At 42.1% G+C, this 60,374-nt stretch overlaps 1 protein-coding gene across 2 annotated transcripts; it reads left to right on the top strand.

Moving 5' to 3' along the window:
* Positions 1-7,252: 7,252 nt before the first annotated feature.
* On the top strand, positions 7,253-37,623 carry CLDN18 (claudin 18; the record flags this gene model as incomplete). 2 transcript variants are annotated; one of them, XM_082393482.1, is made up of 5 exons in its annotated part: positions 7,253-11,633; positions 31,572-31,736; positions 32,354-32,471; positions 34,486-34,596; positions 35,598-37,623. In XM_082393482.1, 5 exons carry the CDS (start codon positions 11,186-11,188, stop codon positions 35,767-35,769), a joined length of 1,014 nt encoding a protein of 337 aa, XP_082249608.1. In that variant the 3' UTR covers positions 35,770-37,623. The 2 variants fall into 2 exon arrangements, with proteins under 2 accessions (XP_082249608.1, XP_082249607.1); XM_082393481.1 differs by lacking the exon at positions 7,253-11,633 and adding an exon at positions 21,067-21,286.
* Positions 37,624-60,374: the final 22,751 nt, after the last annotated feature.

Raw genomic sequence — 60,374 nt, 5'->3', positions numbered from 1 at the left:
TTTACCTCATACAGTATTCTGAATAATTTCTTTAATGGGTCTATCAGTTCACTAATTCCTTCTTTGACTATGTCTAATCTGCTGTTGTGTTTTGTTTTGCTTTGGTTTTTTGCTGGCTCTTTCTCATGGAGTCTTATTTCTATGTGTGCCTGGTTATCTTTGGCTATAGGTTATATATTATATACTTTTTAATTATTTGAAGAAATAATTTGAGGCCCACAATAAAGAGACGTTCTGCAAGGAAGAATTTGAGTTTGCTTTATGCCAGGTGCCTGAGGTTATTGCCAGTCCCAAACAACCTTAAATCAAACTATCTGGAATACCAGGGAATTTTTTTATAGCTTAAGTTCTAAACTTCTGGTGCACCCTTATCGTGAGGGTTTAGATTTTTGGATTCCCAGTTAATTGTGGGATAGTCCCTTGAGTCCTCATCTTTAGCTCTCATGGAACTTTGATTTTTGTTCTCCACACATACCTCACTAAGTTGTCAAAACAAAGGTTCTAATTTTGAAAGGTCAGCAAATGCTCTCAATTAAAAGTCACTTCCGTGCTCAGTTATTTCCCAGGGTTCTGGTTTTCCTTCACTTTTGGCTGGTGATCCCTTTAATTTTTAAGAACCCTTTTTCCTAATATTTTATTCAGCTTTTTAAATAGTTTCCAGAGGGAGGGTTGATCAAATTACATAGCTCACCATTTCTAGAAACAAGGAACCTCTCCACCTGGCATTTCTACCATTTCTACTGCCCATCCTGAGGACAACAGACCAGTTTTCTTACACTTTTTTAAAGCATCCTTTCCTGAAGACTCAGAGATCCAAATTCTTCTCCCCCCTCAGTATCTGCTACCATGTTTTCTCTCCAGAGCTGGATTAGGCTAACCAGGCAACTGATAGCGGTGACAGTCCATATGGGATATTACACCCTCATTGAATAAATTGGAAATATTATGTCATTTAACTCATGTTTCCTCACACAACTCTATACCTTGTTGGTGAAAAGTTAAATAGTCCCACTGCCTCCAAAGTAGACTATGCCCTCCAGTAAAAGTTTTTCAAGCACATCTCTCCAGCACCTCTTTTTCTCTTGACTGTTCCAACCCAAAGCCAGCCTGCTAATGGCCACCAAAAGTCTCTGTCACAGAGAACTGAAATTATAAAACTGAATCATGCATAGCACAGTGCCATTTACTGAAATTTATTTTTAAAATTTTAAACTTTGTAATAAGCCTACCAAGGAGATGTCTGCTTCAGTAAATCATAAAACTATAGGGAAGAATGAGAACTACAAAAACATTTTATGGAATGTTTTTAGGACAACTTTAATTAACGGAAGTAAATTTTTAATAAATATAAGTTTTTCTCATCACTTCTAAATAAGTGTTGAACAAATACTTAAAGACTTTTGGTTAGACAGAGGGCTCTAAATTATTAGTCTCACATGATGTTTCTTGATTTCTTCTTTCCCTAGCTTAGCTGCTCCCCAAAAGATGCTTACAAGCTAATTTTTAATATGTTTTTTGAAGATTTTACTGTTAATCACTCTGCACAGAGGAATAAATAAAAATAAAGTAAATAAAATGGAGTGACAAAAATCTAGAATTTTCCAAATTTATTATAACACTGGTCCTGCCTTACTATTCCTGACTATTTTCTGATATACTAACCGAGTTCCATTAGACATCAGTTCTCCACTTTTATTCCTGACTATTAAACTCCACACAACTACTGATTATTTCTTTTACCTTAGAGGAGGGCTAACAGCTATTTGTACCCCTTACCCCAAGCATCAAGATGCAGAATGAAAGATGTCTTCTGGATAGAACAATATGTATTTCCTTGTCTCTATCTGATCACCACAAGCTGTATTTGTCGGGACTCTACCGGTTAAAAGTTAGAAAAACCTAATTCAAATTGGCTTGAGCAGAGGGTGGGATGTGGGGATGGAGAGATTTGTTGGCTCACATAACTGAAAAGTTTAAGTGTAAAATCTCTTTAGGCAGAGTCTGGTAGAGGGAATCAGACATCATCAAGATCATCAGTATCTCTCACCATCTCTCCTTTCTACCTTTTTCTAAGTTGATTCATTCAAGATTCCACTAAGTGGTTTCAGCATCTTCAAGTGTTCATCAGACTCAATGCCTGCAGTCCCAGTGAAAACAGCCCCTTTTCTTTCCCAACAGCCCAATAAAATGCCTAGAATTGTCTCGCTGACCTGGTTTGTATTTTGTGCTCATTCATAATCCAATCACTGTGACCAAGGAGGTGAAAGATACTGATTGACCAGCTTCAGTCACATGTCTACCTCTAGAGAGGAAACCACTCCACTGGAACCTAATGGACTGAAAAGGATAAGAGGTCTTCCTCAAAAGAGCAAGCAAGATGCTCTAACTTAGGGTGATCAGCTGTCCAAATCTTCCCAAAACTGAGAGGTTTCCCAGGACCTAGGACTTTCAGTGATATAACTGGGACACTCCCAAGCAAACCAGGATGACTGGTAACCCCAGTGCTGATATCAGATGATTCAAAAAGCTATCGTTGAGCCACAGTGCCTCGTGACCTATATATCAGCAGCAGTGCAAGGTTCTCCCTGAAGATTTCTGGTTTTTCTCTATTTCAGGTCTCATGGAAGCCCTTCCCACCCAGACCTCTGTGGTTGAGCACAGCCATCCGTCATCACTGTATTACACTGTGGGGCTGAGTGGCTAAATCGCAGACCCAGCCTCATACTGCTCACTTAGCTGGGTCCAAATGAGCCTGATCCACCCCACCTAGAGTTTCAAGCTCCCTTTCTGTTGATAGGCTCTGCCTCAAGGGTCATTCAACAGGTTCCTTGACCTCTCTACTTTCCTCCCAGGCCCAAGCTACATATTCTTCTCTTTTCTTTTTGCTTCATTTCACTTTTATTCACTCTTTCCCCCCTCTTTTCTCTTTAATCCTAAAGAACTTGGGCTACTCTCTTTGAGCCCCATGTCTATTCCTCAGCCTTGTAGTAATACTTCTCTCTGCAAAGCCATCATTGCTCTGACTTACCAGTCTCTCTCTCAACTTGCTCACAGCTGATTTGGCCAGTAATTTCCAAATAAGGAAACACCCAGTGCAACGACAGACAAAACAATACACCGAGATACAGGAAGATTATTTATGAACTTCTATTTACAATCAGTTTGTATTATCCTCCTTTAATTTCTTGTTAGGCTATGTTTTGCAATGTAATACATAAATATAATAGCACATATATATCATTTATAAATAATTTTACATATCTGGGAACAAGGACTGAATCTTATTTATTTCCAGATTTCCAGTGCTTAGTGTACACCTGGCTCCGCAATTCCTTTTTAGGCAAATGCATCCGTAAATGAATCAAATAGGTCACACAAAATCAATCAGTCAATGATGTTCCTTAGTCTCTGTCTACAGAACATTCTAAATAAGTCCTTGTAAGGTTATAATCACTGTCCTTAGGAACTTTTCATTGCTTTTTTCCCCACGCCTGATGAGAATGATATTTTAGCAGACACACTGCCCTTCCACCCACCTCAGTCTGTACACCCCCAACCAGATCATCCTGAATCCTCAAGATCTCCCACCTTTGCCCATCTATATCTCCTCCCAAAGCTAACAACTCCCTTCAGGATCACCAAAACTCCCACCCTCACCTTCCATTCAATAATCATGTTTCTAGCCCCTATATCCTGGCATTGCTTCCCTTCAACAAACCTTAGCAGTGAGCATCTCATTGGCTATAGGAAAACACCCAGTCCTCCAGCTCCAGACTTCTGCAGCCATGCTGCTCCATGACGATGGTTTTCCCATCTAAAAAGAAATGAGGGGAGAAATGAGGACAATGTGGATCATAAATCCAAATATATATATATATATATATATATATATATTTCTGAGATTGTGGTTTTCTAGCGTGCATGACTGTCCTTTATTCTGAGATTATGGTTTTTTATATTTTTTATATCAAAACATTTTTCTCTTACAAATGATGGTGATCATAATAATTAGTTATTGTCTTTACTGGGAAAAATTAAAATTTGCTGGTCTTATTTGTGTCCTGGCATCTTTTATATGAAAATTTACTCATTCATACAATCCACAAGACTGGAGATCACCAAACCATTAACAAAAACACAATGTTTTGTTTTATTTGTTTTTTTAGGGGGAGAGAGGAGAAGTTGATTCATGGGGTAAAACACAGAGTCCAGAAGAAGTTACAAACTAAGCTTTGCCATTCAATCATCGTGCCTTAGCACATCTCTTTCCTGATAGCAGCTTTTAGAGCTGGGAGTGAGCTTGAGGAGCCTGGGGCACAGAGCATCAATGAGCATCAATGAGGAAGGGATATAGGTGAGGGCAGGGGAGTAAGAGGATCATCTGTGACATCATCATACCTGCATCAAGGGCTGATTCTGTCCTAGAACTTTTGCCCTAATAGTGTTTCCTATATTTCAGGGGACACCTTGATATTGGCTTGTGCTGGCAACAAGAAAAACATGGACACTGTGGATGTGTCCATATTGCTGCTGCATTTTGCTTTATCACCAAAGAAGCAAGGTTTGGGTTTCCCAACTAAAACCCTGCTTGGCAGACAAATAGGGACTTAATTCTTGTCTAGCCTGAAATGATGCATACTGTCCAAATTCCTTTCTAGATATGTTAGGCAAATATTTTATTAAAAATCCATATGCAATTAGTCACTCCAATTGGGACTCAAAAATATAGCCAGGTCTAGAAAGCTGATGAATGCTGAGCAGTATATTGATTAGCCTTGCTTACTGGCTTTAGAATTGAATCTTGAAACTCAAATGGGGTGGGGTACTTGAGTCGTTTATACCCACCACAGTCAAGGGAGTATAATCTTTTTACTCCCACAAGCCAAACCAAATGGAAATGAGTCACCATGTGGCTGAGTCCTGTCCTTGGAACACCCACATTAGGCTGAAACTCAGGGTTCAGTGGTCATTTTTCTGAGTCATAGCTAACTCAGGAGCATAAGCTTATGACAAGGACATGCTGAGTTTCTCCTGCAGAATCTGGGAGAGACATTTTACCTGGAAAGAGCAGACCGGCTCTCTCAGGAAATTTGAGTTTGTTTTTTCACAGCCCACACTCAGTGCCAGAGATCTCTGCATGTAGTGGTATTCAGCCTGTTATTCTTCAAAATATTCCTTATTTCTCTGGGGGAGAGAGGTCCAGTTTTGGTAAAATGGTGTAAGTAAAGCCACACAATGTTAGAGTTAGGACATGAACTTCTTCATATGTTAGCGTATATACTGAGATTGCTTTGCCTCTGATTCCAAGATTTGATGATAAAAAAATTCCTACAAGTTTTTTAAAGAATCCTTGACCACTGACCACCTGGACAGAAGGTAAGATATAAGTAGTGTTCTCTTGGCCACAGAGCTTAAGGTGTACATCTGGCAGCCAGAGGGTCAGAGCTACACGGAGCCAGCCTTGCAGTCACTGAGAATGTTTTGAGTCAGAATTCTCTCTTCCCAATTCAAGCCTCACAATTGCCCCGTTACCAAGAGTTTGAAAGTGTTCTGACTTATGTCCTCCCCATGACTGAGCACATCCGAGATAGTGTCCTTGCTCCTTCTGCTTGCCATGTAACTGAGATTTTCCCTAGGGGCTCCCCTGTCCCTGAAGACCTAAATGAGATGGTTTTGAGCTCTCATGCCACACCTTGAGAAAGTCTACTGCCCACTCCAAGATTTCTCAGAATTCCCAGCAATTTTACCTTTTCACGAGCACTTCTCATTCCAGCTCCCTGCTCCTGTGGAAGTCTTGTTCTCTTCTCTGCACTCCCAGAGCTGTTCTTCTCTCTCCACTCAGATATCAACCCAAATATGGAACTCAGGCCTTTTATTAAAACGAGACTTTATGTTTAAGAGCAGTTTTAGGCTCACAGCAATATGGAGAGAGTTCCCATATAAGCCCTCCCCCCCACATGCACAGCCTTCCCAACTACCTACATTCAACCCCAGAATGGTACCTCTATTACAATCAATGAACCTACACTGACGCATCATTATCACCCTAAGTCCATAGTTTACATTAGGGTACACTCTTGATGTTGTACATTCTATGGGTTTTGATAAATGTATAAAGACGGATACCCACCCCCCATTATAGTATCATACAGAATAGCTTCGCTGCCCTAAAAATCTTCTGTGCTCCTCCTATTCATCCCTCCTGAGCCCCAAGACCCTGGTAACCACTAATCTTTCTTACTGCCTCCATAGTTTTGCCGTTTCCAGAATGTCGTATAGTTGGAATCATACAGTATGTAGCCTTCTCAGGTTGGCTTCTTTCACTTAGTAATGTGCATATAAGGTTTCCTCATGTCTTTTCATGCCTTTATAGTTCATTTCTTTTTAGCACTAGCTAATATTCCTTTGTCTGCGTGTGCCACAGTTTATTTATCCATTCACCTACTGAAGGACATCTTAGTTACCTACAAGTTTTGTCAATTATGAATAAAGTTTTTATAAACATCTGTGTGCAGGTTTTTGTGTGGACATAAGTTTTCAACTCACGTGGGTAAATACCAAGGAGTGTGATTGGCTGGATCATATGGTAAGAGTATGTCTAGTTTTGTAAGAAACTGCCAAACTGTCTTCCAAAATGGCTGTACCATTTTGCATTATCACCAGCAATAAATGAGAGTTCCTGTTGCTCCACATCCTTGTTAGAATTTGGTGTTAGTGTTTTGGATTTTAGCCATTCTAACAGGTAGGTAGTAGTATCTTGTTGTCGTTTTAATTTGTAATTCCCTAATGACATATGATGTTGAGCATCTTTTCAGATGCTTATTTGCCATCTGTATATTTTCTTTGATGAGGAACTCTTCAGATCTCTTGCCCATTTTTTAATCAGGTTGTTCATTTTCTTCTTGTTGACTTTCAAAAGTTCTTTGTATATTTGGGGTGAGTCTTCGATCCAAAAATTTTTTGGATAAAAAATACTTTTGCAGGGGCTTCCCTGGTGGCGCAGTGGTTGAGAATCTGCCTGCCAATGCAGGGGACACGGGTTCGAGCCCTGGTCCAGGAAGATCCCACATGCCGCGGAGCAACTGGGCCCGTGTGCCACAATTACTGAGCCTGCGTGTCTGGAGCCTGTGCTCCGCAACAAGAGAGGCCGCGATACTGAGAGGCCCGCCCACCGCGATGAAGAGTGGCCCCCACTTGTCGCAACTAGAGAAAGTCCTCGCACAGAAACAAAGACACAACACAGCCAAAAATTAAAAAAAAAAAAAAAATTAAATTAATTAAAAAAAAATACTTTTGCAGATATTTTTCTTTCATAAATATGTTCCTTTTGCAAATATTTTCTCTCCATTTGTGGCCTATCTTCTCATTGTCTTGAGGTTGATAGTTATTTTTATTCTCAATTTTTAAAGATATAATTCTTTCACCTCCTGGTTTCTATTGGTGCAATTGATATAATGGCTATAATTCTTTTCTTTCAGATTTTTAAAAGGTTTTTCTCTTTATCTTTGGTATTTTTGCAATACTACAATACATGCAGCTCTTGTTTTATTTTTATTTACCTTTCATGGAACTACTGTACCACCTTAATATGGAAGTAATGCTTTTCACCAGCTATAGAAAATTCTTAGCCAATAGCTTAGCAAATATTGTCTTTCTCTCATTCTCTTTATACTCTTCTTTCAGTACTCATACATTGGATGTATGTTGGAACTTCTCTTTCTATCCTCCATGCCTCTTACTGCTATTTCATGTTTTCTATCTCTTTATTTGTGTCTCATTTTGCATACTTTTCTCAGTTCTATCTTTTAGTTTATGAATGCTAATTTTAGGTGTATTTAATCTTCTAATTACCTGTTGTTAGTTTTCTATTGCTTCCATAACAAATTTTCAGAAACTTTGCAGCTTCAAAAAACATCCATTTATTATCTCACAATTTCTGTAGGTCACAAGTCTAGCATGGTGTGGTTTGATACTCTGCTTATGGTCTCACCAGGCTTAAATCAAGGTACCAGCCATGGCTGTGGTTCTTATATGGGGCTTGAGGTCCTCTTCCAAGATCACTGTTGGTTGGAGGAATTCAGTTCTTTGCAGCTGTAGAACTGAGGTCCCTGTTTCCTTGACTTATGACTCCTTTCATCTTCAAATCAACACTGGTGCATTGATCCTTCTCGTTCTCCTAATCTCTGACTTCCTTTCCGCTGCATTTCTCTCACTATCTGTCCTGCATTCCTCTTTTGCTTCTTAGGGATCATTGGAATACATTGTGCTCCCTATCCTATAATCTAGGATAATCTATTTTAAGGTCCCCTGATAAGTAAATTGACATCTGTAAAACTCTTTTTGCCATATGACATAATATAACCATGGTGTAACCTAAAAGGCAGAAATCATCGGGCCAAAAACTGCACCTGTTACACTATCCTCTGAGTTTTTTGTTTCATTGACTAAATTTTTAATTTCTAGGAATTCTAGGTGGGTGGGTAGTGGTCAAATCTTCCTGTTCTTTTTTTCATAGCGTCTTTTAGTTACTTGTGATTTTTGTTCCTTCTTTTACATCTTTAACCAATATTATCTGATTTTCTTAGGGGGTCCATTGTAACTGTTTGTTAAGTCTCGTGATCTTAGTTGTAATCAAGTGATGTGCTGGAGTCAGCTTGTGGGAGCTGATTCATGCATCTCTTCCCAACTTTTCATTCAGTGACCTCACAATGGTGGCTTGAAGTCAGCCATAATGGGAGTATTTACGCCATGCAAATTGGCAAATGCTATAAAGTCAGCGGTTTTTTTTAAAGAGTTGGTTTACCACTATTCATAATAGACTTAGAATTTTTGAGTTTTGAGCTCAAGTTTGACAGCTTTAAATGTAGAAGTCTATTCAGTCTTCACTGAGGGTTGTGCAGTTGCCTCTGCAAGTCGTTCTTGAGGTTTTATCAGCCTGGAATCACCTTTTAATGCTATTTTCTTAGTATGGGAGTTCCAGGACCATGATGTGGGATGTGTCAATTCAAACCCAGTCACATATGAAACAAAGTCTCATGGTCATATATTCTCAGACGACTTTTTCTTTTTTTTTTCCATGTGGAGACCAAGTCAGACTAAGCCTAACAAGCTTCTTTGTTTTCTCCCTGGGCCAGGGAGCTGAATTTTCTAGTCCATCCCTTCACTGTATAAATTGTTGAATAGATTATTGAATGAATCTTGTCCAGTGGTTTTCAAACTGTGTCCCCAGATGCCCTGAGGGATTCTAATAAATGATCCAAGCAGCTACTTCAGGGAGCAAGAGAAAAGTGGGCAGATTCTTCCCTGCTGCTTCAAAACCAGGGTAACACACCCCTCTCCTCTCCTTGCACTGCCACATAAGCGTACACAAACACATTTTACCTACATGACATATTAGTCTTCCTGACAATATCACAGACAACGAAAGGGGTTCCTCTTTTTTTAAATTATGAGATTTCTGAGATATTCCATACCTTTTACTTTATTTTTTCCTGGTACACAACATAGTGATCCAATATTTCTATACATTACAAATACTTTAATAATTTGGGGTAACTGAGGCACAGAGGTATTAGCCAACAATGTATAATATAGTCCTGCGAGTTGGTAAAAGAGTTGAGACTTGAATCCAGGGTCAAAGTAGGTAAAAATGATATTTGGACCAAAAAATTTTAAAACCTCTCTACAACTAGAGATACTTTGTGTGAGAGGCTGGGGTTTAGTTTCTGATCAATGTGAAGAAACACAATGTGAAAGTGATCAGTCAATCACTAAAGCTTTTAATTCTACTACTATCAGTCTGCCCTAGTAATATTAGCTATTATTTCTGAGTTCAGAGCTCCACATGTAATACCTAGCATTTCACATGCATTATCACATTGAAGCTACAAAACAATCCAGGGAGGTAATCACTCTTATTATCTCATTTTACAGATGAAGACAATGAGACTCAGAGAGGTTAAGCGATTTAGCTGTTGTCTCACACAACTAGTTCCATGAGGGTGAACCCAGGCTGCTGACTCCAGAGCCCAGGACCGTCCTGCTCCTTCCCTCTGCCATCTTCCCTCCCCCATGATCTCTGGGCTGAAGGCGGAGTCAGTGCCACAGAAGCTGCAAACAGCTTGACCACAGTCACTACTCAGTTCCATCAAATAACTAGTCGATTATTTGCAGATTCATATTTGCCAGTTCACCTATTCGCTAGAATGTACTTTAGTCAGTGCTCAAGGTGCTTCCTCAGTGGTCACCGGACATGTGCGTATGCAGACGGCAAGATACATGGGCGGTGGGAGGTACATGTTCCCAGGTGAGGCGAAACAAGCAAGGTTTTCTTTGCCTTCTTGTTTCAGCTCATCCTGTAAACAAATGTCTCTCTCGCAGTATTTTAGTGCCATGTTTTTCACGTCTTTGTGCTTTTATTTGGTGATTTCTCTATTTAAAATGGCCCCAAGCATAGTGCTGAAGTGCTGGTTAGTGCTCCTAAGGCCAGAAGGCTGGGATGCGCCTTACAGAGAAAAGGACGCGTTAGTTGAGCTTCAGGCCTGAGTTCTAGTGCGGATGGCCACGAGTTCAATGATAATGAATCAACAATGTAAATAAGGTGTCTTTAGGCAGAAACCCACACATAACAAGGTTATGTATTGATCGGTTGACGGAAATGTGACCCGAGGCTCACAGGAACCGAACCCTGTATCCTCTCAGGCGCAATGATTCGGTATTCGCTAATTCAGTGTTCCTGGAAACTTTATAGAACGTAAGCAACGTGCTTAAGGAGAATCGGCTGTATTTCATCCTGCCTCATAACCTGCCTTACCTAGGTTTTTAACTAAAGTGGCAACAGTACATTGGGAGAGCCACACGGATGAAGCCCTTTCATTTCTAAGTATTTTTTTTAATTGAAGTATAGTTGATTTACAATGTTGTGTTAATTACTGCTGTACCGCAAAGTGATTCAGTTATATGTATATATCACATATGTATATATATGTATACATATATGTATAGATAGATAGATACATTCCTTTGACATCTCCAAGTATTTTGTGGCTTAGCCACTGGGAGCCCTGCCTGGCCAGCCTGTGGGTCTTGCAGGCAGTGCCCTCTGTTCCTGTTTTACCCTCCACAGAGGGGAGCCTGGCTAATCAGGAAACTCCTTCAAAAGGTAAACAGTGAGTAGAGTGTACATATGGTGGAAAACAAATGGCTCTTGGTACCATGTTATGGAAATTATCTCACTCAGGTAGATAAAGGAGCAAGGCGAGCCCAGGTGGCACTGTTGAATCCCCTCCTTACATGGCCCATTCGTGACGTGTGTGCCAGCCTCTCTGAGAAAACTCCATCCCTACACTCAGTGCTCTCAGAACTGGACTGGCCCCCTGCTGAGTGGCGCTCTGTGTCAACTCTGCACCCCACCATGTCCGTGACCGCCTGCCAGGGCTTGGGGTTTGTGGTTTCACTGCTTGGGGTTGCGGGCACCATTGCCACCACCTGCATGGACCAGTGGAGCACCCAGGATCTGTACAACAACCCGGTGACAGCTGTATTCAACTACCAAGGGCTGTGGCGCTCCTGTGTCCGAGAGAGCTCTGGGTTCACCGAGTGCCGGGGCTACTTCACCCTGCTGGGGCTGCCAGGTAAGGGCTGGTACCTGGCAGGATGTGGGGGAAGACGGAGGTGGACAGGAGACAGCGGCCTCTGTCTGGCGCATCACAGAAGGACCACGGGGGAGGGAGAAGCAAAAGCCTCCACCACCAAGGTAGGAACAGGAGTGCAGGAAACTTAGGGAGAGGAGCTTCCTAGAGCTGGTAGGGCTCCTGTATCCCTAACCGGAAGGTACCCAGTTCTCCCCAATGGGCACATTTTTAAAATAACTCCTATGCAAGCAATAGCATTGTCTCAATCACCAACAGGAACAGGACTCAGGAGGCCCAGATCATAGGCACTTCCTTCCTTTAGCCTTGAGATCTCCCCTCCCTGAGTTGGGAACTGTGAATCTCCTGAACAGAGTTCCATCTCCAGCCCCCCTTGTGCCTGGTCCCAGCTTCCAGGGGGCACCTCAGCATGTAGCAGCAACAGAAAGGGAGCAGAGGAAAGGGACAGAGAAAAAGAACTGGGTGTTGCATTTCTCAGGGACGGGGGCGCCAGATGGGTCCCCTTCTCTGCATCTCCTGACCTCCAGAATGTATTGGCCACATGGAACCAGCTTCAGGGCACTCTCTGCACAGAGGACTGTGCAGGGCAAAAGGGGTGTGGGCTGTGATGTCCAGACTGGCATATTAGCCACACAAGGATTCGTTTTCAAGGATTTGTAGATGGGTCATGTTAACTTGAAGAAAACTTCAAGTCTCGAGAGTAGAGAATGTTAAAAGTGTCTTTCACTCAGGTAACAGAGTAAGACAATGAATACACTCGTCATTTTTATTTCTTAGTTCTTTTTTCCTTCCATAAATATACATCAAAGTCTGGAGAGAGGCATTTCCTAAGGTGGACACAGTAAGGAGGGTCAGAAATAGAAACTAGGGCTTCTCCTGCAGGAATTTCCCATTTGGCTGCAGGGTCAAGACTTAGACCTGCACAGAAGGTAAGAGGTAAAGACTCAGTGACGCAGTGACTCAGTCTTTCATACGTTCCACACTTATGGATGGAGAGCTCACTACAACCTCAGGATTCTGTGGACCTGGCGTGCCCCCCCCCCCAAAATGTGAAAGTGCACTGCGGGCTGGGTATGACAAGGTGACAAGTAAGGAGGACAGAAGGCCGGTGCTGCAGGAGATGAGATGAGGAGGACCTGCTCAGGAAGAGACCCACCGAGAAGGAAATCCCACAAGTGACCCTTGAAAGGTAGTTAAGAGTTAGAGGGGCAGCATACCAGGAGGAAAAACAGCATGGGCAAAGGCATGGGGGTGCTTCCACCCAAGTCTTACTTGGGAGAAGATGAAGGAATGACCTTGGCTGGAGAAGAGGGTTTTTGCGGAGATGATGATGAAGAGCATCGAATGCCAAGCTAAGAGATGAAGGGCCTGCGTGTAAACAGGAGAATGTGAGTCAGATCCGTGGGTGACCAGCTGCCGATTCAGTGAGGTCTCCCTCCACCAGGGACTGGAGGAAGGTGAGCCACTCCCACATCCCTATGTCCTGCTGACCCCTCCTGAGCTTCGGGGCTAACCATCTGCCCTTGGGATTCTCCCTCACCTCAAATGCAAAATGCCCCAAATCTCTCAGAGGTCTGGTCCATGGACCTGTGTCCATGCAGAGCTAGAGGCCACGAAGGAGAGAGTCAGCCTGAGGCTGACCTCTCGCGCACAGAGCACCCACGTGACATCTGAGGAGTCATAAGGCTTCACAAAGGGCAAATAACAATGGCAGACCTGGCACTAGCACTTGAGCCAAAACTGCCTTGCAATATTTTGTGCAATCTCTACAAGCCACCCTGTGAACTTGGTGCTATCACTACCACCTTTTTAGAAACAAGGAAGCTGAGCTGGGGGTAACTTGCCCAAAGTCACATGCAAATGGAGCCAGGGCTCAGACCTGCCTGTACCTAAGCCCCAGCTCGCAGCCCTAACTGGGACCCCCAAGGCTCTCAGACACAAAGCAGAAATCCCCAGTGCAAAGGCACCTTTCCTATCCTCCCCTCTTGCCTAAGATTGAGGCTGCAGTCTTGGGGAGTGTCCTGGACTAGCAACAGCTGTCAACAACCCCGGTAGTTATTTTGCAGGTCAAGAGAGGGAGACTTAGAAGGGCAAAGTGACTTGCCCACGTCCACAGAGCTAAAACTGAGCCAGACTGAAACTGCTCTAGGGCCTTCTCTTAGAAATTTTGTGTGTGTTCGTATGTGACGATCCTGCGACTAGATAGTTCAGAGAAGGATTTTTCAAAGAGAATTCTGTAGGAATCGTTTTTAAAAGAAAAAAATTCTTGCAGCCCCTCAATGTTGATTTCAATTACATTCATTTTAGTGTCACTTTAATATAAACACGTATAACAATAGATTTAAATTCCTAATGCATATAAATCTTATGCAAGGACCAAAGCCACACCTGCAAATGTAATGTAAATACCACTAAAAAACTAATAAACACAATTGTCAAAATTCATCTGGTGTTAGGGATATTGTTGGTTTTCATTTGGAGCTTAACAGGACAAAGAGACAGCCTCAAGTCCAATTTTGTATTTCACCTCTCTCAATGTTTTGACTTTAGTATTGTTCATGCAGATTCTCTATTCACGTGGGTTTGTTTTACAAAATGGTATTAATAAATTCGAGGTACTCACATCTTACGCTTAGCCACCACCACATCAGAGAATCATCCTCTTGAGTCTGTGGTGATGAGGCATCTGTGACTTACTGCTTTTTGCAATGGTCTTGTTCATTTGAGGTGAGGTTGGGATGTGGAACTACTGAATGTGGCTCTAAGGCTATCAACCCAATTATTTCTGGAATTGGGGAGGAATAGTTCTCTGCTGTGTATTTACCACCACTAACTGTTGCAATCGGGTTTATGCAAAGACAGGACAGAACAGTGCTGCTGGTGATGCTGTGTATTGACCACCAGGGCACAGGTGTCTGAGCTCATGGTGCCAGTGCCACAAGGTAGGGAGAAATTCCCCTGACTCCATTTCTATTTGAGCTGGAATGAACCCTTTGTTCAAGTAGCAGCTGAGGCTATCACTTCACTGACCCCTGATATAAACATGATCATAAACACCAAAATGAACCCAAACCGTAAGTGGCTAGCCTGAGGATCTGGAACATACTTGTTTTAACTTCCTTTCCATTGCCATTGAAATGAAAGCACAGAATATTTAAATTTCCATGGAGAAGCTACATACTCCCAAGAACGCAAACACAGATACTCAGGCTCAGAGGGAAGAAATCAGGCACAACCGAACCCTCCAGAGAAATCTGAGCCATAGGACTGGCAGCCAACCTTCCTAGACAAAGTCTTTTCACTAGAACCATCACTGGCAGCCACCCTCTCCTGGGCTGACCGGGTTTGAACAAGTTCTCCTCTTGGCAGGGATAAGGAAAGAAAGGCAAAGCCTTTGGTCCTCCTACACAGGCAGAAATAACAGGAAATAAACAATAACACAAAATAAATATGTTAATTAATTTAAATTTTTAAAAAATTTAAAAAAATTTTTAAAACCCAGTAACACAGAAATCGTGGCACTAGAAAGAACGTTTATTTGTTCAACAAACATTTGTTGAGCACCTACTATGTCCCAAGCTGTCTGCACATGGGGAACATAGATATCAAAAGGCTCACAAATCTAGAAAGAGAGACAGAGGCTCAACAAACCATTGCAATGCAAGGTTTCTCAACCTCGGCACTGCTGACAGTTTAGGCCATGTAATTCTTTTTTGTTGGGTACGGTTCTGTGCATTATAGGATATTTAGCAGCATCCCTGGCCTCCATCCACTAGATGGCAGTAGCAGCACCTCTCCCTCCCCAGTTGTGACAACAAAGATGTCTCCAGACGTTACCATATACCTCCTGGGGCAAAAGCAGCCCCAGTTAAGAATCACTGCAATAAAGCATAGTCAGTGTCTTGTATGGTACAGGGTGCAGACATGAGGGAAGGGACTTCCTAAAGGAAATGACAGCTGAGATGAGTTACTAACAACAAGTATGAGTTACCCAGGAAGATAAGGAGGTAAAGAATTTTCCAGAAAGAGAGGAACATCATTGGAAAAGACACAGTGGCATGAGAGAGTGTAGTGTATTAAGAGAATTAAAATAACTTAGACCTCTTTGTGAGGCAACACAATACAATATGTTCCACTTAGGAATAATATCTTTAAATATTAGGCAAGGATCACTTCTCGGCCTTCTGGCTAAGATCAAGTGTAAATATCAGGCAAGGATAAAGATGAAAAAAGAGGTTTACTAAGAAAATTTTAAATGTCAATTAAATGGAAATATATACTACAGGTTCCTAGATAGGAATATTATAAAGATGTGAATTTGTTCCTAATTAATGTATAATAATAAATAATATAATTAACTAATTACATAATAATAAAATGTATTAAGACCTTACTCTGTGCTAGGCATTGGCTCAAGAAATTAGCATATGTTAATTTATATGTTTAAATATAATTTACATGGTTGTATAAATTTACATAAATTACCTTACACTTTAATTTTCACAACAACACTATGAGGTAAGTAGTGGTATTACCTCCATTTTATAGATAAGGAAACTGAAGCACAAAAAGGCTGTAGAATTTGCCCAATGACACTGTAGTAGTTAGTAAGTGGCAGGTGAGAATTCAAACCCAGGAAGAATTTCTGCAGAGCGTAAGCTTGTGTGGATAACATTACAAGAATTCTAATCAAAATGCTAGTAAGAGTTTTCCTTTGGGACCTTGACAAAGTGGCTATCTATAAGAAGAAAGTAGATGAAATTAACTTTTAAATTTTTTTTTAAGAATAATACAAAAGTAAAGAGCTAACTCGGCCAGATATTCAACCAAATTCTAAAGTTGTGATAATTAAAAGGTGTTTCGGCCCAAAGATGAACAGAAGGTCAATGGAACAAAGTCTAAAATTAGAAAGACATATACATGAATTTAATATAGATAGAGGAGGTTTTACAAAGCATGGGGAGAGGGAAGGTTATTCAGTAAGTGCTGTAAAAATTATTGATTAACTTTTTTGAGGGAAAAAAAGAATCATAGACTATAAACCAAAATAGATTCCAGATTAATTAAATGTAAAGATACATAAAATACTTCTAAACTTTCTAAAATTCTAAAATAATTCTAATATCATTTCTAAATGGAAATTAAATTCTTAAGCATAGAAAAGAACAGTCATTTTACTACATCATTCAACAGATTTTTATTAAGCACGTATTATTATGCACCATGTAGTGTGAACATATAAATGGAATACGCTGTATTTTTTCTAGAACCATGAAAAACACTAAAAAGGAAATAATTGATGTGAAAAGGTCTTTTCAGTAATCATAGCAATATATTAAGATCCTTAACAAATAAATAATTCATATAAATTGATAGAAAAAAATGCTAAAATTCCAGCAAATAAATGAGGAAGAAGTACAAATTGACAACTCAAGAAAAGGGAAAAACAAATGCTCCATAAATATTTGTTTAAAAAATATAGTTTCAAACTCATTAGTAATCAAAGTAATGCAAATCAAAACAAGTGATCGTGTATAACTTACCAAATTCACAGTGTAGGTAAGGGTACAATGAGGCAAGATCTTTCAAATACTGCTGCTAGGAATAAAATTCATAGAAAAAAAATCTGCTTCTACATAAGAAAGATTTTTTAAAACCTCACACCCTTTGACATGTTAATTCCTCTCTTAGGAATCTGTCCTAAAAGAGTAATCAGAAATGCTAGCAAAGAGTTATGTGAAAAATGTTCATCATAACATTGTTTTTCATACAAAAAAAAAAAAAAAAAACTGGGGAAGGGATATAATCTAACTATATAAGAATAGATTCTGTTTTAGTGAATAGTAGCACTTCTATATAATGGGATATTAATATACTAAATTAAATATATTAAACAATGTTTACAAAATACTTTAATTGCACATGTATGCAATCAAGTGAAAAGCACAGAACATTAAATTGTATAATCTCTTAATCATGTAAAAATATATACAGAGAATGGATTAAAAAGAAAGTATGCCAGATATTTTGTCTAGGATTTAAAACTGTAAGATTTTTTTTAATTTTCCCTGCTTCTAAATTTTCTATTTTGAGCACCAAAAGGTGGAGTCAGAAATTAAGAATATGAAGTGTGTTAACAGTTTAAAAGAAAAAAATCAATAGATGTATCAATCATTTGTCTTGCTAATAATACTAATTTTACTCCTCCTATATTCCTAGCTATGATATTTTATATTGCTATTTGATCACCATTTTGCCTAATAACCATAGATGGTGTTATATTTATATTCCTAAAATGAGGTAAAGAAAAGGTAAGGGAAATGTTTTCTCTAATGTCAGTAAAGTAATATAAGCTCCTGGAAATTTACAACCTGAAATGCCACCACCAGAAGCAAATTTAAAGTTGAATATAGGGAGGATTCCCCCTAGGAAGTCAGCAAAAATTTTTGCTCCATTTTAAAGGTGATTAAACAAAGTTGTAACAACCCCATTATTGTTAAACACAATCAGACCATGAATTATTACCATTATTATTATATACTATTATAATCAGACCACAAACTATCACTATCATTAGAGATACAGTTAATATATTTTAACAAAGCCTATTGCCATAAACAAGAAAGCCAGATGTTCCTCTGCGGACCCCCATTCACTCTTTAGCAGTGACAGCTAAAGCAGTGGTCCACTCATTTTGGAGCACAGAAAACTCACCAGGAAGTGAAAAATCCCATCTTCCACATGTTTTAAAACATGTTAGTACTTATTTCATATTTTAAAAAGTGTATAGATTTAGAATTTCTCTCTATTCGTTCAGTATTCTGCCTAGGTAGAGGGAGCTTTAGTTCATCCTTTAAACTTAGTTTTTCCTTCCTCCAAAAACATAAAGTCACTGTCGCCATTTCAAACAAGAAAGAAAGCTTAATTCATTATTACCTGAATAACTTTGTTTTTTCTGTCCTGAAATTTTGCATAAAAACATTTGCATAGGAGAGTGAGTGGGGAAACTGCCACGAATCAGAATAGATAACTATAATAACTTTTTCGTTTTAATGTTTCCATTTTCAATCTACTGTTCTGGTGGTATTGTAGTCAATGTGTGGGGAGGGGGTAGACAGGTGTCATAAAATGAACAACTGGAAACCAAACTCTTACAGATCTCTTTGTGGATAAAAAGCCTGCCTCTTAGTTGAAAAAAAGAGTAAAATGAGCTCTGTCCACAGAGACAGTGGCAGAATCATTCCTGAATTACTCCAACATTTTCCAATTGAATCGGTCAATCCCTGTCCACCAGCAGAGACCAGAGTCACTTCTTCTAGCTGCCTTCTACCCACATTTCAGACTTGGCCTTGTAGCTCAGTTCAGGGGATACAGAGCCACAACTTGACCTTAGTCATATAACTCTTGCTTGCTCTCTTCTTCTGGGTTTCCTGGCTCATTCTTCTTTCTCTACAAACACTGATCACAGAACTTAAAGCAAGGTGTACGGTTGAGGGGAGCATTGCCTCCATTCAAATCAGAGGGGAGACCTTGCATATTTGCTTTCTGTGTTTGCTGGGAATAAAGCCGTGGGAGTGGTGGCTGGGTGCACCCAAGATAACATTGAAATGTCCAGATGCACAGGTCTGTTTCCGGGAGGACCTGTCCGCAGGCTAGAGATTGGGGTATGGGTGTGTGGCGCTGTGTATCAGGGCCTTGACATCCAGATTTGGGGAAAGTCTCATTAAAATGAATTCAGAAGCCAGACACACACCACCTACAGGAAGCAGCAGGTCCATCAATTCTCTAACATAATTCTAAAATCAAATTATGTAGACAAAACGCCATGGTTGATCTCCAGCCAAGTCTCTCTTTTGTGTGACTATATAATCCTGATATTTTGACCAACTGTAGTGAAAACCGTTTTTGCAAAATGTAGAAGATGACAGTGTGTGAGACCTGAAAGGGCTCTGAAGTGTTCTAGTTTAATCTGTCCATGTTACAGATGAAAAAACTGTGACCCACAGAGGTTGAGCCATTTGTCCCAATTCATGCAGCACACGGCGTGTTAGGGACAGTGTCAGGAGCAGATGCTAGGCCTCTCAGTAACCAGGTCAGGGTCTCTGGCCCAGCCTGCCCTGTTCCCTCCTCCTGGCCTTTGTGGAACTTCCATGTCTGCCTGCCACGTGGTCTTCACGTGGTTCTTGCAACAGGAGTGAAAGGGTGAGATGGCCGTCAACACAATGCCCTGCTTCTTCTCATCCCAGTTCCAATACCGGTGGACCGAGAGCCTATCTCTAGGATTTGGCTTCCTGTTCTCAAAAGAGGGGTCAATTCTGCCTGCCTCTGTCACTCCATATGGAAACAGAGAAAGAGCCCCGGGTTGGAAGTTGAGATGGGAGCTCCACCTTTGTCATCTTTAAAGTAGCTGTGGTTCAAGGCACTTGGGCAAGTTTCTTAACCTGTTTGTAGGTCGCTTGATTCACAGCCCCCCCCCCCAAAAATATGAGTGGGAAATAATAATACCTGCCCTACCTATTTCTGTAAGAACAAAATGGAACTATGTCAGTGAAACGTGGTTTTAGTCGTGAGGAGAAAATGTTAACATCTGGTGTAAGAGGAGATTCCTGGAGCCGTTTTGTTTTGTTTTTTTTTAAGGTAACTTGCCTCAATTAATATTAACATCATCTTTTAATTTTTTTATTTTTGGCTGCGTTGGGTCTTCGTTGCTGCGTGCGGGCTTTTCTCTAGTTGCGGTGAGCAAGGGCTACTCTTCGTTGCGGTGCGCGGGCTTCTCATTGAGGTGGTTCCTCTTATTGCGGAGCATAGGCTCTAGGCGCGCGGGCTTCAGTAGTTGTGGCACACAGGCTCAAAAGTTGTGGCTCACGGGCTCTAGAGCGCAGGCTCAGTAGTTGTGGTGTGTGGGCTTAGTTGCTCCGCGGCATGTGGGATCTTCCCGGACCAGGGCTCGAACCCGTGTGCCCTGAATTGGCAGACGGATTCTTAACCACTGTGCCACCAGGGAAGCCCCGAGCCTTTTTTTTTTTAAGTGAGGTCAGGCGAAGTGGTTTCCTGTGATGAGCAGAGCCTAAAGGAAGGGCTTTTGGGAGTGGGGGGGGATCTCAGCTGTGCTTCTTCCCCAGATGGTGGCACCCTCGGGGCAGAGCCCGAGCCAGGGTGGGGCGGAGGTCCACCCAGACCGCCTCGCCCTCAAACCAGCTGGGTCTGCGCGGCTCAGCGGGACAAGTGCCTCTTGGGGCTGCTTCCCTAACAAATGAAAAAACAATGCCCTTGAACCAAGAGTGAAACTGAACTATCTAAGGAAAACACTGTGAGCAAACACCAAGGGCTGAGGGAAACCATCTAATCAGAGCAGCTCCCCGGGCGCACAGCAGGACGAAGGTGGCAGCTGGGCGGGAGGACGGGGACCCAGGCCATGTCCACCGCCACATGCCAAGTGGTGGGCTTCCTGCTGTCCATCCTGGGCCTGGCCGGCTGCATCGCCGCCACGGTGATGGACATGTGGAGCACCCAGGACCTGTACGACAACCCTGTCACCGCCGTGTTCCAGTACGAAGGGCTCTGGCGCAGCTGCGTGCAGCAGAGCTCCGGCTTCACCCAGTGCCGGCCCTACTTCACCATCCTGGGCCTGCCAGGTAGGCGAGGGCACAGGTGAGGCAGGGAAGGGCCTGCTTCTCTCACCGCAGCCAGGAGGGACTGGGTGAGATGGGCGCAGGGCATGACCCTCGCAGCACGGGCTCCGGATCAGAGGTGTGAATAAGAGGAGAAGTTGACCCTGTGTCAAAAAGGGCTATAGTCGTAGCGGTGAATATCGGCGATTTCATACTCAGGTCAAAGGAATTGCTAGTAAGGAAGCAGGTCATGAAAAGAATGGGTCTATCGTGAGGACAGGCTCATGATACTAGAATAGACCATGTTTCTCAAGGAGAAAAGTAATCGTGTGCATGTATGTGCATGTGACTTGTTCTTGCCTGCATACACATGGGAGTAGGTAGGACGGTGAATATTTTCTTACAGTCAAAAAAGTTTATTGGGAGCTAATATCATTTCATTATCAATTCATTTATTTTTCCTTTGAAAAACTGGAGTCTCTGTAGGTGCCAGAAAGTATACATTGTCATTAAACTATAAATATCCTTTCTCTGCATTTGGGTTGAGAGGTTCTGGTATGCACTCCTAAAAAACAATACATGTCAAAATATAATTATAGAACTGTAATGATTATAATAATTTCAGAATATAAATATAATTATAAATGTGACATCGTTTCACCCCTGAAGATAAAATCAGCTAAGTCCTTGTTTCTCATACAGAGAGTTATTTCAAATAGGAATCATAGGAACTTTGCATTCTAGATATTATGGGAGCTCTACTTGTATTTTTTTTTTAAAGCAAAAAGAAATAAAAGGTCAGGCTAATCAGTGGCTCCAAGGAGTGGCCCAGATGTGAGTTTGGTGAGGAAAGGAAAACAGGGCTGGGTTTTGCCTCTCTGAAACAAACACTTTGTGGACAGGTATATGGGAATAAATTTGCACAAAACTGTTAAGAGCCTGTGAAGCCCTTGCAATTGAATTGTAAAGAGTAATTCAACTAATTCATCTCCATGTGAAGAAAGAAATAGAAGGTGGGTGGCAGAGTGGAAGAATTGGGGTATTGACTCCATTTTTAGAAGCCACTTGGGTTGCAGGACAGACCGATCACTGACTGAGACCTGCTTAGAGAATCAAGGGAGATAGAACCTGGCCGGAGGGAAGGAAACCCTGGAGGAGGGATGATGCTATAGCGTGAGGGCAAAGGTCAGAAGGGAGGAGATGCGAGACCGTGGATTGTTGAGTTGCTAGCTAATTTTAACTATTAAATGAAAAAATAAGATTGACCTTATGTTGAAAATTAACGCATGACATTCCATGACTTCAGCTCGTTAACCTCTTCCCAGGGCCCCGTCACATGTTATCAATCTCTTGCTCATTCTGTATCTTTCTACACATGGGGCTCCCAAATATCCCCACTCTCCTAAATGGCCAGACCCCATCACTGCCACTCTCATTGTCTTTCCTGTTCTACCGAGGGATCCCATCCTCCCTGAGCCCTCCCAGAATCTCTCCTCATCTCCCCACCTCTCTGCAGAACAAGATCCCCTCCTTCCCTCCCGCCCAAGGCCGACCTCTCCACCCCGGCTGTGAATGCCCCATGCCCTCCTGTCTGGCCATCACTGCTGATCAGCCCCTCTCCTTTTTGCCTCTTTCATCTTTCCTCCTCTCTTATGCTTATATCCTCTTTTCCTGGAAAACCTTCTCTTGATTCGGATCATTGTCAATTTTTGTCTCTCCTCGGCTCACTGACAATCAAATTGAAAAACTAAATTTTTCTACCACCCCTCACTCTTAACCTCTCACAATCTGGTTTCTATCCTTCATCTCTTTAGAGTGTTTTCTGCTTTGACGGTGGCAGAAGGTCGGGCAGAATCTTCCAGTCACCAACTTCCAGTTCTCACCTCTCATCTCCCTGGATATTTCAAGACCTAAACAGCTTCCATGGTTCCCCACTCCCAGCTTAATTAGGTGCAGACATGACAGCCTGACACCCACGCCCTCCTGCATTGCTCACCTCCCTTCCCTGACCCATCTCTTACCAGCCCTTTGCCCACAGCCTAAGGTTTTCCCTGTCCATTTACTATACCTTGAGCTTGGTCCTGGATACCCATTGCCCCTGCTGCCCAAATGTCCCCCCTCTTGCACCCCAACTGCCATCTGCACAAATCTTCCCATATGTGAGGTCCAGCTCAAATACCATCTCCTCCCTGAAGAAGCCTCCTCACATCCCCAAATTAAAAAGGATCCCACAGATCTCTGTACCACATCCTGTACCGCTCCTGACAACTGCTCACAAATCTGAAACTCTGAAAAGCTCCAGGCAGCCTTCACAGAGGGGGACCCCAGCCCTGCCAGTCTGCGTCGGGGGAACAGGATCCCACCAAAAGCCAGGAAAGACATTTCTTGGGACTGAGTTTGTGGAAAAGGAGATACTTTAAATAGTTGATCATGTATGGCCTTGGAGAACAGTGTGGATTTAAGAATAGCCAGTCCTCAAGGCAGCAGGAGTGACTACAGTGTCAACTGGCATCCTGAAATGCAAATCTTTTTTTGATGACTTAAGACATAGCTGACTGACTGAGATGAGGGAAGGGCGGCAGGATTACCAGGAGGAAAAGGCTAGAAAGAAACTCAAAAGCTAAAGGCAGGAACATAAGGCAATGAAGCAGCCAGAGAGGAGGCCAGAGGATGGCTTGTGGACACTTGCGGGGCTCCCAGGGGGACTGAAAGGAGTAACATGAACCAGCCAGGACCCAGCGCCTAGGGGGGACTCGGCCAGCGGAAACGGCTGCTGAAAGCATGCTCTTGAGCATGACAAGGGGCCTTGGGAAGAGACACCTGAAGCAGAGGAGCTGGGAGAAATGCCCAGAGGTAGAAATGGAAGGTTGCAGAGAGTTTAATTTTGACCTGGAACTCAGGGAAATAAGCTTTCAAGTGCTGTAAAGGCATGAGGCAGATACCAATATAATGCTTTAATCATCGTAATCATCACTACCAATTATTCAATTCTTCCTAAGTAGAAGCTCTTTTCTTGCAAAAATCTCACTTAACTTTTCATTCATCTGATAAAAATGTATCACTTTTAGTTGGAACTGACAGCCATAGAATAACCTGTTTCCATTCATCTAGCTGTACTACGTAATCTACAGAGAGATGAATGAGGTAAATGGTGGTGGTAGCAGGACTGTTCATCTGTATATTACAAGCGTTGTATAATTTATAGCTCAAGATTCTCTCCACTGGATTCCAAACAGCCAATGTAGCACGTAATTCTACAGAGACAATGCCCAGAAATAAAAACAGCTCTGGTTTATTGGACTGCACATAAACTCTCCAGTTTAATCTTCACAACAATACAAGGAAAGAAGTATTAGCTTTATTTTTTACAAAAGTGGAAACTGAGGCTCAGAGAGGGAGGCAAGATAACATGCCCAAGCTCCCATGGGTAGAAGATGGCAGAAGTAGGGTATGAACACACGGCTGAAAAGACTTCCAAATCGTGTCTTTTCCCCTGTCCATGCTCATTCCAGCTAGAAGGGGCTTCCTTATGGTTGAAGAGATTGAGCACAATAAGAGTAGAGGGTACCTCGGCACCTTGACCCATTTATAGCAATATCATTAACAATGCAAAATTAAGAATACTAAGTTTAAAGAGTGGATGACTTGTGTGTCATTCCCACTTCCCCGCCCTGGAGACAGTGGGAAGAAAAAGAAAAGGGCAGTCAATGAGCAGGGTGGAGAGGAGGCCTGGCAGACTCAGGTCTCTGGCCTCCATGATGGTATCATAGTCAAGCACTGTTTTTTCTAACATGTTTGCAAATATTTGGACTGAATTTGGTGCAGTGGCAGGGCCCTATGGTTAGAGGCGAGTGAGTTGGTATCAAGGGTATAGCTTGGCCACCTACATCTCTTGACCTCGTGTTCTCCAGGTGTGCAGTGCCTCAGAGGAAGGCATTTGTGTGAAAGTGCTCTGCGACCCATTTACAAGATCTGGCTCTTGGCATCATTAAATCATTACTGTCATGTCTATACCACCCAAAGCTCTCAAATAGGACATTCTATCTTCCAGGTTTTTTTCTTCTCCAAAATCAAACACCTTTTATGAATCTAAATATCCAAAGAAAAAATTATTTAGGGTCCTTTTTTCTCCTTTCCATCCCCCATTCCACCTGTGCTCTGAACACTTCACTGGTTCTCAGCCCCTTTGCAGGCACTGAGGGTCTTGATTTTTTTCACACAACTGGCTGCATATCCCCTTTACCACCTCAATGTGAAAAAACAACAGCCACTGGAGAGCTAGGGAGCTTCCCATCAACTTGTCAATCATATTTACACACACGGCAATGGCTGGGGGGAGGGCGGATAAGGAAACCACATTTAACAGAGAGAACAATTCCACAAAATCTAAAATCCATAAGGGAAAAAAATATGAAACTGTTCTTATGTATCCTTTCTAAAGGAGCTGCCTTGTTTACTTCTTCTTACTATTGGCTGAATGTTTCACATAAAGTCATGATTCTGTGAAACCAGCTTGTCTTTCCCCAATGTCAGGTGGAAGAAACTGGCCCTAAAAGGTAGAATGATTATAAGTTAGTTGTAAAGTTGAAGTGAGATCTGGGGGAACCTCTTGGTCAAGCTGCTTTCCTTTTCTTCAAAAAAGAGACATGTTTTAGCACAAACATGCCTTTTTCAACATGTGGACAAACATCTAAATGTGTACACATTATTGTACCTCTGAAGGTGATCCCACAGAGAACTGAGAGCACATCTACAAAGCCCAAGGAAACCTGTACCTTACATATAAAAGGAAGTCGTTGCTCTGATTTCTCTATGATCAAAGCTATGTAGACCCAGGAATCAGGACGCCTCCTCAGCCTGTGGCTTTGATAGCGGAGGCAGCCATCCACAAAGCATCACACCCTAGCATGGACCGGTCAGTGGTGGGGCATCATTTCCTGGTGGGGACACACACGGTCAGAGTTATGTAGTTGGAGCCCACCTTAGAGTTGGAAAGGAAGGGCAATAGGATAGGAGCTGCCTACGCTGCTTCCACCATCAGCCCACTCATCGCCCGCCAGACCCTGAGCCCATTTTTCCTGATCTTCCCCCCTACCTTGGTCCAGGCCTTTCTCTTCCCCCTCTTCTCAAGTCTTCTTCCACTCCTTCCCTTCACACTCTCTCACCCATGGCTTTCAAATCCTCAACCATATTTTATCGCCATGTGAGAGGATTCAGGTTTGTACACGGTTAGCACAAACCAAAGCCATGTCGGGTTGGAGAGAGATAACTGCTTTTTTTCAAATTGTTTTATTTTTTTTAATTAATTTTTATACAATTTTTAAAGCTTACTTTCCAGTTACAGCTATTACCAAATGTTGGTTACATTCCCCGTGTTGTTCAATACATCCTTGTAGCCTAGATTACACCCAATAGTTTGTATCTCCCACTCCCACACCCCTATATTGCCCCTCCCCCTCTCCCCACTGGTAACCACTAGTTTGTTCTCTATGGAGAGATAACTTCTTTTTAGGGAAGGGGAAGAAACTAAAACTTACTGAGGCTGGCTTAGTTCTATGCTGGGGCCAAGCAGCAACTGATCCTCACAACATTTCTTTGCAAGAAATATCTCTATCCCACTCCAGAGTTGAGGAGACTTGGCTTCCGTGAGGTTAAAAGACTCGCCTAATGACACTCACCTGGTATCATGAAGTCTGCTGGATTTCATGAGATACACAGGACCTCCATATCGGTTCCCTGGGATCTCTGGAGAATCGAGGCCTTCCTACCTTGTTCTGAAGGTCTGAGGTCTGGCCTCAGACTTCCCTCCTCTGGGATCCCCTCCTTAGGACTCCTCCACCAGCCATTCCAGCCTTCAATCTGAAGCCAAGCTGTGCCTGAAGGTATGGGTCCTCCCCGTCCCCACCCCAACAAAGGCCCCATGTCCAGTCTTTGGCACTTTGTGACTTGCGGTCTCATCAGCCCCACCCACACCCCCTAGCCAGCTTAGTGATGTCAGCCACTGGGAACTCTTTCCTCTCAACTCCCCATTCTGAGCACCTCCTCCTAAGCCCTCTTGAGGGCTGTTTTCTCAGATCATTCCTTGCAATTTTATGTCACTGAACAATTAAGTGAAAATCCCTAGGGATCAGGGCAAAACATTAACATTTCTTTAAAAGTTTCCCCAGGAGAGGCTAAGGTACAGCCAGGATTGGGAACCACGCCTTGCCTGTCAGTTCATAGCTACTTTGGGGGAATAAGATATATTGCAATGGTGTGGGGTGGGGGTTGGGGACACTGAGTTCCTATTTTTCTGTTTGCTTCTGTCAGCCCTGAATCCTGCCCACCCTTCATGTCTGATAATACGTCTTTGTTCGTTGGGAAGAATGCTGTAGTCACACCTTTGGTGCAGGGAATCAGTCTATAGAACCCGTTGACTCACCTGTTATCAGCTGATAAGCCTATGTCTCTTGCTCAGAATATCAAATAAGAGAAAATTATACTCCAATAAAGATGTTTTAAAAAAAAGAAAAAAGAAACAGAGAGGCTAAAAGAGAAATCTACCTCCTTTGGAAGCAATTCCTCTGGTGACTTATCCATGGAGATGGATTAGTATTCCAGGTGGTAGAATCTTCCAGATGGAAAGGAAGTTTGGGTCACCACCATGCATCTCCATGGTCATTACTAGACATAGGGGAGTTCTAGCAATGAGTAGTGAAGAACATTTCCCCTTGCTTCCTGGCAGCTGCCCCCATCACAGCTCCCACCCTCAGAAGAACACCCACAAGGGGTCTCCAAAGCAAGGAAGATCTTGGTTCATCCATCCAGGTCAAGAGTTGTGGCTCTGACAGTGGCCCCACAAGATATAAGACAGTGTTGTGTCTTTGCCCAACCACAGGCTAAAAGAAAGTAGTAAACTAACCCTAACCCTAGAAGGAGATTCTAAAAAATAAAAAGGAGCTCAGGGTCAGGGTGGACCCCTGGTTCAAAGCAGGTACCAGTGTTCATCAGAAATCCAGAGATCAAGAGAGAGCAGTAAAGAATGAGGTCTTGTCATGCAAACCTGACCCAGCAAAGGCAAGAGGGCATCTGAGAGCCTGAGGCAAAGGCTGTCTTTGCAAAGGCAAAGACAGGCTGGCTAGGGCTTCAGTACCCAAGGAATCCTGTGGCACACACAGCAGCAGCCGCTCTACACATCAGGCAAGCCCGGTGCTTTTACCTCCCACCAGCTGGCATCGTCATCCCTTCTAATCCAACAATGTCAGGGAAGACCACATACTTCAGCCACAACCACAGCACATACGTGGTATGTTTTCGGGAACAAATAGTAGAACCACTCAATTAAAGAGATTCAATGACCCCATCCTTGCCAACAGTCCAGGATAAGTAAAATTTTTCATAGAATGAGGAAGGGATATTTTTTATCCTGCTTGGTTAATATTGTTTATTTGGCTGGTTGATTGGTTGATGGTTGGTTGGTTCGTTGGTTGGTTGGTTGATTGGGTTTTGGTTGTTTTAACCAGATGCCTTGCCAGGTGCTTCTCAAAAGGGATAAAAGATTTTGTTCTCTGAATGGCTTAAGGCTTAAAATATCAGAACAAGAGCAGTTTTTAAAACCTTTAACATGTTCCTGAGTAGATTTGGAGTTCATAAGAGGCCCATGAGGACAAGACGGAAGGAAAGTCAAAGTCCCTTCCTCCTCTCATAGGTCCAGTTTTCTGGCAGCAACATGCAAAAATAGAAGAGCCCTGAGGGTATTTCCTGAAGTCTGGGGCTGCCCCACAAATGTCCTCTCCATAGCTGTCCTGAACCACAGCCTTAGAATTTGTGTGTGTGAAAGAGAGCTAGAACCACACCATGAGTGACTGTCAGAAAGGGGTTCTATTATGATTTCTTAGCCAAAGTACTCTCAAGGTGAAAAGAAATTTGAGGTTCAGGATTTCCAGTGAAAATATAATCTTTCCAGGTTGTAAGCTGCTTGAAGACAGAGATTATTTCTCATGAAATTTTATTCTTCCTACAGCATCTGGCAAAGGGCTTTGCAGAGAATTTGAGCTTAAGAATACATGATGGATGAATGAATAAATGAATGAATGAATTCATGGATGAGCGCATGAATCTGTTAACGTTTGACTATGAGAGTATACCAACATGTGCTGGATGAATACACAAAGGTATAAATAAATACACAAGTAGATGTCACATGCTTCCATTTGTTAATGAGAGAATGGATGGGGTGTTTGTTCCCAGTATGAGTGGGGTCAACAAAGCCATTGGGCAAGGCTTTGGAAAACAGAGGTGACACACTAGAGCCCTCTTATATTAAGGAATGAATGGTCAGATCCTGGAAGATTGATCCACACCGTACACCAACACATTTACCCCCAGAATATAGTGGTTAATAGGACCAAGACTGATGATGGATGCTTATAGAAATCTCTTCCCAGCAGGGAAGCAAAGTTAAAAGCAGAAGTTTCTTTAGGGAGAAGAGAATCAGAATTAAGTGAATGGAAGTCAATGGCACAGAACTAGAGTAGCTGGTTACCATTGTCTCGCTACCTGATGAGAAAGTTCCCGGGGCCTCCATTCCTCAGACACTGCAGAAGGCTCTTTAATGAATTGTGCATGATCTACCTCTCCTGTTTTCAATATCTTTCATTGATTTCCAATTCTTCCATCATGACAAATTGCTTTATGATACACACGTTAGAGTGAATAAGCAGGCAGCTCCCCTGATATTGGCCATATTTGAGATGAAATCTTCCCGAAGAGATTGGAGAGAATTCCTCCCAGGGCTCCCTTGTCTTGAGAGTCACATTTATAAATAATCTCCTGGGACAGGCAATTCCCTGAGATGACATTTGGAGAATATTCCTTTATACATTCTTAGCATCCATTTCAGAGGATGACATTTTATGGTCTAGTCTCCAAGTTTGAAGGATACATTCTGTTAGGAGCTTACAGATCCCTATACCTTGCTGGCAGCCAGAACTCTACCTGTTCTTCAAGGATAAAGTACCTCAGAGCAATGTATTGTGATGGGAAAATAACCATTTTGAAACAGTTCCAGGTTTGACCCCCAGCTCTGCCTTTCCTTTGATATGTGTCTTTGGGCAGCTTATTTCACCTCTGAGTCTCAATTTCTTCAATTATAAAATAGAGATAATAATATTACCTACATTGCAAGGGAGTTTTTATATGGATTCAATCTCTTAACGTTGAAAAGTCCCTAATAGCTTTCAATTAAAAGTAGCAGTTGGCTATGACAACTAGGATAGGACAGAGCTCTCTGCTTTGCTTCACATGGTTCTTCAGTTCTGCTTTACCAGAACTACCCACGCTAGTGGCCTTTCCCTCTGGAAGACACAAGAACTAATTTATCTTCCTTTTGTAAAATTAATTATGCTTGTGGTGGACATGTTTAATGACTTTCTTTCCCCACTTTGGCATAAGCTCCGTGAGGGCAGAGACCATATCTGATCTGTTACTCACCGTCATCCCCATGCCTAGTCATGCAGGCTCAGTAAAAAACTGTTGGGATGAGTCACTGCACATTAAGGTTGCACTAGAAACCTCTTTGGAAATATCTGGTGGAGAGGTCACTGCAGGAGAGTCCCAGCAGGACGTACAGCTTCCATTGATTCCTGGAAAGGGAACTGCTGATAAACTGTGGTTGTGCTGAAAGGCCTGAGATTGATATAATTGATATAATCATCTTTTTATGTAGACCCCAAACCTACAGCTCACCATGACCTTAGTAGTCCCTTTGGGAGGAGGCAACAATACAGTGCCCCTGGTATACTACCTAGTGACCTTGCTTCATTATAGGCTGTAAATGAGTATTGAGCTTTCTGGAAGTGGACACAACCCTATGAAGCATTGCATTCCTATGGAAAGACTAGAGAAGAAAGATGTTTGGGTTAGAAGTCAAAGCAACACAGTTTTACTATAAGCTCTATCAATAATTTTTAATGGCACCTTAGTCAAGCCACTTCCCCTTCTTGGACCCCAGGTTATCAAGCTTTAAAATGAGGACATGAAATAGCTGAATTCCCTTGGCCCTTCCAGCTCCAACAGTTCATAATTTTCTCATTCTATAGACTTCTGCATGCATGTCTTTCATCAATCAGGGGAGTGTAAGTGATGGTTTTGTATTTTTCACAATTTCATATCCCCTGATGATGAGAAGGTTCACAGTTTATGGACTTGCCGTTTCTCAGCGGTTTGGTGCCGGTTGGTTGTAGTTGTTTTGTTGTATTAAACCAGAGCCTAATCAATCACTTTGAGGTGGTCTTACTTGTCTGCTTGTGTCTTGCCCCTCGACCCGCAGCCATGCTGCAGGCAGTGCGAGCCCTGATGATTGTGGGCATCGTCCTGAGTGTCATCGGCCTCCTGGTGGCCATCTTCGCCCTAAAGTGCATCCGCATTGGCAATATGGATGACTCTGCCAAAGCCAAAATGACACTTACCTCCGGGATCATGTTCATCATCTCAGGTAAACAAGGAGCCTGGGGTTCCCTCTCTCAAATGCGCATCCAGGAATGTCAAAGCAAAATCATTCTGGCAGAGGACAGGGCTTCTCCCTAGTGAGCATGGTTTGAATGTGGATCAGAGCTTTACACACTGGGATTCAAGATCTGAGATTAAGGCTCACTTACACTCTACAGAATTATCATGAGTGCTGATGTCCCTCTTAGCTGCCACCCTCACCTCATTATGAGATTCTCAACTCTAGGTAGACATGTGACTCAATCCCTAAAGGCATTATTTTGGTGAGACTTTAGAAAATGATTTTAAGGGAAAAGCCCTTGACATCATCAAAGGACCAGACCCAAAATATTTGTACTACTGATACCTGGTCCCAAGATGGAAAATCTCTTTCTTCGCACGTACAAATCTTTCCTCAACCAGAGAGATAAGAGAGTGTAGGCACCTAGCACAGGGTCTGACTCATAGTGGGAATTCAATAATCGATGCTTGGATTGACCATCCTGTTATAGGAATGGAATATTCTGCAGCCTGCTCCTCTAAACTCGTTTAAACATACATTGCCTCACAAACAATGTGATCCATTTAAAGCTGACTCCGGAGTTTTCTTGTTCTTGCCCACAGGTCTCTGTGCAATCGCTGGAGTGTCTGTGTTTGCCAACATGCTGGTTACTAACTTCTGGATGTCCACAGCTAACATGTACACCAGCATGGGTGGGATGGTGCAGACCGTCCAGACCAGGTAACCTCCTAATCGAGTCTCAGTATTCCGTGGTGAACATTGTTGTAAAAATCCGATTAAACACGTATGCCTAATGTGACTGTCAGCGCCTGAAATAGCAAAAATTTATCAGAGGCAACCATGCCATATCATAAATCAACAATGATCTGTAAATTCATAAACTTCATTTCAGTGAAATATCCTTGGTGATATGACTTGAGGCTGATCTGACATTTGCATTGAAATACAGCGACAGTTCACAGTATTTATCTAACACTCTTACACAGGCCCCATTGTGGTGGCAACGAAACAGGCACTGTTAACCCAAGCATGTAAATGGGCATCACCCCCGCGTCTCCAGTCCATGACTGGAACCCAGCTAGGGACAGGGAAAAGCTGGAATCGAAATGAGGGAGGTGCGGTACAGATGAGAAAAGTAATGTTTCTTCCTTGTACGGCTGCTCTTTCTCGCATTCATTAATTCATTCATTCTACAAATGTATCGAACACCTGCTGTGGGCCAGGAACTCTTCTGAGGTCTGGGGATAACGACAAGGTCCTCGTTCTCACAGAGGTCACGGTCTAGTGGAGGGAGATGAAACCTCACTGTAATTTGGTGTCGGAAGCAGAGTAGAACTTTTCAAAGGTGGAAGAGCAATTCCAACACCTATATTCATTTAGCCACTTCAAAGGGATGTATTTCATAGCAAGAAGCAGCAGCAAATTCCTGAAGGAGAAAGATCTTGTTCTGGGAGAGCAATGTAAATATTATACCTAAGTGACCCGTCATCTCTGGAGCGGATACACTTGGTATTTCTCTAGCAACACCATCATGGGAGACAGATGAGCGTGAGCACGTGATAAATCCATTACTCTCTGGCTCCCTGGAACTCCACTCGCCATCCATGTTCCTGCTTTATTTCAAGAATAGGAAAAAATGTGATCCCCATAAGCTGCCCTCAACCTCCTTTACCGTCTTCCCATGGTCTCTTGACTACAAGGGCAACTTAGAAGCATGCTGATCAACTCATCCTGGTTTTCCTGGGATTTTCCCAGTTTTAGCACTGATAGTCCCAGATCCTGGGAAACTTCTCTGTCATGGGCATATCAGGATGGTTGGTCACCCTATTTTGAAGAGCCCGCCTTGGCCGCAGTATCTGGGTGCCTGGTGTCACTGCCCCTGCCCGAGGAGTCACCCACCCGCCTGGCAACCAGCGCTAATGCCTGCCATCACTCTCTTACACCGTCTCCTTAGAACATTCCTGTGTCCCTTGGGCAGGCAACTTCAGAGATTTTGTTCTCAGACAATCCTGTTTTGATGTAATTGAGTCCCACTGGAGGCAACCCTCCAAGGGGAAGAGCACCAGCCTTGGCGGACTGGAACAGAAGCACTCTGAGGGTGGGGTCTGTGTCCATTCTGTTCACCCCTCTGTCCCAGTGCCAGGCAGTGCCAGGCATATAGTAAGAGCTCAATAAATACTTGTTGAACAAATGAGTGAAGAAATGAATGAAAGAATGACTGGTCTCTTCACATTAGTTCTTTCTAAACATAATACTCCTACCGGCATGGACGGTTACCAGGGTTACTTGAGTTAGAGAAGATAAAGGCTTCTTGGCTCACAGTAAGAACCCAAGAGACCAAAATTCCTTCTGAAATAATAACTTGAGACTGATCCCATAATGTCTCAAACTTCTCTTACCAAACCGTCAAGACACTTCCCTTTGCCAATAGGGAGGGAGGGGGATTTCCTGAGATGTTTCTCTGAAATTAGAAGTTTACAATTAATTCTATGCCTGAGTGATGCTAGGGGCCTAAGAATCCCACAGCTGTTTTGCTGAGTAACTTCAGTCCCAATTCTGTTCTCCAGGACACCTGATGCAGTTGACTGCGACCCAAAGGGCTGTGTTCAGGGGCGGGCTGGGATAGATGTGGGATCCAAAAGTGGGGACAGAGAGGATGGGCATGGCCAGGTTCACTGGATAGAGCCCGGGGAGTTGAGTCAACCACATTCACAGCCACCGTTTCCCCACCCAGGTACACCTTTGGTGCGGCTCTGTTTGTTGGCTGGGTCGCTGGAGGCCTCACGCTAATTGGGGGTGTGCTGATGTGCATCGCTTGCCGGGGCCTGGCGCCTGAGGAAACCAAGTGAGTCTCCCCATCCCAATGCAATCAGACGTTTTATCCGAGTCCATTTTAACACATCATCTACAGGCAGGATGATCAGTATAGGTACATGGAAGAACTCTACTGACAAAAGGATCATGAACATTATCTTTTATGAGGAGACCTAAAGAACAGGACAGGCCTATTTCAGCCTGAGCAGATTTAGAAATGATGCTACTGAAGGAAAAACCCAGCCCTCTAGGTTTCCCCCTGACTCCAGTATTCTGTAACTCAATGGTTCTCAGCTGGGAGCAATTTTACCCACCCCCTACCCCCACCCACCCCTGCCCTGGTCCCCAGGAGATATTGGGCAACATCTGAAGACTCTTGATTGTTACAGCTTTGGGGTGGAAGAGTTGGGTGATACTGGAATCTGGTGGGTATAGGCCAGGGATGCTGTTAAATATCCTACAAAGCGCAGGACAGGTCCCTACAACAAAGAAGTATCCGTTCCAAAATGTTAGTAGCACTGCTGTTGAGAATACCTGTTGTACCTCTGTAACTGGGCCTGGGGTTGGGAGACCTGGATCCCAGTCAGGCTCTCCTGCTCACCAGTCCCGTGACCTCTAGCCCGTCATTTGCCCTCTCTGAGCCTCTGTTACCTCATCATGTACTAAGCAGATTAGGGGAGATGGGTTGCATGTAAATACCTCCCAACTCACAAATTCTATGATTCTTTGGCATAACCATGTTCCCCTGGACATCATTTCTGGTTCAGCTTCATCTTAACTGATGAACAGAGGGAACTCACTAGTCACTAACCCCCCAACTCTAATACAAAGCAAGAAATTCTGCTCCACCACAGAGGCTGAAAAGCCAGTGTCCCAAAGCCAAGGGAAGCAACTGTCTCAGTTGGCCCAGGACTAAGGGTTTCCTGGGACACTGGACTTTCAGTGCTAAAAGTCAGACATCCTAGGGAAAATGAGTAGTTTGTCCTCCTACCAAATACATCTATGGTCATAGAATGTTTCTTTTGCTTTCAGCTACAAAGCCGTCTCTTATCACGCCTCTGGCCACAATGTTGCCTACAGGCCTGGAGGCTTCAAGGCCAGTACTGGCTTTGAGTCCAACGCCAAAACCAAGAAGATATACGATGGGGGTGCCCGCACAGAAGATGAGGGACAATCTCATCCTTCCAAGTACGACTACGTGTAGCCCTCCAAGACACCTCGGCAGGAGCAGAAGAAATCCCCCAACTAGAGCTCACCCAAAAACAAGGAATTTTTACCTTGATTTCCCATTGCTTTTGACTCACAGTTGGAAATTAGAAAGCCTTGGTTTCACCTGTGGTGAGGCCAGATGGTGTTTGCCACCATTCTCTGTCTCTAAGTGTTCCATCACAAAACAGCTGAGTTATCAGATGTACATTAGAGGCTATAGCCCACATTTTCCAATCCTCTTATTTCTTTTTTTTTACCATAACCTTTTTAATCTGATGATAGAATGTGGTTTGAATTCCTATCAGTCACTTAGGTAATTTAGGCAGACTCTCCCTCCTCCTTCTAGCCAATGGCCCATTGATGATCTATTTCCCAACTCATCCCCCAGAACAATTCTGAAAGGAAAAAAAGAGTCAATCAAAAGACATCATTTTCTGCTATTTGATTTTTGCCCCTTCCCCCAACCCCTGCCCTAAATTGGCTACTAATAAACACTGATTGAAGGAGAGTTGGTAGGGAAAAATATTTATCATATCTGCAGCTCATTATCTGAGTTTTCTTCCACTATGATCTTGAACATTACTTGGACCAAAGTGATTTCAGTTTGAGGAAACCAACCTTTTCCACTTCTGCTAACATCTGCTAATTCTAGCTGGAATCCCCACTGCAGGTCCTCTTTCTGTCACAGGCCAGAAACTGTCCCTAGAGGAATGAGAAAAGAATTTTTTTCTTTTTTCTTTTTTTTTTTTTTTTGGTAATCTAAATATATTTGGTATTCTAAATATACTTAGAATAAATAATGGATTAGTGAAATGATACACTGTGTCTGTGAATTAGCCTCACCCCTGCACATGAATAGAAGAAAATGAAAAAATAATTGCTCTGATGTTGTAATGTACTTTGTAAAATCACATTTAAGTCCAAATTTCATGAAATGCTCACTGATCCTACTTCTTTCCCTTTGAGGTCTCCTGGGCTCTGATTATAGATGATAGAATCAGTGTAATCCATGTAAAAACCAAATAATGGAACACAGCAGGTCCTAGGAAGTGAGTTGAAACTGTGTTCTTTTTTAAAAAAGTGATGAGCCTGAATGTAATATTTCCAAGTGACAGGTGTCCACACTTCCACGGCTGCAGGCCACTAAGAGTTGAGGGTAGCACCTACTTGGCACTGTGCTCAGCTTTGTGACCCTGAGAGCTGGTCCCTTCACTAAATTCATCTTGAGTGGTTGGACCGTTGGATGTTCAAGAACTCTCTGCAGCCACACGCCTTCCCTGTGTTTGCATCACTACTGCCAAAAGCCTAACCTCCTTCTTCCAGGCCACCAGAATCCCATCCCAGCACCAGAGCCAGAATAGGCTCCCCCCCAGGAAACTGAGGTAAAGCCAATCTCTCAAAACTACCTAATCAAGGAACAGCACTGGCACTGGGGAATCTGACCATTGGGTTATTCTTTGGAGGAAAAAAGTCCTCAGGCCAATAGTGCATATGAAAGTGGCCTCCAAGGAGATGGGTGAAGATTCATAGGGGTCTTCAGGCTGTAAAGACTATGTCCGGGGGAAGACCAGATCATGGCCCATTAAACAGAGAGGAATTGTGTTCACCAAGAACCCAAACAGTAAACCCAGAGACACTTCTCAATGAGACAGCAATGGTTTTAGGCCAAACCACATAAGAGCGCTCATGAAAATCATTGTCTAAGATGGGGTAAAGGATGAACAGATAAAATCAGGATGGACCTGGAGATTATCATACTAAGTGAAATAAGTCAGACAGAGAAAGACAAATATCGTATGATATCGCTTATATGCAGAATCTAAAAAAATAATGATACAAATGAACTTATTTACAAAACAGAAACAGACTCACAGACTTAGAGAATGAACATATGGTCACCAGTGGGGAAGGGTAAGAGGGAGGGACAGATTGGAAGTTTGGGATTGACATGTACACACTGCTATGTTTAAAAGAGATAACCAACAAGGACCTACTGTAAAAAAAAAAAAAAAAATTAAAAATTAAAAAATGTCAGCAAGTGCATGCACACACACACACACAAAGTGGAGGTTGGGAGAGAGAGAGCTGAGCAATGTAGGACATGGAGATTGTTCAGGGTTCTCAGGGTTTGAGTTGAAGGCCATGGGCACAGTGAACTCTCCCCCGCACCACCACCAAGTCCCTAGTCAGGTCTGAGGCCCTGAGGTGTGGCTCAGCTGGGTTTTTAATTAGCACATTCTCTATCCAACACGTAATTGTTTGAAAGCCTCCGTGTAGTTAGAGTGTGCTTTGTAAATTTGTTTTGTTGCTGCTCTGTCTTATTGTATATGCACTGAGTACTGACCGACATGTTTTGTTACTTAAATATTAAAGATACTGTTATCTCACATTCGAACAGCTTCTGCTCTTTTTTCCTTAGCTTCAGAATGTGGAGGTGGGAGTCTCAGCACCTCAAAGCTGAGTACATCTCCCTGGGGTGTTTCTGTTTGCAGAATCTCTGTCTTCTCAGCAGCAGCCTGGCTCTCTGGAGGCCAGCCAGGGCTGATCCAGCCCAGTTAGTAGTTTCTGCAACTTGGGAAGCCTGAATAAAAAGGGATTCCCAGAGCTGCCAGGCATGCAGCGTGGGATCCAGAAACCAAGGTTAGCCTGTCTGACCCTGAGTGTGCCAGCCTGAAGTGTCTAATGTCATTGGTAAGCCCATGAGCTAGTAAAACAAGAGAGTCAATGCCTGTCCCCTTGAGGACATCAAGGTCTGGCTTGACCAGCTCGATTAGCCATACTCACTGAGGCTGCATCAGGCTATGGAAACAGCATGAGCTATAGAAGCAGAACATCCCAATCTCAAAGCCAGGCCGCACCCTTTCCCAGCTGTGTTTTAGCTTGAACAGAACACTTAACCTTTCAGAATCTCCGTTTCCTTATCTACAGAATAGGGATAATAAGGTTAATGGAATTTTGTGAGTAAAGGATCTATTTAAGTGAAAACACCTGACTTGCACACCTTTAAGACAAACAGGGCCTTGGCTTGTGTAGCTAGCATATGAGGCCAGGATTGGTTTCAGGCACAGAAGGATCAAGGAATATGCTCAAGACTCTACCTTTTTCTGCTCACATCTCAGTTCTGCTTTCCTCTCAGTTGGTGTGCTTCTCAGGCAGGTTGTTCCCACAGGCTAGCACTGATGGCTGCTCATATTTCCAGGCAGAGGCCATCTTTCAGCTAGGGAAACTTGCCGAAAAGGAGGTATCTCTTTCCTGATATCTGTAGGAGAAAAAACTCCTGATAAAACTCATTGGACTATTTGAGTCATGAATCTATTCCTATCCAGGTATCCATCCATCATCTCTTCCTATAGCCAGAGCAGTGGTATTTAGCTTGGCCAAGCCTGGGTCCCACAGTCAAAACGTGGAGATGGGGACTTCCCTGGTGGCACAGTGGTAAAGAATCCGCCTTACAATGCAGGGGACGTGGGTTTGATCCCTGGTCAGGGAAGTAAGATCCCACATGCCGCGGGGCAACTAAGCCCACGCGCCACAACTACTGAGCTCGCGTGCCTGGACGACAGCCCGCGTGCTGCAAACTACAGAGCCCACGTGCCCTGGAGCCAGCAGGCCACAAGTAGAGAAGAGAAAATCCTGTGCCACAATTAGAAAGAAGCCCGCGCGACACAACTAAGACCCGACGCAGCCAAAAATAAATAAAATAAACAAATAATAAATAAATCTTAAAAAAAAAAGTGGAGATTTGTCATATACCACAAGACTATATCCTAAGGACCCAAAGTCCTTAGCAATCATGCCGTCATTGCTTTGCCTTGATTTTATTTTTTTTACCCCTTTGGTTGAAACTGAACTCCAAGAAAAACTTCAGAGGCACAACCTCTGAACCTCTCTGACCATTTACCAAATAGCACAGTAGTTACAGTACAGAGAGGGAAGATCTGGGAGACTTCTTTGGTTCTCACAGGAAACTGATAATTACAACCTAAAAATGGCAAAAAAAAAAAAAACAGACTTCACATTCAATCTTAAACAAGTGGGATTACCACACTGGATAGTAGAAAACTAAGGTTAAGGACATTTTGAAGACTCTGTGCAAAGACAGTATGTGCAAGTCATAATGTACAAGCTCAAAATGTGACTCATCACTGTTATCCATAAAAATCACTGGGGAATCCCAAGGAGTGGGCTAGTGTTTTGCTGTCATTCATGTTGAGGTCCAAAAGAAAGAGGGTTAATCAATGTTTCCATGGGATGCCCAATTCTTTTACCTTTTTTCTCGGGTAATATTCAGCCCCATCCTGCCTCCACAGATATTATACAGGGTCAACCACTGCAATGACCACAATTTTTGCCAAAGTGCCTGGCATCTCAGAGTTGGAGCATTTCATTGGAGAGAGCACTGGACTTGGAATCCAGTCTTTGGGGAAACCTGAACTTCTGGTCCCAACTCCATGGCCAACCAGTTATGTGACCTTCAAGGATCAATCACAATGATTCACCAACATGTTTTCATTATTTTGTTTCCGTATTGAGTCCTTGGGATCATCAGTACTGCATTTAGTGCTTTACATACTTTATCTCTAATCCCCCAACAACCCTGATCTCTCCTCATCAACCTCCATCCTGTGACCAGTCTGAGTGGCCCAAAGCTCCCAGATACTTGTCAGGAACCACACATTCGCAAACATACACTCACCGATACTCACACAGACTCAGTCAGCTGTATCTCTGGGTCCTCAGCGGCGTCCACAGTTTCTTTGATTTTTCAGTTCTCAGGCATTTGCATACACCTCAGAGCTGCTTTTGAACTATTCCATTCGTCCAGCTGAAGTCAGGCTGATTTATCATCCTTCCCAATCCACCCTGAGGAAGGAAAGGGATTATTTTCTTCAGAATAGCCCAAATTAATATGAAATGAGTAAAAGAGGAATTAGGAGTAGGGATAAACAGAGTTTCCTTTGGGTTTAGTATTTAGTGTAAGACACTATATCATGGAGACAAAATGTCACTAAAGTTCTTCAGAAGTATTCAAATCCTATTCTGGAGCAAAAGTATTTAATTTAGATACAGAAAAAAGGGTCTAACAGTTATGGTTTTCAGTATGCATACCACCACAATACTCAGTACTAAAGGCAGCTACTACCTAATGATCAAATAAGATGAAAACCCTTAGCCACCCCTACTATAGGATTGCTAAAAGAAATCAGAGATTTCTTCCTTGGAGAACCTTCCAGGGAGAGTTGGGACCTGCCTGGAGATGAGGAACGTACAAGTCCCTTCTATAGAAAATATCATATTTTGTCTTATCTTTTAACTTAGATTTTGGGAGGAAATGTAAAGATAATGTAAAACCTAATATGAAAAAGGCTAAAAATATTTGTTCTTTAATCCAGCAATTCTCTTTTTTTCACATCCTCTAAGGAAATAATCATAAATATTTATGCCCAAAGATATATATCAATTGTTTGTAATAGTGAAACTGCATCATCCTAAAATCCAGCTAGAGGAAGACTTAAATAAATAATAGTTTATACATGTAAATTAATACACAGCCATTAAATTCTTAAGATTTTTTAAAATATTAATTCTTTTAAATAGTGCATTGAAAAATGCCCTGGAAAGAAATATATTCCAAAATATTTTAAAGTGGTTGTTTTTATAGTGATATAATGACTCTTTTCTTTATTTATACTTATCAGTACTTTCCAAATTTTCTTCAATGAGAATATCTTCATTTCCTATCCAGAGGAAAAAAACAAAACTAAGAACTTATGGAGGATCAAAAACTTGAAAATAACATCCAGAAATGGCACAACAATATGAATATACTTAACTATACACTTAAAAATAGTTAATATGGTAAATTTTATGTTATGTGGGGGTTTTTTACCACAATTTAAAAATAATAATAACATCCAAGCAGGAAGTCCACAAGGGCAGGTGCAGCCTGTTACCTGGAGACCAGACCATCTCAGACAGCTTGGAGGGAGGAAGCTGATAAGTCCTGGCTGAATAGAGCTCTCTGTTTATTCTGAACCAATAAAATAAAATGCTTACGAGCCCAGAAACTGGACCTCTACTGAATTGTTTTAGTTTTTCCCCTTTGGAGACACTTTGGCATTCATTTCTCCATTTCATCACCTCTACTCAAACTTGAAGATGGGAGACAGAGACCAACACCCTGATAGTGGGCAAGGACCAGAAAAGAGTCAGGGGGAGCTAGAACAAGTGTTGGAGTCCACACGCAGGTTTAACCTCTTTCTTTCTCCCCAAGGCCACACGTTTCCACCCCATTGGCCTCCCTGGTTCCCAACGCCTTTTTCTGGACAAAAGGACCAACTCAAAAGAGCAAGGACAAGCTTGCTGTGGGGCAGGTGATCTAATGTTGGCAGGTGGCCTGGACCTCCACTCTCCTGTGTAGGGAAGTATCCAGAGCAGACCATCAGTTCCCAAGCCTTCAATACCTGACACACATCACACCTGCATCTGGGAAAGAAAGAGCTTGGTAAAAGCCATATGTCTTGTATCTAAAGAGGAAGACTTTAGGGGCCTCAGTGACTTTCTCAGGGTTTCTAAAAGATAATCTGAATCTCAGTTGGTGTGTTACCCTTAGACTCCACTCAGAGATGTTATGCAAAATTTAGTAGCCTTTTTTTAATTGGGAAAGTGAAGTTTTAGAAACCTAGGCTTACATAAAACTGAAGAAAACAAACTAAACTCCCCTTTCCTGAACAGACATTAGAAATTAAGAGAAAAGCGTTGATGGCAGAACTGAATGATGATGAAAGATCTCTTCGAGCCTTAAAAAATATATAGAAAATTACTAATATTAATACTACTATCAGTATCATCTACTGAGATCTAGTAGATCTCAGACATAGCTTCAGGCCCTTTTTGTACACTAGCTCCAATCCTCAAAATAACTCAAGAGACAAGTATCATTATCCTCATTTCACATATGAAGACACCAAGGCTCAGAGAGGTTAAGTGTCTTGCCTAAGTAAGGTGATCAACTGTCCTGGTTTGTCCAGGACTGTCCTGAGTTTAGCACTGAAAGTCTTGTCTTCCAGGAAACCCCTCAGTCCTCAGCAAATTAGGACATCTGGTCACCCTATGCCAAAGCTACATAGCTAATAGGAAAGCATGGACTCCAGCCAAGGTTTGTCTGGCTCCACACCTCACTCTCTTTCCACTATGCCAGAGTGAATCCCACTAAGGCAAAATACATACATAAATACAGACAAAGGAGGGAAGGAAGGAAGGAAGGGAGAGAGGGAGGGAGGGAGGACTAAGTCTACTTTAAAGGAAAAAGTATTTGCCTATGAAGCCAAGAAGCATAATACTTAAAACAACATACTGTAAAATTTCAATCTTTAATTCTCTAATTTTAAACAAAATGTCAAAAAAGAGCAAATCTATTGTAAATGGTGGACAGAAGATGGTGGGGATGGAGGAGGACATCAGGCTAGCTGTTCCCTCTGAGCTGACACATTCAGCCTCTGCAAAACTCTCAGTGTGCTGTGTGACATGGGCGCATTTTTAAGGCTGAGGAGACCTGTGGTGTGATGCCAGAGGGTCAGGGAAGGCCCAGGGCCCCCAAAGGGCACTCTCTGCAGGTGAAATCCCTGATCCCTCCAGTGGTGACAGCCAAAAGCCACCCAAAGGTCACCGAGATTGGGTTTGGTCTGAGGCACATTTCACCTCAACACTAATCTTATGTTAGAGCTCCCCAACACACTGGGTTCTGAGTCAGTTTCCATCAATCGAGAGTTTTTCCATTCCTTTCTTGTCTGAATTGGAGCTGGATGTGACCTGCTCACTCTGGTCTCAGGTTTGTGACCAGTCCAGGCTTTTCCTGTTATCAAAGCTGCCACCCTTAGCCCTTGTTGACAATAAAAAGCTTATTTATTTTGTTCAACAATCCAACTTGAATTTCCCCAAAGAATTTTTTGAAAGGTAAAATATCAAACATATTAATCATGTAGGACTTTGCCGCCCATACTTATTGCCCAAAGGAGGACAGTTGCCATGGCAATGGCTCTGGTAAGGAGGATGGAGTCTGGCTGAAGGGTGAATAAAATACAATAATAGGGCATAGGCCACCCAGCTAGCCCCCCTTATGGTACTGGGAGTGTTTGCCCTAGTCTTAGGAGTTAAGTCATAATTAAGAGAGAATGAGAGAAAGAAAAATGTCCAACAAGCATTTTGAGGGATGGGGGTGGGGCATCAGAATGGGTGGGTGTATGTGACTGTGTCTTCTCCTGAGGGCTGGCAGAACCCTCCCACCACTAGCCCTTGTGCAGACAGACCAGCCCCATCCATCTGCAAAGGGGCACAGCCAACGGGGCAGAGAGAAGCCAGTGAAGGGTTCACTGGAGAGTTGGCATTGGAATGACCCTCCTGGCCTCTCTGGCAACATACTCCAAGTCACTACCGGGTTCATTCTCTGTGACCCAGTGGTCCCTTCCTGGAATCTGCCCAAAGGAAATCATCCTGACTCTTAAAAAAGCTTGTTCTGTGGCTAAGAGAACCATCAGCTGAAGGTACTTGGTAGTACTTTTGATAGTATTATCACACCAGATATATGTCTTTCCATGTGCAAGAAATGCTAGTGAAAGTGGTGGGAGAAAGCTGAACAAAAATAAAACTTTACCTTCTAAAAAAAGCAAAATTCAGCCCCTATGGAGAGAATAAGTTCTCCACTTGCAGAATTTGTAACATTTCCGTGCACCAACCCGCATTCTCATTACTGCCAGGGCTGTGCCTATAAAAAGAATATCTGTGCAATGTGAGGAAAAAGGGTTTGTTACCAAAAACCACCAGCAAACATCTGTCTAGATGTATTGATGCAGTTGCTGGCTTTCAGTATGATTTTACTTTCTTCTTGGACTTTTCAAGGCATAACATAGATGTTCAAGTTACAAAATAACATGTTTTAAGGCAAGTAAGTAAGTTTAAAGCAGGGGAGTTGATAGGTATTCATTCTTCCGCCCTTAAGAAGTTGAATAGCAACAATGTAACTAGCCTTCTGCCTTAAATTGTTATTTTCCTTACAACCATTTTATTGAACTTGAATAGGTGGCAAATTTAATGGAAAAAATTTCCTGCTTTATTTGCACTTTTTATTTAACATTATTCATATGATTCTTATTATCCTCTCCCTCTATTATATTTACAGATATGGCAGATGTGAGCAAGAGACTATTAATATTTTGCTCTGAACTTGGCATACAGACTTAATATTCTCCCCTCATTCCCTTGTTGGTTGCACAGTTCTTCAAATCAACAGTTGCTAAATTAGTTGCAGTTTCACAGGGTGTTTAAATATTTGAGACCATTGTTGCTGAATGGTTGCTTGGTAATCAGTCCAGACCCAAATCAAACACAAGTTGTATTTATGATTTTTTAATTTGTTCTTGAAGCCAAAATGTCAATACCTTTCTTTCTTTTCTTTTTAATTTTTTTTTATTGAAGTATAGTTGATTTACAATGCTGTGCCAATCTCTGCTGTACAGCAAAGTGACTCAGTTATACATACATACACGTTCTTTTTTATATTCTTTTCCGTTATGGTTTATCACAGGTTATTGAATATAGTTCCCTGTGCTATACATTAGGATCTTATTGTTTATCCATTCTAAATGTAATAGTTTGCATCTACCAACCCCAAACTCCCAGTCCCTCCTTCTCCCTCCCCTCTCCCCCTAGGCAACCACAAGTCTGTTGTCTACGTCTATGAGTCTGCTTCTGTTTTGTAGATAGGTGCATTTGTGCCTTATTTTAGTTTCCACATATAAGTGGTATCATATGATATTTGTCTCTCTCTGACTTACTTCACTTAGTATGATCATCTCCAACATGTGGCATCCATGTTGCTGCAAATGGCTTTATTTTGTTCTTTTTTATGACTGAGTAGTATTCCATTGTATATATGTACCACATCTTTATCCATTCATCTGTCGATGGACATTTAGGTTGTTTCCATGTTTTGGCTATTGTGAACAGTGCTGCTATCAACATAGGGGTACATGTATCTTTCTGGTTTTTTGTTTTGTTTTGTTTTGTTTTGTTTAACATCTTTATTGGAGTATACCTGCTTTACAATAGTGTGTTAGTTTCTGCTGTATAACAAAGTGAATCAGCTATACATAAACATATATCCCCATACCTCCTCCCTCTTGTGTCTCCCTCCCACCCTCCCTATCCCACCCCTCTAGGTGGACACAAAGCACCGAGCTGATCTCCCTGTGCTATGCGGCTGCTTCCCACTAGCTATCAGTTTTACATTTGGTAGTGTATATATGTCCATGTCACTGTCTCACTTCATTCCAGCTTACCCTTCCCCCTCCTTTCATATGAGATCAAGAACACAAGAAACACCCCACATAGGTCCAAATGAATACACTGGACTTCAGAAAAACATGACACACATTACCTTGAGTTCAAACTGTCATGAAGACCAGGAGAACAGTGTTTATCCATGAGGATGTACAATGTAAATGAATCCCACTCTTCGGGAAAGTTCTTTGAAGTAGAAACCAAATTTTTTTTTCTTTGCCTCCTCCTCTCTCCCACCAAAATAGATGATAGATGATTGATTGATAGATAGATAGGTAGGAACAAAGCGGGGGGAAGACTTTGGGCACAAAGAAGTTCAGTGCAGCATTGTTTTTAATTCTGTAAAACTGGAAAAGGGAAAACAAAAACCTTAATCTTAACAGCAAGGAAAAAGTTAAACTATGATGCAGTAGCACAGTGAAATATAATGCAGACAATAAAATGATGTTTAAGAAATCATCGTAACATATGGAGAAATTCTCATCCTTTCATGTTACAAGAAAAGGTAAAATTCATCATTGTAAATGCAATATAATTTAATCATAGGGAAAACATGTAAGAATCTGGAAGGAAATGCATCAAACTATTGACAGTTCTTGTCTTGAAGTGCTGAGACCAGGGTAAGTATATTTTCTTCTATTCCATTTTTTCCAAGTTTTCTATAACGGGCATGTAATTTTTATGTTTGCAATAACAATCAACTCTTTTAAAAACCCAATACCTATCTCTTACCTCGTAGCTATTCCCAACCCCACATTGCTCTTGTCTACTTCTACTACAGAGGCTGGAAAATGTGAAGTAGTCACTTTTCCAGCCACCTCTGTCTTAACAGAAGACACTTGACACAATTCTAGCCAATAAGATGTGAGTGGCAGTCTGAGCCCTGCCTTTCCCCCTTCCTCCTCCTTCTTTTCTAGAATGTAGTGTCTGAGGCTGCATCAAGCATCTGGGAACCAAGCTGGATAGGCCAAGAGACTCACAGATATGCTGGCTGTAACACTGTCCGGTACTGAACCAATGCCAGCAGCTGAGAGTTGTTAAGAACATGATGCAAAGTGTTGGAGAAAGCTGTGCAGCAGCAAGGCCAGGAGTGGAGGTTCTCACACATTAGATTCATGTGGTGAGATTTTTGTAAATACTGATGCCTGGGTCCTGACCCTGGAAATTCTGATTTAATTGGTCTGGGCTGTGCTCTGGACAACATGATTTTTTTTAATTCCCCAGGTCATTCAGCCAGAGTTGAGAACAAAGTTCTGGAGGCATGTAGAAGATGAGGTCTGAGACAACATCCCACTACCCAATGGTTCAGACTTCCCATTATGTGAAACCAATAAACCCCACTGTCACTGGATTTTCTGTTACTGGAAGTTGGATGTATTCCTAACTGATGCAATTGTACTGCTTCTTAAGGCTGGCCCAAATGTGTGAAAACATGAGCAAAAAAAATTTCATAGCACATAATAGTCACATAGATATTTCTCCTTCTCAGTGTGGACTTTTCCCCCTTTGAAATCACACCCAGGTAGAGACAGATTTATGAAGTATGTAAAAGTACAGTTTCATTGCCAAGAGAGAGCCCCCAAACTTACAATTTCATGCCCTCTCATTCCTTCTATGCCTCCATTGGTATTGCCCCCACTGCGGAAGAGACCAGGAACTACGGCAAAAATCCCACATCACATCCTGGCCCAGCCCCCAGGCTCCCTCCCCTTGATGTTAGCACCTGGCTATACGTCTGAACTGTAATACCTTAATACTCAAAGTATGGTCCATGGACCAGCAGTTTTGGTATTGTAACTGAGCAGGACCCTCTAAGACCTTCCCAGGAAAGACCCCTCCCCCATATCCTTTAGCTTTAGCTCTTCTCTGAAGTACCTAGATAGTAGTATCTGACGCACATTTCCTGAGTTGTTTTACAGATGCTAAAACCACCACCGAATGGAAAAAGTTAACTACTTGATGACCATGAGCACATAGCCCCCTGACCTACTGGTACCTAAGGATTGATAATGTTAACTCCTGTGACCCTGCCCTGTTACCTCACCATCAATCACTCAATCAGAGAATTGTGCACAAACTGATCACATACCCTGGGACTCCCCTCCCTCACCTGGCCTTTTAAAATGCTTTGCTGAACCCATCAGGGAGTTCAGGTGATTTGAGCACTAGCTGCCCTGGACTCCTGGCTTGGCGCCCTGCAATAAACACTGCACTTTCCTTTGCCACAAGCTGGAGTCAGTACACTGACTTTACTGAGCATGGGACATGGCAAGTAAATGGGACATTTACATGGCAAGCAGACCCAAGTTTGGTTCCATAACAGTATTACCTGGGAGCTTGTTAGAAATGCAGACTCTTGATGCCAATCCCAGACCTACTGAATCAAAATCTGCATTTTAATAAGATCCTCAGGTGATTCTTATGCTTGTTAAAATTTGAGAAACCCTGCTGTAAGAAAGCCCTAGAATTGGGCTTCCCTGGTGGCGCAGTGGTTGAGAATCTGCCTGCCAATGCAGGGGATGCGGGTTCGAGCCCTGGTCTGGGAAGATCCCACGTGCCGCGGAGCAACTCGGCCCGTGAGCCACAATTACTGAGCCTGCGTGTCTGGAGCCTGTGCTTGGCAATGAGAGGCCCGCGCACCGCGATGAAGAGTGGCCCCCGCACCGCTATGAAGAGTGGCCCCCGCTTGCCACAACTAAAGAAAGCCCTCGCACAGAAACGAAGACCCAACACAGCCATACATACATACATACATACATACATTAAAAAAAAGAATGTAAGCAGACAAGAATAGCATTAAAAAAAAAAAAAAAGAAAGAAAGCCCTAGAATTAATTATGTTTAAAGTAATGGTTCTCTCTCTAATACACTCTCCTTTTGGTTCCTCTTTTGCTGTTAAAAAGAAATGGAGGAGGGGAAGGAAGAAAGGACAAGAGAGAGGTAAAGCTATCACTGAGGCTGCTGTGAAAAAAAACCGAGTAGGACATGCTTGCCTATGTCACCAGTGGGCTCTCCCTCTCTTTCCCCTCCCCAGGCTAAGAGCAGGAACTTGAGACCCCTCACTCTCAGCCCTCTCCCTACTAGGGTCCATCCCAGGTGAATACTCCACCTACCCACCAGAGGGAATGGGAAAGGAGCATATTAAATTCCTTCTTTTAACCTTTTTGCTGCAGCAAGTGTGCCAATCCCACAACAAGTCCTTTAGGGAAGTAAAATTTCAGACAATTTTGAAAGGAAAAAAATCACCACTTTTTGTGTGTATATAGAAGAAAGTAGGACCCTAGGGGAAATGAAGGGACCGGGATGGGAGAGGAGAGGGCAGGAGAAGTGGAGCTGAGTGGAGCCTATATATCCATTGAGGAATTCTCACACAACAGAACATCTACCACGAGGGAGATCTGTTTGCAGGAGGATCTGGGAGAAAGATTGCAGATGTCTATGAGACTGACACTTAGTTCCTGGCACACAAGGTTAAGGCTTTAGCAACAAGAGAGGACAAAGTCTGTCTCCAAAGTTATAAAGGGAGGGGTTATACATGGAGAGAGGAAAGTCACTCTGAGGCAGGAGAGAGGCAAGATGTCCCGATGTGGTCCTGGAACAGTGGTTCAGCATATCTGGTATAGAACGTTTTTAAGTCAGACACAGGTTGGCATTGTTCACCAGCCCCTAGGAGCTTATGCCAAGTTTTGGGCAGAGGAGGCTAGAACTGGGTGGGTGAAGTTCCACTTTGATGAGAGCCTCTCCCCAGCTCAGACAGAGGTAGTTAAGCAAACTGATGCTTGTGTCAGCTGGAGTTATAACCCTTGCCTCTCAGTCAATGAGGCAAGCTGAGCTGACACAGGAAGCTCACCCCCACACCCAGTTCAAACACATAGGTATGCTGTATAAAATTAAACAAAAATATTTTGTTACTCTTTAGCCAAACTGTGCTGGAAATGAAAAAAGAACTCAAAGGCAGAGTGATGAGTGGGAGTTGATGGCTCCCAGGGGGGTTTCCACTAGACATACATCATGGGGTTTGTATTTTAACCTCCTTTGGAAAGTCTCAGCCCCCACACATTTCATATTTGAACTGAGCTCACTGCAGAAAGGGGAATACTGCCCTCACTGGCCCAAAAACACAGAAGAGATACGTGCCACTGATTGTGGACCAAAGATGGAAAAGAAATCACCTGTGAGAAAAATGAACCCACATTCTATGTTGTATACAGAACTTCATGTCTACAATCTGTGCTTCTCCACGTTTTTCTTGGCTTGGGGTTTTTGCCTGGCACAAAAATTATTACCAAAAGTCGTCTGGAGGAGCTTCCAGTATGGCTTAGAAAGCTCCTTCCAGACTGATCCTCCTGCAGATAACAAATATAAACGCTATAAAAAATGGAAAAAGCAACGACCTGAAGCCACTAGAGAGTGAACAAAGTCAGGCATATTCTGGAGGGTAGTTTACACTTGGAAGAAAGAAAACTCACACAAAGCAGGTTTTTGTGGCTTCTAGCCCAAGGGAAGAACAGAGTTAGGAAGCAAAAAGCAGCTAAAACTCTATTAGAAAATCTATAGTCTTGGGGCTTCCCTGGTGGCGCAGTGGTTGAGAATCTGCCTGCCAATGCGGGGACACGGGTTCGAGCCCTGGTCTGGGAAGATCCCACATGCCGCGGAGCAACTAGGCCTGTGAGCCACGGCTACTGAGCCTGCACGTCTGGAGCCTGTGCTCTGCAACAAGAGAGGCCGTGATAGTAAGAGGCCGCGATAGTGAGAGGCCCGCGCACAGCGATGAAGAGTGGCCCCTGATTGCCGCAACTGGAGAAAGCCCTCACACAGAAACGAAGACCCAACACAGCCATTAATTAATTAATTAATTAATTTTGGTTTTTTTTTTTAATCTATAGTCTTTATAGAATGAAGAATCAGAGAAAAGAGTCAGGGCAACTACAGCCACTCTAACGTGAGGGGAGAATACTGGAAGAAAGACACCCAGAGGTGTAAGGTCTAAATTTCGTATGTAATATTTTCCCCAAATCTCTGAGTAAACTCTACACGTGCAGGGCTGACTAAAAACAGCTGCCTTAGGTAAAAAACTGAATGGAGATTTGAGCTGCCCCCCAGGAAACAGAGTTTGCAGTTCAAATACAAGCAAGTTAATTGTCAACTCAAACAAACAAACAAATCAATACTCTGGAAGAATATAGTAAAATCCAATGTCTCTAGAACATAACATTTACAACATCCAGAATAGAATCCAAATTATTTTACATGCACATGACATGACCCATTTTTAATAGAAAAGGCAATCAATGGAGACTGACTTCAAGATAACCTAGATGCTGGAAGTAACAGACAAGGATTTTAAAGTGGCTATTGTAACTATGCTCAAATACATAAAAGAAAATATGCTCATAATGAATGGAAAGATAAGAAATATCAGCAGAAATAGAAACTGTTTTCAAATGAAATTCTAAAACTGAAAATATAATTTCTGTAACAAAAAATGTATGAACTTATAATCAAAGTGGAGATGACAGGAAACCATCAGTTAACTTGAAGATAGATCTGTAGAAATTACCTAAGGACAGAGAAAAAGAACAGCGACATGTAGGACAATATCAAAAAGAAACAATGGAGGCCAGAAGACGGTGGTATGATATAATTAAGGTGCTGGAAGAAAAAACTGTCCAGCTAAAATGATATACTCAGCTCAATTATCTTTTAATAATAATTAAAAGTGAGTGAAGGCAAAATATAGTTTTCTGATAAAAGGAAATCATGAGAATGCATTGCCAACAGATCTACACTACAAAAACTGCTAGAGAAAGTTCTTCAGACTACAGGGAAATGATACCAGATGGAAACTAGGATATTCAGGAAGAAATGAAGAGCACTAGAAACAAATCTTATTAAATAGGACATAGTATATCACTAGATATAATGCAAGGCTCAAAGCCTGAGAATTTGAGACAATCAGTGCACTACATCCATCCTTCCACCACCACAGCGTTTCTGGGCAGCTGTCAGTGTTCCCACGCTCCCCCACATGGCTGGGAGTAGCAATAGAGCCACATTAAGAAGGATATTTCTCTTTCTGACTTACTTCACTCTGTATGACAGACTCTAGGTCCAACCACCTCACTACAAATAACTCATATATATGGAATCTGAGAAAAAAAAAAAAAAGGTCATGAAGGACCTAGGGGTAAGACGGGAATAAAGACACAGACCTACTAGAGAATGGACTTGAGGATATGGGGAGGAGGAAGGGTAAGCTGTGACAAAGTGAGAGAGTGGCATGGACATATATACACTACCAAACGTAAAATAGATAGCTAGTGGGAAGCAGCCGCATAGCACAGGGAGATCAGCTCGGTGCTTTGTGACCACCTAGAGGGGTGGGATAGGGAGGGTGGGAGGGAGGGAAACACAAGAGGGAAGAGATATGGGAACATATGTATATGTATAACTGATTCACTTTGTTATAAAGCAGAAACTAACACACCATTGTAAAGAAATTATACTCCAATAAAGATGTTAAAAAAAAAAGAAAAATATATCTGCTGATGTACAAAGAGGAAACACAAGAGCACTGAATAAGTAATAGTAATAGGCAAACCTTGGCAGTCTTTAAATCCGATACTAAACCAGGAAATTCTTAACTTTGAAAACTTATTTGAAAGAATATTTTCGAAATTGTTACTTTACACATTTGATACAGAGGTGGAAACTTCCAGGATGAGAATTTCCTCACAATCCCCATATCTCAAAGGTATCACTGCGTAGGTCTTTAGGTGATAAACAAAGGCAGTATAGAAGACAAAGAACAAATCAATGGCTATTCTCTGCATGTCTTGTCTCATATTAGGAGATAGTGTCAGCTTTTTAAAAATCTGTTTTCATTTTATACACATCACCAAGCTATTGGTCTGTTAGACATCTCTTCTTGTGTTTTGATCCCTCTGTTTTGTGTGTTAACACTGAATATTTTGAGCAACACATGGGTTTCTTTGTTTTGTGCTTATGGATGAAATGTGTATCAGTAAGAACAAAGTCAATTTCATAGTCCTTGGTTCTCAACCAGAATGTGCTAAGGAATGGGAGGCTTCTGGACTCCTAGAAGAATAACAGCCAAAAAAATGTAATTTTATGCCTAGTACATTGAGTTGATTGATTGAAAATATCTGCTAACATAATTTATTCACTCTAGGGTGATGGTGGGAGAATTATGTGTATATATGAAAGTTGTAGGGCAATAAGACTTTAAAAGAAATGAAACTAAATTCACTCTGCTTTTAATCACCTAGAAACTTTTTTTAAAAAGGATTACAAGTGTCAATTACTCATCATAATTGATGGCAAATAGTTGAACTCTCCTCTCCCTTTAAGCATATTTCTCTCCTGAATGTGGAAGAAAAGGCTTTCTGAAGCAGCAGTCCTTATGTTAGACACCCTCAAGGGAATTATTATAGCCCCTGCTGCTGACAGTTTAACCGCAGAGCAGTCACTGAGGAATATGGTTCACAGAGGAGGATGAGACAAAGAGTGTAAAGATACTATTGTGAAACCCAATAGCTGGCTGCCCTCTGGTTCTCCTGCTCTACCCTGATTTCATGTTGCGATGGAATGGAAACTCCAAAAATAGGCTAAACATGGGGCACCTACACTTGGAGAGGATGTGCAACACTTTAACATTCTCTTTCCTAAATGGAAGCTAGCTCTTCTTTCTATGAACAGGAGAATTGGCACTTAATTTTTTCTTCCCCAAATGGGTTTCATGTATATAATATACTTTCAAGATTCACTTGCATTCACTTATTGAACAAACATGTACTGAATATCTATTTTACACAAACATGTAGAAAATTTGCCATTAAAATAAAATATTTATAAACCATGTAGCAAAATATTTTTAAAATTTTGAAAGGAAGGAAGGAAGGAAGGGAGGGAGGGAAGGAGGAAGGGAGGAATGGAGAGAGAGAGGAAGAAAGAAAGAAAGAGAAAGAGAGAGAGAGAAGAAAGAAAAAAGAAAGAAAGAAAAAAAGAAAGAAAAAGGAAGGAAGGAAGGAAGATAATAGCCTGAAATAACTGAAACTATAAGGTCCCAGAGCAGGTACTCCATATGGATGCATCCACATCCCAGCATACACAAGCTTCCCTCACTAAAACATCTTTCACTAAAATTAAGCTCACTATCAAAAATTATAAAGCATGTGAGGAAATAAATCATGATGAGAAAGTCACCAGATTTGAAAACCAAGAGAAATCAAAAATCAAGATCTACAGCTAATAGAAAAATATGAGGCTGTAAAATAAGGACACTTTAAATGTGTCCCCAAAAAAAAGAATTGGGAAAAACGAACAGGTGGTATTTTAAAATGAACCAAATAGAAATGCTGGAAATTTAAAATATAGTCATTGATGTAAGAATCATAGTCAGGTTAAATAATGGACTAGATATAACATGGTATCTCAGAAGAATGAGTAAACGAAATGACTCAGAACAAGAAGAGAAAGAGATGTAGTGCCTAAAAAAGATTTTAGATACATGACACACAAGATGAGGAGCTTTAACATTCACTTAATATGGATCCAAGGGACAAGATTAGTCAACCTGGAGGAGAGGAAATGTCTCTAGAGCTGGAGAAAGACATATTCTCTGGTATGAAAAGCACACTGCTTCCTGAGGAGAATTAAGCTATACTTAGGGACATAGTCATGAAAATGCAGAATATTAGGAATAAGAAGAACATCTTAAAATAAGTAAAGAAAAAATTATTTATTATAAATCCATGGCAATGAGACTGACATCAGTACCAAAAAATGCCAGAAGACTTTGTAATCATATCTTCAAAGTTCAGAGGAAAAACAGTTGTCAAGCTAGAATTTTACAACCAGCTAAACTATCATTCCAAAGTAAGGGCAAGATGAAGTCTTTCCAGGGACCAGCATAGAAGATACTGGCCATTCCAGCTGTCATTGTGCTCAGGAAACACAATGTGACTGTGTGAGCCACACAGAATTCTCCCAGTGGAAAAGGGTCAGGTCTGAGGAACTAGAGGTCTTGTTGACTCTATCAGGTGGGTATTGCCAAGCCAATACTACTGAGGATTATATCCAGACACTTAAGAACAGGTGGGCCTTGAAGAGCAAGCATCATCTTAGCTTTAGTGCTTTTTACCCACCAAAATTACTTCATTAGTTTGAGAAGTACAAAGATAACACATTCTAGGTAGGCAGAGGGACCAGCTAAATCTACATTGTGCTCAACCTGGGATTCAAGCATATGTGGATATCCTGGTCAGGTCTTTTTGTATGCAAGGAGCAGAAAACCCACTGCATGATTTGGGGCCTCTCTGCCAGCTGCTTACTCCTCAACTAAAAATGGTTGCCCCACCCAGATCCAACTCTGCATGAACTTTTAGTTAAAGTATCTACTACAATCTAAGCAGAACCTATGTTTCTCTTAGTTTAAATTCTTCTCACGAGAGAAAATCTGACTGACCACTAACCAATGAAAATTTTGTCATCCTCTGTGAAGGGTGCACCTCTGATCCAATCAGTTCTGTCCCTGTAGTAGCCTTGGCTACTCAACATCCGTCCTATTACCATCACTTTTTCTTGCTAAAGAAGTATATCCACCCTCCATCCTATGGCCCTTTCCCCAGCTCAAAGGATATATTTTGATCGGCCTAAGTCAATCATAGTGGCTCATTCCCCTTCCCAGGGATTGGTTTAGGGAATGGAGAATATGATCCAGTTTTAACTAGTGATTTATAAAGGAAAGTCTGTTGGAGGATTCTAAGAAAAAATTTCTTCACTTCCTAATGAGAAGACAGCAAAACCTACAGACCCATCCCCCAAATACACACACACACACACACACACACACACACTCACACACACACACACACACACACACACACACACATTCTTCCTCCATCTACCATAACCATGATTATATGTGATGACTGGAAACACTGAAGCCAGGTTGCTACCAGCCTGAAGATGAAGGAGAGCAGAAGAGAAGCCTAGGGAAAGTGGAAACAGAACTCTAATTTTGCTCCTCATTTACAGACATTCCATCTCTGAACTCTTTGTAATGTATGATAGTTAGCTTCTTTATTGCATAATCAAATTTCAGTTGGGATTTACTACTACTTAAAGCCAATGTATCTTAATTAAAAGAAACATGGACACCCATGCCAGGCTTTCATCAGAGACCTTGAGTGGGTACAGCTTCCAAAGAAATATCCACTGTGCCAAGTGGGTTTGGTAGACTTGAGGAGCATAAGGAATGAAGTATGTCCTAGAAAATCCCATCTCAAGAGAAGAAAAATGACAAAGAACAGGTTTACTTCAAGCATGAGTAGGGATGATTCTGGATGCAGTGTGTAATTTTGATTGTCCTCTAATCTAGTGTGCATAGACTTGTGTCTGAATTCTAGGGCAAATGCACTGCAAAAAGAAGCAAAACATATTAATGGCTACAGTAGTCCCTCCTTATCTGCCGTTTTGCTTCCTGTGGTTTCAGTTACCACTGGTCAACTATGGTCCAAAATTATTAAATGGAAAATTCCAGAAATAAAGTCATAAGTTTTAAATTGTGCACCATTCTGTGTAGTGTGATGAAATCTCATACCATACCACTCCGCCCCACTCCATCCTACTCTGTCTCATCCAGGAAGTGAATCATCCTCTTGTCCAGCGTATGCCACCTATTAGTCGCTTAGTAGCCATCTTGGTTATCAGATCCACTGTCATGTTATCACAGTGTTTGTGTTCAAGTAACCCTTGTTTTATTTAATAATGGCCCCGGTGGGAAGAGTAGTGTTGCAGGCAACTCAGATATGCCACGGAGAAGCCCTAAAGTGCTTCCTTTAAGTGAAAAGGAGAAAGTTCTTGACATAAGGAAAGAAAAAATATACTGAGGTTGTATATTTATGGTTAGACTTATGGTTAGAATGACTTTCCTATCTGTGAAATTGTGAAGAAGGAAAAAGAAATTTGTGCTAGTTTTGCTATCATACCTTAAACTGCAGAAGTTACTGCCACAGTGCATGATAAATCCACTTTTATTAGTATAGTTATAAGTGTTCTATTTGGTTATTAGTTATTATTTAACAACAATCTCTTACTGCATCTAATTTATACATTAAACTTTATCATAAGTATGTATGTATAGGGAAAATATAGTATATATAGGGTTAGGTACTCTCTGCGGGTTCAGGCATCCACTGGGGGTCTTGGAATGTATCCCCCATGGATAAAGGGGAACTACTGCAGTTCACTAAAATCTTAATGCCATCCTGAGAGGTTCTAGTAGCTTTGGTGCCATGACCTAGCTGTGTCAGGAGACTAGAATGAAGCTTCCTTGGAGGGAAGAGGGGTCTTTGAATCTTTGTACCAAATGGGCACAAACATCTCCCTCTTTGGAGCCAGGGACAACAATCATTGGATCTTAAAAGTCTAGATTGATTCCAACTGGCTGTGCTGAGAAGGACTCAGGCATGAGAGACTGCCATGGTCAGTGAGCAGTGTCTGTCATGCAAGTGGCTGGGGACAAGCAGCACCCACGTCACACTCTCACCCTCCCGAATCCCTTCCGAGACCTCAGCCAACCGCTCCTTGCATAACAGGGAAGGTGCACTCCCTCCAACACCCCACATCACGCATTCAAAAATCTTATATTTTATTCTTTATGCTCTTAAACAAGGATACACTTACAAAAGTGCACTGTCTCCAACCAATTCAGGCACTGTTAATAATCCTCCAAGACCAAGAGCCATTCTCATCACTTTTATTGTCCCTTGCCAATCCGCAACTTGACACGCCTCAACTTGCTATTTCTTGAAGATCAACAGCACTCCAACCTAGCGAATTTTACTTCAGAATTTTAGTATTATTGTTATTTTTATGATTTTTCTTGTCTTCCTGCTTCATCCTAAAGATTTTAACCATGAGTAGCTTTGACATGCTTCAAAACTGCTTTTGTTCTTTCAGGGAGCTTTTGGAGAGAGTCCAACTTCACAACGTCCCTGTGAAACAAGGCCATGGAGAATCCTTTGAATTTACTTCCTCAAATATTTCTTGAGTACCTACTCTGTACCAGGTGCCATGGTAGACACAAAGATGAATAAAGAAGGAAAAGAAAGTGCCACTTGTTGAGATTCTGCTGTGCTATGTAATGTGCCAATACCATGCCAGGGACTTGGAAGTGCTTCAGCTCATTTCATTTCCATAGCAACCAGCAACCTCCCAAAGCATTATTATCACAATTAGAGCTGAGGAAACTGAGACTCAGAGAGGTAACATGACTGGTCCAGTCATTCTTCTAGCGATTAGAGGAGCTGGCATTTGAATCATGTCTGTCTGACTTGTGGACAAAAAATGTCACCTGCCATATCAGTAAACAAAGGATGTTGGGAAGACCAATCCATCAGCCACTGCAGTCCCCAAATGTGCACCCTACGGGGATTCAGGATGGAGAAAAATAGGATTACTGGCCCTAGATAGCTGAGGTGTCTATCAAAGGAATGATTTAAATGAGCCCAGATTCTTGCATCTTCCCATACATAGAAAAGTGCTAAATTCATTAACCTAAGATGTCTGGTTTTCTTTAGTGGTAATCTTTTGATGCTCGTCTACCTGGGTTTTTTGTTTGAATTTCTGTATATCCCGGCTCCTCCCTTACCTCTTCAGATCTGTCCCTCAGAGCTATCTGAGAGCCTGTCTCCAGGGCTTAAGTCCTCAGTAAAGCTAACGAATAAAACATAATTCTCAACTTTTAGGTTGTGCACTTTTTTTCAGTCAACAGACTCAAAGCCCATTGTGTTTCAATGCACCAAGACAAGGGACCAAATGAGAAGTAAGGCTTAAAGGAAAGGGGGAAGAGGGGTCCTGGGAAATTTGGAGCCAGAGAATTTCCTAGCAGGCTGTACGAAAGTAGGCCAGTTACTAACCTCTCTCAGCCTCAGCAGCTCAGTCAACACGGGCTAACACGTACCTTGCAAGGTTGTTGTGAGGATTAAAAATAATACGTGTAAAGCATCTAGCACATGGTACTAGTCTATAAAGAATAATTATTGTTATTCACAGCTATGCAAATTACCATTTCTCAAAGAGGCAGGAGCCATTTTCCTACACCCCAAGTTCTCAGAATTTGCAGTGGGTATGAAATCTAGGACCTAAGTTAACAGGAATTTGCTATATGGCTTTGAGAAGGCATATGTTTGTCTCAAGAATCTCCAGAAAGTCTGTAAGAAGAGAAAATCCCAAATCAGAGGCAAAATCAAGTCCTCATTCAGGGCAGACACTGGGCAGGAATGCCAAGAGAACCCACCATAGTTCAAGCCTGCTTGTGAATTTGCGTGAAAAGTGAAAAACAACATGACCATGGATCTGGCCCCATGGAATAGCCATGGGCATCTTCAGTGAGAAGAAGGCCATTATCTAAACTGCTTGGAGTCTCACCGCAAATCTTTACAGAAAGACACAAACTCACATTGGATCAGGCTTTTGTGGGTCTCCAGGGAATGCTGACTTTGTTAATGTCACCACAAATGTGTCCCTGAATGAGGGAATTGACAGGACACCTGTCTCTGCATTGAAACCTGATTAAAGCAAGTCCAACCCCTACTATTCTCTCAGGAGTCTTCACAGTTTCTAAGCTGTTTAGTCCTTTGTGATTTGGTCATTTCTATGGCAGGAAGATTTCATCCTTGATTCTTCTAGTGATAATCCATCCACAGCACAGCATGACTACTCAAGGAACAGGCTGCCTCCCAAATAGAGAGGATTGACTGGGTGGAAGGACTTGATAGGAACTGAAAATGCATCCGCGTGACACCAAAAGCCACCCTCACAAATAAGAATTTTTCCCTACTTCCTGTCACTGATGCTGTGAATTCTTCTCTGGAGGAAGAGAGGCAGGCAGGTGGCATCCCAAACTGTTTCATGAAAGAACCCCTCAAAAAGAGGGTAATAGTGGAGATGCTGAGCCACATTGTGAATATACTAAAAACTACTGACTTGTACACTTTAAAGTTGTGATGTTTATGTTATATGAATTATATCTCAAAAATATTTTTTTTAACATTAAAAAAAAAAAAACAAGAGAAGTTCAGCTTTGGGAAACTTGTCCAGGAGGCCTGGAGGGCCCAGACCCAATCAGAGCTCCAGATAGGGGCTCTTGTGCACGTCACGTTCTGCTCTGTAATACATCTGTATTTGCTGTAATGTTTTAAGGGTTAAAATTATTTGCCAGTTAAAATGCTTAAGC

This window comes from Balaenoptera borealis (assembly GCF_965194805.1).
Source record: "Balaenoptera borealis genome assembly, chromosome: 5".
NCBI classification, from domain to species: domain Eukaryota; kingdom Metazoa; phylum Chordata; class Mammalia; order Artiodactyla; family Balaenopteridae; genus Balaenoptera; species Balaenoptera borealis.
The sequence above is the reverse complement of the archived record's forward strand: the minus strand, read 5'-3'. Positions and strand labels throughout refer to the sequence as shown.